We start from the raw sequence: 72,089 nt of genomic DNA, 5'->3' as shown, positions 1-72,089 counted from the left end.
TGAGAAATTACCGTTTGAGAGTCTACCATAACGAAGTCCAGAATTTACCGACAACAAATTTCTTCGTGCCGACATCCTCTGTCTTGTATTTCATCTCCAAAGAATCCCATAATTCTTTTGCTGATTTCAGAGGACTGTAAACATTATACAGCATGTTTTCAAGGCCATTGAGGATGTAGTTTCTGCACAGAAAATCTGAATGTTTCCAAGCATCTACAGCGGCAACAATTTGCCGATCACTTTCACCCTCTTTAAGTGCTGGAGCATCTTCATGGAGAAACCAGGCCAAATTAAGAGTTGTAAGATAGAACAGCATCTTCTGCTGCCATCTCTTAAACTCAGTACCGTTAAATTTTTACGGCTTTTCTCCATGATTTATTGGTACTTGAATATGGTTCTGGATAGGGACCGGTGTTGGTGTAACAATTGGAGTACCACTTCCAGTTGCAGTTTCAGTTGTAGTAGCCATAAAATCTGATTACAAAAATTAGAAAACAAACCACAAATTAATTTTCTAGTTACTAAAACCATAAAATAAATTATAACACAAAATAATTTTATTTTCCTTGTTACTAAAACTAGAAAAATAAAATACCACAAAAATTTTTTGTAACACAAAATAATATTCTGCAATTGTTAATGACACCAGTATATTACTACTAATTGTCAAAGAAAATAGACAGTATATTATTACTATTTGTCAAATAGTTTATAATACTATTTGTATTTTCTAACTAGAATATCAGTTTGAAAACACAGGAAATTAAATACAATGAAGACACCAAAAATGGTCTGTCTTAAGATTGTTGGACAATTTTTACTGTAATTAAATTAATTAATTCTGTTTGGATACTAAACAACAAACAGAATATAAAAGAAAAATAGGAAAGGAGAGAGAAAGTTTGATTACAAAAATCAAACTAGAAATAGAATTAAATAAATAAAAACAGATTTTATTTTGTTACAAAAACAAAATTAAAATATGATTTAAATAAATAATAAAATAAAAAATAAATAAATAACTTACTTGATTAATATCTTGAATATTATTCTGATCAAGTCTAGTGTTCGACACTGTCTCCTTAAGACTAATTCGTCCTCTCCACGGTACTTTCAGAATATGGACGTCTATCTCCCAAGATAAAATGATCAACTACAAATAAATGCAGCTCAGAATATGGACGTCTATCTCCCAAGATGAAATGATCAACTACAAATAAATGCAGCACTACAATTTATTTGTTCAACGAACACACTAAGTATTTACACTCTTTCTCACAAAAATTAAATGCAGCAAAATGAAGAATAAATTTGCAGAAGGGAAGTACGAAATTTCTGAATGTAAATATCAAGTAAGGGCTGCCTATTTGTAGATGTAGTGGTGGCTATTGATTTTGAATTAAACAGGTGCTAACCTGTTTTGAACTGGTATGAAACCTGTTTGGTTTTGAATTAAACACATTTAAATCTGTTGGGTTCAAAATTCAAACAGATAAAAACGGAAAGGACCTGTTTGGATGTAGAGAAAAATCGGAACATATTAATTCCGTACAGTTGGACAGAAAAATAAAATTAAATCCAAATGTTTCTGGCCCAAAAAGATTAGTATTGGGCCGAACAAGCCCAACCCAACCACACGCCCGCGCCCGACCAGACGGCGGTGGTGGCAGCGCGCAAGCGCGTGCGGTGATTTTTGGGTCCAATGGGTCAAGCCCATTTTACCCATAACCTCTCTCTCTACAAAACTTGGGTACCCCTTGGGGCACACTCCAAGTTCCAATCCCATGTCTTATAAACCTATTCAAAACTTCCTACCAAATCAACGTGGGACAAGCCAATTTTCAACCTTAAGGAATTTTCATCAAAACTCCATTTCCATGGAGCACACTTTGACTTCAATTTCTTATTCACTCGATAATGGTTGTGAGCAATCAAATATACCACGTGAATCACAACGCGGCATAGAACACGTTACCACTTTGACCTGCCAAATTTGACGCTTGGGTCCTACCTAAATAATAGACCAAAGTTAGAAAAAAATTCTGATTTTACCCAGAATTTTCCAACCATTTCCAACATTTACAAATTAAAAATATAATAGAATATTAATATATTTTTCAATTGAAATCACAAACAAAATATTTAAACAAATTGAAAACATAAAGTCTTACAAATTATTAGGGGTGCTAGCGGTTTGACAATTCGGTTGGGGCTAAAAAGAATTTCAAATCCACCATCCACCTAAAACTAGACGGATTGAAAAAAATTAATTCGCAACTATCCGCTTGTTATCACGCATCCGTCCAAAATGCGGTGGTTCGGTTCGGTTCGATCGATTTGGATGGATTAGAATATCTGTTACTCACCCCTAATAGACTATTATTTTGGGACGGGATGAGTATAAATTTTTTAGTTTTTTTATCCATTGAAATATAAGTTTTCTAACAGTAATGATAGAAACATCCACAAAACACAACCCCTACAACCCCAAAAATGATCTGACCATTCATGTCACTATCAAACACAATTTTAAAAAAATTTAAACACATTAATAATCAATACATTAATAAGATCATGGGGATCTCCTCTTATATGAGTCCCAAACATTTTCCATTTTCTAAAGGGGGAGAAAGTGACTGTTGACACGTTGGCTAAACTGGTTCACAACCACCAACCTTGAATCACTGTCCGGCGTCGTTTACTCTCATTCATTTTAGTCTGTTTCTATTTTCTCACTGACACGTGCACCTCCACATGTCATGTAGCATCCACCCAATTTGATAACATTGTGACACTGAAAAATATTATTTTGTTATTATTTAACATTTAACAGTTATTAAGTTATTTTTTAAAATTTTAATAAAAAGTATTTAGGATTCGTTTAGAAAGTGGGTTGACTTTTTGATTTTTTAATTTTTTTAACTATTTTAGTTTGAGGCTAAAAAGTTTCATTTGAGAAAGACTTTTAATTTTTTTAAATTTTTTGACTTTTTTGTAAGAGTAAGAATGTAATAATTATGAGTTGAATATGATGTTTTATTTTGTTGGACTAAAAATCTATTTGATTTTTTATGACTAAAGTAGTCAAAAAAAGTTCCAAAGTTGGCTTCCGAAACGAAGCGTTAGAGTTTTTCAATTTTAATCAATAAATATTAAGGCTCATGTTGAAAAGTGAGTTAAAAACTAGATTTTAACCTACTTTCCATCTCACATAAAAAAGTTTAAAAAAAAAAAAAAACTTTTAACTATCTTTTCAAAACATTTTAAGTGAAAGTATCATATAAATTATTCCAAATATCATGAGATGATGTTTTCACCGCATCATAAGCCGGGTAAATTACCTTGAAAGCACCACGTGGATATATCACCCACTAATTACAAAATATTATCAGCGTGTTTGGTTTGTGTTTATAGAGTAATATTTTAGATAAAAAGTACGAAAATTTATTTGGTTTGTCTTTTTTCAAAAATAGTTTTGAAAAATTATTTTGGGGAGAATTTTAAAAAAAAGTGATTGATTTGATGTGTATGAGAGAAAGAGTGATTTTGAAAAGTATGCAACCAAAATTTTGAGATTTTAAAAAAAAAAATTTGTTTGAGAGTGATTTTTTCATGTCCTAATACAAAAATAGACTCTATTCCATCCATCAATTACAGCACTCTTTAACACAAAATCGTAAGGCATGTTTGGTTTAATTTTCATAAATTTATTTTCAACAAAATTAAAAATTAATTTAGTGAAAGAAATAACAAAATAAAAAATACTTATTATTTTTATATAATTTTATTTTTTAAGAGACTTGAAATAATTTTAAAATTTATAAAATTATATTTTACTAGTTTTATTTTTTCAAAACAAATTTTGAATTTTTTTTTTTGGGATCTAAAACACAAACTAAGGGCTGGTTTGAAAAGTTTTAAAAAAGTCAAAAAGTCACTGTTATATTTAAGTCATATCATCTTATTTAAATCACATCACCTCTCTAACACATTACTTCAAACCCAATCCAAATTCAACCCATATTTTATAAAAAGTTAAAAAATACATTTATTTAAATAATCTCAAACAACCCCTAAACAGCCGTAGACTCTCTCTATCCATCAATCACAACACTGTTTTATGCACCACTTGACCATGCCTGAATAACTTCTCCACAAGTCACAAGTCATGGCCTCGCCTTGATCCATATGTAGAGAAATTATCATTATAGTGTCACCTATAGTTTATGTGGTGTGCGTTTAGAATAGTGAAGACACATATAACCACTTTATTTTTAATTTTATATACACAAAATAACATTAATACTAAGAATAAGAATTAAAATACAAAATGAATCATAGAAAATATAATAGTAGATTGAGATTAAATATGAATTCCTTTATAACGGAGGTCTTGTTTGACATGTGAGTGTTTTAGCAAAAAAAGTCAAAAAGTTAATAAAAAATCAAAAAGACTATAAGTTATATCAAAAAGTCAAATTTTTTTTCTCTCTACTTTTTGCACATCTTTTCGTAATAAAATCAAAAAATCATTCTAAACATACTAATTTTTTTACTTCATATTTTAGTTAAAAAGTCAAAAAATTACTAAAATAGTCTATTATCAAACGAGGCATGAGTTTAATTTTAGTATTTTGTTGTACCTTTTGTAAATCGTTCAATGATTTAGGCTTATTTTAAGAAATCATAATTTTTGTTAAAAAGTAAAAAAAGTCACTTAAAAAACTTAATTCTTCACTAATTTTTTTAGAGTCCTGCTATGTAGCTCGAAATATCAGAGGCTCGATTGGCTCGAAATCCCAAAATGGCGTCGTTTTGGTTTTTTTTTTTTTCGTAACTCACAGTAGAAGAAGAAGAAGAAAGAAGAGAAGAGAAGGGGAGATGAGAGGAGAGACAGAGTGTACCCCCTCAAAACAACGATTAACGACCAAGACGAATCAAACTGTTCACCAACTTACAAAATAAGACAGAGAGTAAACAGACCAATATCATCAACATCAACAAGTAGATAATATCTTTCTCAACTTACAAAAAGAAATCAGAACAAGCAACTTGAGGCCACTATCATCTTGAGGCCACTATAGATGAATTTACAAAAAGAAATCAGACCAAGCAACTTGAGAGAGATATTATCTACCAATATCATCATCATCATCAACAACACACAACATAATCATCATCATCAGCATTGTCATCTTCATATCTAGATCCACTAGGAGGGAAAAAAAAAGTAGGTAGAGAAAACAGAGACGAGAGGGATGACAGAGGGTTTTGAAGAGTTTAATCGGCTCTGACTTCTCCACCCAACACAGAGATGAGAGAGATGACAGAGGAACGAGCGAGAGAAAGTTTTGAAGAGTTCAATTACAGCTCCAGTTTCTTTACAGGAATGAGAGAGGGACGACCGAGAGAGATGAGCGAGTTCAGAGAGGAGAGAATGTTGGGTTTGGTTCTGAGAAAGAGAGATACAAAATAAGGGGGAAAGAGAGAATGAGTCATGGAGAGAGAGTAATTTTCGAGCCATTCGGGGCGGAGCATTTCGAGTTACGAAGCATTAGTCATTTTTTTTATACATTTTTTCCTAAAAATTTAAAAAATTATTAAAAGAATCAATTTTCAAAACAATTCTTCTTTTGTGTTCTAAACATTGTTGCATAAAATAATGTCACTTTAGTAGAGCAGATGTATCAGATCATTTCACCATATGTGACATTTATACTATCTGCAACGTTCCAGGTAAGTGATGTCCATTGAATAAGGAAATAAGAGGGTAATTTATATATAAATTGAGCTGAGCTGGGTAATGAGCCATTCTGTGGGCCACAGTAAGAAGGGTTGAGTAAAAGGGCCTTGTAATTAGTCCGGTCCAGAGGAGCCTTACAGATAGCCCTGTCGGAAAGAGCTTGGTGGTTAGCTCGGTCACCACGGTCGGTGCGGTGATAGTTAGCCGGTTCAAACCATCTTGAGCCAAGGTATTTTTGGCTTCTTTTCAGGACCTTACTGTTGAGTAGCTCGGCCCAAGTACGCTATGGTTAGCACGGTCTACAGGCGAAGCCGAGGTACATGTTACACATAAAGCGCCAGGATAAATGTAACATGAGTATTGTTATCTCGGTTACATTGTCATTGTGCCATGGCAATGCTAGCTCGGTCGTTTGGATATGTCACCGAGCTAGGACCATCTCACTTGGTTTAAGCAGTGAGGGGGGTTGTTGAAGGATAAGCATTATCTTTCAGGAGTGTGATTCCTAGGAGGACTCTGCATGGAGGAATAAGAATCCTACTAGGATTGTACCACGCGGAATCTATAAAAGCTCATAACATCACCTATGGAGAGGTAACACAACTTTGATTCTCGAATACATAGAGTTTTTGTCTATTTGTCTATTTTGCTGACTTAGGCATCGGAGAGGTATCCGGCACACACCCGCCGGCTAGCTCACGTTTGTGTTTTCAGGGAGTAAAGCGACGACGTTTGGCGGAGCGCGGACTTGATCAACAGGATTATACGAGAAGATTATTTCTTACTCGTACAGAAAAAATTGTAAATCAGGTGGAACTTCACAAAATATTTGTAAATTTATGAAAAAGTTTATAATTTTAATTATTAGACGTGACAAAGTTTATCACTAATTTAAAATTATTTTTGAAAACTGATTCGTAATTTTGCCATTGAATAAAGATGTTGACAGGTGGCACACTTTGATTGAATAATGATATGAGAGATTAAATGGCCTGAGCTCACACAACATTTCCTTGAATGGGAAAAAGAGAGATTTGATTTAAGGCATTTTTAGACTGTTTCGGAATTGGTTTATTTATATAGTTTTAGTGATTTTTATTTTTTATTTTTTGGAGCTAGAAAGATTTTTTTACACGTCTATCTTTAAAATAAGGACAAATTATACCTATAATTTTTGTAATTTACTTATTGTTTCAATATGATATCTATAGTTTCAATTGTGTCAATTAAGACCTTTAACTTTTCACATTATCTCGACTTCGCCCAATTATTTAGCCCATTGATTTTGGTCTAATTTCTAAAGAGTTACTTAATGACACAATATGAAAATTCGATACAATTAAAATTAAAAAGATCAATAATTTGGTAAAAAAAAAATTTCTATGCAATTTTCATTTTAACAAGTTGTGCAAAGTACTATTAAATGGTGAACTTAACATTGAACTAGTGGGGTGAGGAATTGATTTTGAAAGGTGAGACGAAAGTGTGACATATTGTACTACTTTTTCCAAAGAAGGAAACAAGAAAAGAGGATTGGAAAAAAAGATTAGAGAGAAAAGAAAAGACTAGGCTTCACCTAACATCATATCTGTATTGTATTGCCAAACTAATCCAATAAACCTAAATTCTGCATTTGTTTGGGATGTGGGTTATTTTTTTTACTTTTTGACTATTTTAGTCTGAGTTAAAAAATCTCGTTTGTGATAGACTTTTTAAACTTTTTTAACTTTTGTGAAAGAAAAAATGAAATGATTATAATTTGAATGTAATATTTTGTTTTTGACTTTTTAGTTTATTTTGTCTTTTTGTGGCTATTTTAACCCCAAAAGTTTATGCCAAACATAGCCCATCTTGTTCTTTCACAAAAATATAAAAGCTTGAGGTCTTGAATTTTCAAAAATAAATAAATAAAAATCAAAGACTAATTTTTAACAATTTCAAAACATTAATTACGCACTTTACCAAACCTAAACTATTCTCAAGCTTAATTTTTTTCGGTAATGAAAAAATTATTGTTTGGTAGAGAAAAGAAATCGTTCCCAGCTTGAGTTTTTGAGTTAAATTAATCTTTTAAGGTTCCACTAAAAAATGTTAAAGAAATCCATTTTACTTAAAAGAAAAAAAAAATTCAAAATTTCGTAAGGGATGGGTTTCTATTGATGTATTTTGAGAATGATGCCACGTGGCCAAGGTGCCTACAAAGATGTCGGCCAAGGTGCCACGTGGGTGAGTCGTGTTTGCCGAGGTGATTACGACATTGCCGAGATATGGTGCGGTAATACCAGAATCCGAGATATTTGGATGGAGAACTAGAGTCCTAGATGATATATCAAGCTATGTTTTGGATAGAGGTGAGACTCTTGAGGAAGATAACTTAGACTTGCCATGGTAGCAGAGTTGAATTAAGTATAAGACGATGTTCCAGTGGTGAACAAGGTGATTAACTTAGACTTGCCGTGATGACAGAGTTAGACAAAGTATAAGGCGATGTTCATGTGGTGAACAAGGCGATTAATTTAGACTTGTCATGATGGTAGAGTTAAACTAAGTATAAGGCAATGTTCCCGTGATGAACAAGGCGATTAAATTAGACTTACCATGATGATAAAGTTAAACTAAGTATTAGGTGATGTTTCGGTATGAAACAAGGAGAAACTTGCCATATTTTGGTCAGCTTGTGCAAAAAGTCGAGGTAGATAGCACTCTCGGTACACTAAGGTCAAGCCTTAAGTGTTTAGTTTGGGCGAGCCAAATGCAATGACCTCGGTCATGGATGTCTACGTTAGACTTAGGCAAGAATCAGGTGATGCATCCCATGGTGAACAAGGCGATTAACTTATACTTGCCATATTGGTAGAGTTGAACTAAGTATAAGGCGATGTTTAAGTATGAAACAAGGTGAAGCTTGCCATATTTTGGTTGGTTTGTGCAAAAAGCTGAGGTAGATAGTACTCTCTGTTCATTGAGGTCAAGCCTTAAGTGTTTAGTTTGGGCGAGCCAAATGTGATGACCTTAGTCATGGATGTCTAAGTTAGACTTAGGCATGAATCAGGCGATACATCCTTAATGTGAACATAAGAGACACTTAGGTTCACATTAGGGAGTAAGAAACATGAATAAGTACAACACTTGAGAAAAATTTTACAAGTTGAAATTATCCAAGACAAATGGTAGAGATACTATCTGAAATATGTTAATCCGAAATAATTGATTAGTTCTAAACTGAGATAATGTACCTGAGGTATTCTAATCCGAGGTAAGGAACTAAGTTGTCAGACTTGGAAAGATAAGAAAAAATCTAAGTATGAGAAGATACAAGACAAGAAAGATAGCAAGCATGCACAGAGCAGTTATAAAAGGCAAACATCCAGACACTTAGAAGAAAAAGAGAAAAGACATACATTCACAAAATGAAGCTTGTTCAGTTACATCAGAAGGCACTTCGGCCTGACAAAAACAGAAGTTGTTCAAAAGAAAAGTTACAATTGTCTAAAGAAAAAGAAATGTAATGGAGAATAATAACGAAAGTGCGAAATAAATGGGGTACTTACAGGGAGAAGCCAAGAAGTAGATATTGGAATGAAGTTCACCGGAGACAGACGATGAGGTTGATTAGAACCAAACAGTGAAAGGCTCGCCGAAGGTGATGAACAAATGGTTGCAGAGAGCTCGAATGAACGACAATGGAGGTTTGAGAGAAATTTCATAGAGAGGGAAAGTTTGAGAAGAAAGAGGGTTTGTGTTTGCAAAGTGAAGAGAGAGAGAGAGACAGACAGAGAGAGAGAGAGAGAGAGAGAGAGAGAGAAGGGAGTTTTGTGAAAAATTAAAAAAGCGACAAAACATGATGAAATTGCCTTGGATGACATGCTCGTGTTGACGTCAGGCGGTATGGGATAGAGCTGATGTGACATGATGTGGGCGTGATTGGTACACTCCAATCTGGTGATAACACGTAGAGGCAATATAGTTGAGACAGTTATGGCATAACGACTCACATGCAACTTGGGTTCTTGGGATTCTTGAGCTAGCGAATCACGATCTCGGCTAGTAATGCGATCTGGGTTGAGATGTTGATTTTGGATGAAAGAACATGTTGGTTCTTGATTCTTGATGAATGGATACTTGAGTCCTTGTTTTTTGGTGCCAACGAGACATGACCTTGGTTGGAGGAGTATCTCTAGCATGTTGTTTAGTCGACATGTTAGAAGATTAGATGATATAAGTTCCACCACCTTAGGTTACCGAGGTAATAGAACCTATGGGCAGTTGTGGGGAAGTATTTTGAGAATGACGCCATATGGCCAAGGTGCCTTCAAAGATGTCGGCCGAGGTGTCATGTGGACGAGTCGTGTTTGCCGAGATATGGTGTGGTAATACCAGAATCCGAAATATTTGGATAGAGGATTAGAGTCCTAGATGAAATCAAACTACTTATTTGGATAGAGATGAGACTCTTGAGGAAGTTCATCTTAATCTGAATAATGTGAGTTGTGATAGATGTTATCCTTGTAAAAGATAGAGTCCTATGAACTGAGACTTTTAGGGGACTAGGGCATTGCTAACTATTAAAGTGAGGCACCCTCGTGGGTCTAAAGTACGTTTTATTCTGTGAGTTTAGTACTTTATGTGATATCTTTGAGAGATTGTTTGTCTGACTTGATCGTCGAAGTACCCCCGGATGGACGAACCACCGCAATATTATCATTTTCTTGTTGGCAGGTGGTTGACTTAATCTATTCTGCTGCGTGCTCTCCAACTAAGTTCCCTATTTGATTGTGTGGTCAAAAATCACCTAGATATATATTAGACAATGAGTGATTGAAAAATAATTTCAATCAAATTATTATACACGTATTTTCTCTAATTTTAATTATATATTCCTTGATTAGTTGCCAAAGCTAAATTTGTATTCAACAATCAACATAATTTCGTCGCCAAAGCATTATAAATCATTCAAGATGGATATGATTCATACACATTTATTTTCCGTCACTAATCAAACTACTTTTCTTGCTCTCTAATATTTTTGAATTTACAAATATTACAAAAACTATATAAAAAGGAAGCACATACATAAAACAAACTTCACAACTAGAACAATCAGAAAGAAAGTCATTCATTTGTAGGAGAGTCCAACTTAATCCTTCAACAATAAAGAAATTTATAGGTGACTTTTGACTGTTAGATATATGTCAGCATAAAAGAAAATATTAACAAAACAAAACAAAAGTAAGAAAATGTATGTTTTATACATAGAACTTACATATATGCAAGGATCACTCTGTAGAGGTGCAATGAAAATTAGAAAAAAGAATATGGGAGGAATATGTATAAAATATAAGCTTTTTTTTTTTTTTTCTTCTTTCATATATTCCTTTATTTTTCTTTTTTCTTCAAAAACTCTTACCCAAATCTAAGTTCTAAACCTAACTTAAAACAATTCAAGATTTCAAAGCATATTATTGGCACATAAATATTTTATTGAATGGTGGATTTGTTAATTGTTATATAGATAAAGGGGAGATCAAGAAAAAGGGCAATAAAATTTTAAGGTCATGTTTGTTTGGCTCCATAGGTGGGGGATTGGACTACCAATCTCGTGGACCCTACATAGCTCATGTTTAGTTGGCAAAAATAGGAGGGGACTAGTAGTCTCATGGGATTATGAATACCCTCACATAAGGAGATTAGCCTGGGTAGATTTTGGGTGAGATTAGGAAAATAGTAAGGGGATTGAGTCTATTTTATATAAAAAAAAATATTTTTTTAATTTCAATTTTTTTTTACCAAGTGCACTTGTTTACCTTAATATTTGTTTTAATTTTTTTAATATAGAAATAATTTATTTATTTATTTTATATAAAAATAATTTAACAATCTCATCACTAATTATCTCCCACACTATCATCAAAACAAACACATTTTTACTTAATCCTCTCACAAATAATTCCCACATTAACAATCTCTTTACTAACAATCCTTTCACTAACAATCCCATCCAACGTAATCCGCCAAACAAACATGACCTAAAGGCACAACTCACAAGTAATGGCTTTTGGCCATGCTTGTTTACCAGTATCGGAGGGGGATTGGAGTGCTATGACTATGGATCTTATCCACAACTTATTTGATAATAATTTGGGAGGGAGGAGTAATAGTTCGGGGGGCTTACTAATCCCCCCTCAGTAGGGGGATTAATTTGGTTGGATTTTAGATGGGATTAAGAAAATAGTGAGCAGATTGAGTCTATTTTATATAAAAAATTTATTTATTTAATTTTTTTTTCACCAAGTGCACCTGTTTATTTTAATATTTGTTTGGTTTTTTTAATATAAAAATAATTTTTTTATTTATTTTATATAAAAAAAAATTAACAATTTCATCACTAGTCATCTCCTACACTATCATCATAACAAACACACTTTTACTTAATCTCCTCACTAACAATCTCTATATTAACAATCTTTTTATTAACCATCCTCTTACTAACAATATCATCTAACCTAATCCATCAAACATGACATTTAAGTCATGATCAAACAGCATGCCTAATCCTCTATGTTCTAACAAATTTGAGTAATGATGTGTTCGTTCAAATTTTTATTAGAATTACTATGTACATTCTAAATTATACCTAGCTTAATCCCAATGAATTGGCCTAGTTGAGTATGGCTTGGGGCTTGCAAATGTGCTCTCTTCATGTTTTAGATTCAACTCCTTGGTGCTACTACACCAGCATGCTTTATTCGAAATTTTGCCCGATCCATGTGGAGAAGGCGCTTTGCGTGAATTCCGAAATTAGTCAAGATTCGTATAAACTAGTTCGGATACCCGGTCATAAAAATTAAAAAAAAAAAAAGAAAAAATTTTTATACTTACTACCATTAAGTGTAAACTTATTAGATATTACATGATGTGAATCTAATTTCATATAAGGTCTCTCTTCAAACTCATTCAATTTTTAATTTACATGTCAAAAATGACTTTCATACATAAATGCCATATCCTATCATTTGATATAAAAATTTGATGATCGTAATATTATTCAACTGAAATTAAAATTTAGATTTGGTTGCGACTAGTGGTGGTAGCCATGTAAGGGCACTAAGACTCAAAGTGGAATGGATGTGGATCTCACTCTCTCTCTCTCTCTCTCTCTCTCTCCTTTGTGTTATGTGTGTTGATTGATTGCTACAATCTTTTGATGTCATGCCCATCCCTTCTTTTTTCACCCAAAAAATGTGTCCAAACTTTATATATATAAAATATACGAGGGGATATGGTTTGTATATCATTCCTTTTAATATGCACCCTTCCTTTACAATAAAAAAACATGTAGCATATAGGTCCACCCCTAAGTGAATTTTGGGTCCCACCTTAATCAAGTTGCCTAAGCTATGATGCCATTTGGTTTACTAACTCTTTAAATCTTTTTTTTTTTTTTTTTAAAAAAATTATTAGGTACTTGAAGGCCATTATATATTTTTGTCGTTAACCAATGACCAATTATTATATTTATTCTTTATTTTTCTATATCTCCAATATAAAATTGTAAATTTCACATTTACAATAAAGACAATACATTTCTTTCTAAAACACCACTTGACTATTCTCAAAATCATCAAGTAATCTCCATATCTTACAATAGATGGATCAAAACAAAGGAAGCCTCTTTCATGGTCACACCATGGTGATGTTTCCATTCTCTCTCTTCAACTCTGAGACCCACCACATTGCCATTATTTTTAATAATTTTGATTAGTTAGTCTTCTTTCAGCTCACCAACATTACCTACTTAGGTAGATCAAATGGTAATGCATCCCCATGAGTTCATCTAGATGTTGCTTCCACAAATTGTTTTCTTTGACCTAGAGTTCTCTTCCCCATTAGGCACGATTTTTATATGTTACAAACTTACTATTTGTTCCATTGGTCCCACCTAGAATTGAGAATATTAAAAGTATTATTTTAAAATGAAATAAGTTTTTCTTCTATTCATCTTGACAATGAATACAGTTTTTATAATTTTTTTTTCCTAATAGTTGAATTGAACGAGTCCAGATCCCCTCCTTGAGCCCCTCCTTAATTCCCTCCTTGCAGGGGCCTTCGGGTCCACTTTGAGGCCCAGTTTTGATAATCCGAACCGTTCATATTTTTAGATTTATTCAGTATATTATACCTGTAAAAAATCAAGTTGATCGGATATCAGAAAGTATGCGTTCAGAAAATTGGGACTACAAACTATTTTTTAATAAACAATTTTCCGAACACATACTTTATGATATTCGATCAATTTGATTTTTTACAGGTATGATATACTGTATAAATCTAAAAATATTAACGGTTCGGATTATCAAAACTGGGCCTCAAAGTGGACCCGAAGGCCCCTGCAATGAGGGAATTAAGGAGGGGCTCAAGGGGAGGATCCCAATTCGAATTGAACATCTATTCAATTTAAGAGAATCTTGACTTTTTAAAAATTTTGTTAAAAATCCTAAAAGTTTGATGTCAAACTAATAGAATCCTAACAAGTCTCTATTTCAAATGTGTAGAAATTGTTGTGAGAACCAAAGAAGAAAAGCAAGAAAATGAGAAATTCATTAGCACAAACAGCATTTCTAAATGTCTGAAAATTTTCAGTTCAAAAAATAAATAAATAAATTGTGCAGATTTTTTTTTTGTTTAGAGTATTCAATTTGACTAGAAATGCCTTTTTCAATGCGCAAGACAAAAATCAAAAGCTACAGTTTAACTTGTGCCCAGAGAAGTTATATACTACCAATGTAGAAAAAAAATAAAAAAATAAAAAAATTGAAGATTTAAAAAAAGAAAAAGGGAAAAGGTTGTGGTAGTATTAAGATTTTCTAACCCATTTGGAGCAAACACTATTTCAAGTGCACACGTGTGGCAGCTACCTACAAATTAGGTTTAATGGATGAATTTGAAGAAATTATAAAATTTTCCTAACCTGGTTTATCTCATATCTTTCCTCCACTTGTTGTCACAAAGTCAGTATGGCACGAAAAGTTGTCAAGTGACCAATTACACGATAACAAGAGAATGGGACATAAAAGGAGTGTGGGACCATTTTAATATTTTATATTTGTTTATTGGTTTATTTTTTTTATAAATGAGGTTTTATTATTTTGGTAATCTCTTGGTCATAAATGGAGGTTAAATAGAATTCATGAACATGGTTAATGGTCATTATTTTGGTGTAACAATTTTCTCTTATTTAATGGTCATTATTTTTTTGTGTAACTGTGAGATCCTAGTGGCCTATAAATAGTCCCTCTCATATACTCTTTTCTATCTATAAAAAAAAAAACTATTTTATATACAAGAGAGATTACTAGCAAAAAAGGGTGTTTTATTGATGGTTGATCATCTTGTGCAGAGTTGGCTTGAACCATACGACAAGTGGTCGGGCTGTTGAATCCTGGAGGGGACAAGTCATAGTGTTGTGACTGCTGCATCGGTATTTGGATTCTTCCTACCGCAGTGGGCTTGATTTCCTTAAAGAAAACGAGATATCCGTGCCTCAGCCTGATCTATTTGTATCTCATTTTCTTTGCATCATTTATCAATAATATAGTTTAGTTTCTGGTATTTTCTCCAACAATTTTAAGGAGATCAACCATGGAACAAGTACCAGAAAAAACCAATGATGGAATTGGAGATCTCAACAAACCTTTCAAGTTCAAAGGAATTCATTTTAAGAGGTGGAAAGGAAAAGTTCTCTTTTATTTTAGCCTTTTGAAAGTTGCATATGTTCTTACCGAAAAGAATCCGAACAAAATCCCAACCGAGCAGATGAATGATGAAGACTATGAGGCACATGAAGCAAAAGTGACCTCCTATAATACAGATGAGTATAAATGTCGCTTTTATCTCTTAAATTGCCTTGCTGATTAATTTTATGATTATTACTATGACACCACTTGCATGCTGTCTTCTATTAATTTTTGGCATGCTCGCTTGTGTCATATAAATAGTAAATATGTGGGAATCATGTGTAGTTTAGAATTAATTCCTAAAGTGACAAAAAGTTTTGAGAAATGTGAAGTTTGCAGTAAAGCAAAAATTACATAGAGGCCTCATAAAAGTGTTGAAAAAAATACCGAATTGCTAGAATTATTTCATACTGATTTGTGTGAGTTTGAAGGAATTTTAACTCGGGGTGGTAACCGATATTTTATCACTTTTATTGATGATTTTTCAAAATATACAAACGTATATTTATTAAAAAATAAAAGTGATGCTTTTGAGAAATTTAAAAAATTCCTTCTTGAAGTGGAAAATCAATTTGGTAAAAAGATTAAAAGAATTAGAAGTGATAGAGGCCGGGAGTATGAATCTCTAGGATTCAACTCTTTTGTTCAGTCATTGGGAATTATTCATGAGACTACTCCACCATATTCACCTTCATCAAATGGCGTAGCTGAAAGAAAAAATAGAACGTTAATTGACTTGACGAATGCTATGCTTATTGATTCAAGTGCTCCCTCAAATTTTTGGGGTGAGGCTATTTTGACAGCTTGCCATGTGATAAATAGAGTGCCACACAAAAAGACTAAAATTGTCCCTTATGAGTTGTGGCGGGGGCATAAACCAAATCTAGGTTATTTGAGGGTTTGGGGTTGTTTAGCTTTTGTGAGGCTTGCAGATCCTAAACGACCTAAATTGGGTGAACGAGCTACCACTTGTGCTTTTCTTGGGTATGCGTTGCATAGTACAGCTTATAGATTTTTTGATATGGAAAATAATATTATTTTTGAATCAGGTGATGCTATTTTTCATGAAAATAAATTTCCTTTCAAATCTAGAAATAGTGGGGGTCAAATAATATCTGAAAATATTTTATCTATGCCTAACTTTTTTACTCCTTCTCAAGTTTTTCAAGAAAAAGAAAATTTTCAAATCCAACCAAGAAGAAGTAAACGAGCTAAAGTTGAAAAAGATTTTGGCCCGGACTATTATCTTTACAATGTGGAAGAAATTCCTCATACGGTACAAGAAGCTTTATCATCACCTAATGCTATTTTCTGGAGAGAGGCTGTAAATGATGAGATAGACTTACTACTTTCAAATAAAACATGGAAGTTAGTGGATTTACCTCCAGGTTGTAAAACTATTGGGTGTAAATGGGTCTTTCGTACAAAACTTAAACCGGATGGAATTATAGATAAATATAAAGCGAGGCTTGTCGCTAAAGGTTTTAAGTAACAAGTTGATCTTGATTTCTTTGATACTTTTTCTCCGGTTACTAGAGTAACATCCATTAGACTGTTAATTGCAGTGGTTGCAATTCATGATTTAAAAATTCATCAAATGGATGTAAAAACAGCATTTTTAAATGGAGATCTAGATGAGGAGATTTACATGGACCAACCTGAAGGCTTTGTGGAGCCTGGCCAAGAAAGCAAAGTGTGTAAGCTAACTAAATCCCTTTATGGTTTAAAACAAGCTCCTAAACAGTGGCATGAGAAATTTGATTCCTGCATGCTTGAGAATGGCTATAAGACTAATGAATGTAATAAATGCATATATTATAAAACTTGTGAGAATGCATATGTGATTATTAGCCTATATGTGGAAGATCTACTTATCTTTGGCTCTAATTTGCATATTATAAATGAGACTAAAAATATGCTTAATAGCCACTTTGATATGAAAGATCTTGGTAAAACTAATTTTATTTTGGGAATTAAAATTACCAAGACTAATAATGGTATTTTTCTTGATCAGTCACATTATGTTGAGAAAATTTTGAAGAAATATAATTTTCTAGACTGTAAACATGTTGCTACTCCTTTTGATGCAAGCATACACTTATCTGTTGTAACAAATGACAAAGAAGTGATTAATCAAAAGGAATATGCTAACATGATTGGTAGTTTGAGATATGCTACTGACTATACTAGACCTGACATTGTATATGCTGTTGGAGTACTTAGCAGGTTTACTAGCAAACCAAGTCGAGATCATTGGCTAGCCATGGGAAGAATTATGAGATATTTATTTGGAACAAAAAATTATGGTTTGTTTTATAACAAGTATCCTGCGGTACTTGAGGGATATAGTGATGCCGATTGAAACACTTTGTCAGGTGATTCTCTCTCTCCCTCGGGTTTTATTTTTACCTTGGGTGGTGGTGCTATATGTTGGAAGTCTAAAAAACAGACGATAATTGCTAATTCTACAATGGAAGCTGGGCTTATAGCATTAGCTTCAGCATGTGAGGAAGCGAATTGGTTTAGAGATTTGTTACATGAAATTCCTTTTTGGGAAAAACCAATTCCTCCTGTGTTAATTCGTTGTGATAGCACTGCTGTTATTGGTAGAGTGAACAATCATTTTTATAATGGTAAATCCAGACCTATTAGAAGGAAACACAGTAATGTGAGATCATTTTTGAGTAATGGCATCATAACTGTGAATTATGTAAGATCTTGTGATAATCTTGCGGATCCATTAACCAAGGCCTTGGCGAGAGATAGGGTCTGGAATACATCGAGGGGGATGGGTTTGAAGCCTATAAAATCATAAACCATGTATGAGGATACCCAACCTAGGGACCAGAGATCCTGTAACTAGGTTCAATGGGAAGAACGAATCATATGGTGGTTGTAAAAAATGCACTCTTTAATATTTTGTTATCCATCCCTATGATGTAAGTGCATTTGTCCTGTAGTGTTGGAGGGTTGAGTTTTTATACTCTTAATGAAATTCTGTAGCTCTTATTGAGTGGGGTGTGTAAATTACAGGAACATCCTTGATAGATTTCACCTATGTGAGCATGAAAGTGGGGCCGCTTTCTATGAGAACAAGGTTTATTCTCAAATATGCTCATGAAAACTGGGATTAGCACAAGGCCATAATGTGCTGGCTATTAAAGCTCATGTCAACACCTGGATTATTATATGTGGGCAGTAATACTTTATTTCCTCTAAGCAGTCATAGTTCAAGTCTGAGACCGACTCTGGAGTAGAGGTTGCTGTTTCACTTATGAAGGTTCAATGCAGAGCACACCTTCATGATGCATACTAATCTATCTTTGTTTGGTAATCTCTTTTATCCTTGTTGATATTAAAATGAGTGGGGGATTGTTGGACCATTTTAATATCTTATATTTACTTATTGGTTTATCTTTTTCATAAATGGGGTTTTATTACTTTGGTAACCTCTTGGTCATAAATGGAGGTTAAATAGAATTCATGAACATGGTTAATGGTTATTATTTTGGTGTAACCATTTTCTCTTATTTAATGGTCATTATTTTTTGGTGTAACTGTAAGATCCTAGTGGCCTATAAATAGTCCCTCTCATCTACTCTTTTCTCTCTATAAAAAAAAAAAACTATAAAAAAACTATTTTCTATACAAGAGAGATTACTAGCAAAGAAGGGTGTTTTATTGATGGAGCTTTGGGTTCACCATCTTGTGTAGAGTTGGCCTGAACCATACGACAAGTGGTCGGGCTGTTGTATCCTGGAGGGGACAAGTCATAGTATTGTGACTGCTGCATCGGTATTTGGATTCTTCCTACTGCAGTGGGCTTGATCTCCTTAAAAAAAATGAGATATCCGTGCCTCAGCCTGATCTATTTGTATCTCATTTTTTTTGCATCATTTATCAATAATATAGTTTAGTTTCTGGTATTTTCTCCAACAAGGAGGATAGATGATCTGATTCTTTTGAAATATCTTTTCCAATTTTATTGGAAAATAGATCAATCTTTTTAAATTTGGGGATAATCCAGTATATATTGTGACACAAAAAGCTACAAAAGTAAGTGTAAATGTAAAATAATTCAAATCGGTTGTATTTTATGATATACATTCATGGATAGTGGAGTTGATGGAAGGATTATGGTCAAATAATTATCTTGATTTATAAAAATTGACCATTATTTTGTCTTGGTATACGTACCATGGTTAAATTGTATGTTTTAATTTCATGATGTTGATGCAAATAGTGCAAGTTGAACCCATGGGGAAAAAAATTATGAAATAATAAGAGAGAATATTGTCCCATCCGACATCAAATTACTAACTCCTTTTCCCTATCATGGGATTTTTTTAACACACATGGGGGTCATTTTAGTTAATTGTTAAAGCATAGTAGTGAAATTATTAGAATAACGAATAATTAAATTAATAAAAAGACTTAATAAAAATCAACTACAAGAGGTTTAGAATTTGCATGAAAACTACAAAAATCAAAAATAAATTATGATAATAAATAATAGAGCTAGATTACTAAAGATTCAAATTTTTCTGTTCAGGTTGGACTAGAATGGTAGTCTTGAGCATCAAATAGTGCCAAGTCAACATTTCTCTGCAAACCAAAGATCCAAACTCGACCATCTACTCACGAAACCTAAGTGATACGTCTAAAAATAGATCCAAATTTTTGGTCAAAATTTTTGGTCAGATTTAAATTTTAATTTTTGTATAAAGATTGAATCTAAGCTTTTGATTTCTAAAAATAATTGACGTGACGCTATTTAGTGCTATGGACTAGGCTCTAGTTAAGGATCCGAGACCTCAAACTGGAGAGAAGTCAATCTCTTCGTTAATTTTTATGCAATGAATTCAACAGTATTTAAACAAAATGAACTAAAATGAGTTAACAAAAGCCGCACAATAAATTGGGTCAGCCCAAAATGATTGGGTCTAGCTTATATTTAAGAGGCCTAAAGTTGGATTTGGGTCACACACGACAATGGTGGGTGGAGCAAGGTTTCCTCGGTCTGAACATATTTAATTTTACTTATTATTGTATTTAATGTTATTATTTGATGTGACATATTTAATTTATTTATACTAGCACTTTATAAAAATTAATAAATTGTCTCTTATATATTATGTAAGCATTGTGAAACAATATACCAAGATAGTTGAAAACTTTACTAACAATAAATTACATATATATTTAAAAAAATAAAAATAAAATGCTAGTCAACATTTACAAAAATGGACCTATGTGTGTAAGGTGGGGTTATTACTCGGATGTGCGACTAATGTCTCATGTGACTTAAGTAGTCTTGTGTTCATATAATTTAAAATGAATCATTATATATTTAATTTCACAAACTTAACATAGAATTACTGTTGTCATCTTTTTGTCTCATTGAATCATGAATATGATCGTAATGATATTTTTTTAAATTAAGTGAAATCAGAGAGAATAACTCATACTAGACTCCGCCTATTGCCATTCTTTGAGCATGGAAGAAACATTCATACAAGTTACGGAAGGTCAAGTTGGAGTGGAGGACCCTCCCAAAAAGTGCATTTGTTTGGACTTGATATTGATTGAAGGCTAGTCAACAAAGGTTTCATCAATTGGATGGGTTGGATGACCAAGTTTGAGGGGCTACACTCAAAAAGTAAATTTGTTTGGACTTGTATTTTGATTGAAGGATGGTCCAAAATGTTTCATCAATATGGGTGCCTTTCATTTCTTTGCTTTATTGCTTGAGAAAGTTATTGAAAAGCTTGGATCCATGTTTATAAAAGTAATCTTAGGTATCAAGAAATATTTTATGAAATTTTTTTATTATTTGATTAGTATGTGATATTTTATTGTGTGTGTAATCTAAATGTAAATAATCTTCATAAAACGTTTTATAATATTTTTTTCATGATGCCTAACTCCCTTCAAAACTTAAATGAATTCAGTTTTCTGAATTTGCTTGAGAAATTAATTACAAAAACTAACAACAAAATCGAATTTGAATCCATCAATAGAAATCAAACTTCCCGTTGCTCACTGCATAAGTAACCACTTTCTACTAGAAATTTCTAGTATAAGAATTGATGTTAGTGGACCAGTTTTACTGTAGTTTCTTTTTCTTATTCTCTAAAAAATAAATAAAAAGTATTATTATATTAAATAATAAGTCAAGTCACTTTCACAAACAAGTCAATTTTAATTATAAATAGATGATTACATTACATGATAAATATGGCTATATCTTGTAACTGTGAGTACGGTCTTTTTGTATGATATATAAATAAGATCAATTTCAATACCAAGTAAAATCACAAAAACACTTCATTTTTTTGGATAAAATCATCACATTTTTTATATTCAGTTTTGTTCATCACCAATCAGTAACTAAATTTTTCTATACCACAGACAAAAGAAAAACTATAGTGTACAGAACATTATAAAGGTATGTATATCCATACAAAGAACTCCAAAGTTGGGACTTGGTCAATATCTAGGAGCTTCTTTGATGTTTCATTTTCATTATGTGAAAACCCTACAAAGGGGTGGTCCCATCTTGATAAAAATATCTTTGATGTTGAAGCCTATGTGGGGTTTCAATATGCTAGGAGTGAACTTGAGAGACACTGCAATAATGAGAAAATTCAAACGATTGAATTTCTCAACGGTGAAGATTTATGCCTCCATTTTAAATTAACTGTACATCGTTGGACTAATGCTCCCAAAAGTCAATTAGTTTCCTTTTTTTTCTTTTTAACTTTTTCTAATAATATCATACAAATAAAAAATTTATACATAATGATTTGACAAACTCTTTATTTCAAAATAAAATAATAATAATAATAATAATAATAATAATAATAATATCATTTCATTTTTGTCATTTTTTTTTAAAAAAAAATCCTGTGTGAATAGAAAATTTTTTTGGGGGGGGGGGGGGGAGTTTGAACTAGTTTCATTCTTTTCTTTTCTTTTTTGGACCAATGAACTGTCTTCGCACGGTTAGCTTCTTGCCCCAAAAAACCACAAAAAAAAAAAGGACAAGGTAGAAAAAATAAAATGTTGTACTTAGGTCAAGTTTGGCATGATTGAAAAAAAGATAAAAAGTTAAAAAGTCATTATCTTATTTAAGTCACATCATCTTATTTAAGTCACATCACCTCTCTAACACATTCAAACACAACCCAAACTCAACCCATATTTCGTAAAAAGTCAAAAAGTACACTTATTTAGTCTTCCCAAACTAGGCCTTAGATGTCAAAATGCTTGGATCATACTCATTTTAGATATGACCCATTTTATAATATAATTTTAATTTTTCAGTTGTTTTTTTTTTTTTGGCAAAACAAAAAAGAAAAAAAACCACAATCTATAGCCCAATAATTTTTGAGCTTCTATCTACCGTCTTAGCTGGTGGATTCCATTTGAACCAAAAATATATCTCTAACACGCTTAATTTAAATTCATATTATATTCTGATATGGATTTATTAATAAAGACAATGCATATTAAACTTTAAAATATTTTTTTTTTCTTATAGTACACCATAATAAGTTATTCCTATTTAAATCTCTGTATCTTCTTCCCCAAGAGATTATAGTTATTTCTTCTTCTTCTTCATCCTCCCTCCAAAACTACAATCCACCCTACCAAAACTCACAATCATCATCAACATCATTGTTTTTTTATTATTTTGATACCCTTAATCCTAGAAAAAAATTTGAACAAAATCAAATAATTGATGAGAGTAATAATCAAAATAACTTTTTGAAACAACTCATCAAAAAAGAGGTAAGTATTCATATAAAGGGGTTTCATAATTTTTGTAGAGCATCATCAATTATTTTTTATATTCTTTTTCTGACAAAAATTAAAAGGTCAAGTAGTTAGATTAACAATAATATATTATTGGAATTGTTCTTATTTTTTCATTTAAATAGTACATTATTTGAGAACTACTCTTTCTTGTTAGTGTCTGATACTTATGTGCTCATAAGTTTGGTTGATTTTTACTTTTCCACGAATATTCTTGTAGATAATTTATAATGTAAAATTTTTTTTCTGTATTGAAAATTTTTATAATGCTTATGGAAAAATTTGGTTTTTCCTGTATTTATAATGCTTATGTGTTTGTAAGTTTGGTTTTTTTTTTTTTTTCTCCTCTATATTTGAGAATTATTTTCTATATTGAATTTTTTTTTGAAATAATTTAATTTTTTTAGTTTGTTTATTACTTATTATTTGGGTCTATCTTGAGGGTAATTTGGGAAAAATAATAGGATGTGATGAGAGTAAAATAAAATTTTATATAATTAAACAAAATATAATTAAAAATTGAGAGTACTGAATATTTTTTTGAGTATAAATAGAATCTCCCGTCTTAGCTCAATAATTTTTGGGCTTTTTCAGTTAAAATGTTGGGCTCAAGAACTGGTCTAATACCAACAAATTTTTTTTGTTGCCATCCTTGTTTTACCTAGGTGCGAGCCCAAAACAATTTAACTTTTAAGTTGTTACATGAACCCAACATGCTAAACTTTAACAGCCCAAAAGTTCTAAAATCCATAAAACCAAACCACCACAACCCATAAAACCACCACAACAACAACCCCCCCCCCCCCCCCCCCCCCCACCCACTTTTATTTATTTAGGTCAACTATATTACATATTAAAAATGAAAAAGGGAACGAATTACATTAACAATGTCTATAATTTAAAACTCGTGACAATTTGGTTTCTGACTTTTCAACCACTAAAATTTTTGAGTCAATATAGGTCCAACTTTCAATCTTTTTTGGCCAAAAGAATACCTATTTGTTTAAAACTTACTTATATGTTCAAATATTATCTATTTATATAAAATGTGACATATCTGTTAGGAGTGAGCAGCAGATATATCAAGCTGCCTAAACTGACCGAACAGAACCGATCTGTCGCATTTTTTATGGATGCGTGATAACGAGCGGATTGTTACGGATGATTTTTTCTAATCCGCCTAGTTTGGACGAATAACGGATTTGAGGTTCATTTGGCTGCAACCAAACCGCCAAACCGCAAACTCTTAGTAATTAGTAAGACTTTATGTTTTCAATTTGTTTAGATATTATGTTTGCACAATTATTTTTTTAGATAATTTCAAAAGAAAATTTCAAAATTATTAGCATTTTTGATGTGAATGTCTCATTTTTGTCAATTGGTTAAATGAGTCCATACGTTTTACTTATTTATCTATATGCTAAAACAAACCTAATTCTGACTGAAGATGAGTAAGGTAATCGCTTTGGGCCCCAAAATCTAAGGATCCAAAATATTTTGTTTAATCTATGTAATAATAATAGTTCAAGAATGGGGCCAACTCAATACTTTTTAACTCCAAAAGACAATCAAGACAAATTGGGGGCCCCAAATTATATTATGAAATGTATTGGGTAAAATTTATAAATAACAAAAACTTTTATCACTTTGTTATTTTAGATATATTCCTGTGTTATAGCTTTGGAAGCAACTGCGAGAGTGAGAGTGAGGGTGAGGGAGAGAGACAGAGCAAACGGAATCGGTGTGGTGTCTCTGCGGCATAGAATCATCGACGGTGGCGGTGAGTCCTCTCTCACTCTCTCTCTTTACCCTAAATCTAATTATGTGCCCAAATTATTTTTAAAATATTCACTGCTCTTCTTCTTCTTTTTTTAATTGTTTTTTTTATTTAATATTTGATTTGAGGACTTTACTTATTAATCTAGTATCTCTACTCTCTTTTCTTTTTTCTTTTCTTTTTTTAATTATGAATTTCATTGCTTTAATTTATTTGTGGACTTGCTTAATCTTGATTAGTGCCCTAAATTTAATTTCAGTACCAAATTTTTTTTAATCTAATTTTTGTGAGACAATTTTGTTAATTTTTATTTCATTTAAAGAATGAGAGATATTTGCACATAATTCTAGAATATATTCTAAAGTATTCTGGTAAGGTGTAAAAGGCTTCATGAAATTCTACACACTTAATTAATTGTTTTAGATATTTGTACATAATTTTAGAATCTATTTTTAATTAATAAGGGTTCTAGATATTTGTCCATAATTCTAGAAATAAATTCTAAAATATTTTGGTAAGGTGTAGAAACTTAATAATGGTTCTAAGCTTAAGGCATGTTTAGTTCATGGATTTGGGAGTGATGTGGAAAGAGAAAAGGAAAGGAAAATAGAGAATGTGCGTGAAATTAGGTGAAATATATATATATATATATATATTTTATTCATATTTCATTTATTTTTTGTCTTTCAATTTTCAAATTCCTCTCAAATTCGTGAACTAAACACAGCCTAAGTTGCCCATATAAGGAATGAGAGCTCATTTGCCTCACTTTCAACTTTAAGTGTAAGATCTCTTGATGAATAATAAAAAAACATTCTCTCAAACTCTTTGTGCCTACTTTTTAATAAATTGTAATAGTATAAATACTTTTCATTTCTCCTAATTTTTTTTTTACTATATATAAACAACCTTATTTTAATGATTTCCTTGAGCCACAAAAAACTCGGCCAGTCCTGTGCTCAAATGTCACTTGTGTATACAGTGTCATATATTTATTCACCAATTAATTCTTTTAAATATATACTATAAAATTATTTCAAGATAAATTTCAAAATAAATTGTCATAGTTCTTTCTTAACATTTTTGGTGAGGAGGTCCCATTTTTGTCAATTGGTTAAGTGGGTCCACAAGTTATCCAAATGTAGGAAGAGAGTAAATTATTTTTCCAATAGTTGAAATTACCATGAAACCCATCACATATATTCTTCTTTAACTCCCATCTTTCAAATTTAACCTCTTCTTGAACTCCTCCTATTTGGGTGTCACAGCAATGGCGGCACTGGAAGCACCCTTCTCTATCTTCTCCTCTTACCCTCCATCTTTTTCGAAATTCCCATATTCCCCAAATCCTTCACAGTCCATAAGGCTCCACATTTCCACTTCTACCCCTACTCTTTTCCTCAAATTCCATCGTTATCCCCTTCTCCCCCTTCTCTCTATCAACCCAACCCCAAAATCAACAAGCTTTGAAGTAAGCTGCTCAGCAGTGCAAGAGATTGCAGTTGATGAAAACCCAGACCCACAAACCCAACAACAGAATCAGAATCAGAGGAGAAAGCTGTTTGTGCTCAATTTGCCCTGGTCTTTCTCTGTTGATGATATCAAGATCTTCTTTGCTGAATGTGGAACTGTCTCAGATGTTGAGGTTCTCTCTCTCTCTCTCTCTATATATATATATATATACACACATAATTGTATTTATATGTTGATTTTAAATGTTGGGTTTTTTATTTTTAGATTATAAAGCATAAGGATGGGAAGAACAGAGGCTTTGCATTCGTGACAATGGGTTCTGGAGAAGAAGCTCAGGCAGTTATAGATAAGTTTGATTCCCATGTAAGTTGATTTCTTTTGGAATTTGCTTTTTAACTTTTAGGGTTCTTTCCTTGGTTTATATCCTATACCTAGGGGTGTTAAAGGCCTAGGAGTTGAATTAAGCAACAAAATTTTGGGAACAGTAATTAAGGGCTCTTTTGGTTAGTAGGGCTAATAATCAAAATGCACAAGGGCATGGGGATTGTAGGAAGGAATCACAACTAGAGTTTAGAAGGCTTGAAAGTGAACAAAATTAGGCAAGAGTGGTAATGGTTTAGGAATCACTTCAAGAATTCCTTGGGCTTCACACGTAATTGCACACACAATCTCACAGAGAACTACAATTTACTAAGAATGATTAAGCTCATTCCCTATAAGATTGAGAACGTTGATGATTGTGTTTTTCTTGGGCTTCGGAACACTGCTAAGACTAAGATACATAACACCATAACTTAACTCAAGGACCATGGACCATAACATCAGTTCATAGGGTGCTTGTATTTACACCCCACATTTGGTTTCACTACACCAACCTTAAAAAAAACGGAAAAAAATAAAATAAAAAACAAACAAACATTTTATCTCTTTGCACCTTCATAATTCTAAACATACCATCATTCCTAACCTACCGTCTTCTTTCTATCTACATACACGCAACCTCTTCTCTTCCTCTCCCCTTGCCTCTCTTTTCTATCTCCTTCCCCTGCTCTCTCTTCCAACTCATCCACTGAGGAGGTCGGTGGCAATATGGAGAAGGAAAAAATGACAATGGGGGTGACAAATTTAGGATTTTAGTGGTTGAAGGGTAGTGGCAAGGGAAGGGGTGGCTGGATGGCAGTGGCTGGTGGCAATGGCCAGTGGTGAGCAAATGCTAGACGAGAGGGGACGGTTAGTGGCAGTGAAGGGCAAGAGGCAGCGAGTGACAGCTAGATAGAGGAGAGGAAGGGTGGTTGTGGAGAGAAATTTTGGTTTAAAATTCTAGGGTTTTGTCCTTAATGGTAAAGTAGTTTAGGAAAAGAACGTTTAAAAAAACGAAAATTGTGGGTGTAAAGAGATAAAAAGAAGGGTGCAAATAGAAGCACCCTAGACTTGCAAATCTTGAAATTACCAAAATGCATTTGACTCTTAAACCATAATAGGAATTTATTATTATTATTATTATTATTATTATTATTATTATTTTTTTTTTGGTTAAAAAATTTATTGTGAGTAATGGGAATGTATTTTTTGTTCCCAATGGTGAAATGGAGGAATTTCAGAATTACATTTATAGCTCCATTTTCTTATATATATTTTGAAGATAAACTCTCCCTCTCAATTTTACTTCCTGTTAATGTACACTAAACCTAACCCACTAACCTAACCCACTACATCCACCCCACTAAACCTAACACACTTACCATCTCCACTACCACCCACCACCTCCACTACCATCCACTACCACCACTCACTTACCTCACACCTCTCCTATATAATAGCTTGTAACATACAAATCAATACAACAATCTTGTAACATATCAATCAATATATATCAATCAATAATACATAAATTCTTACATGGTATCAGAGCAAGGTTAAGACCTTAGAATTTCTCGCTTCACCGGCGGGCGGCAATCTCGCCTTGGCCGCCCGCCGGACCTCAACCTAGTCCGCTAAAATTCTCTACACAACCCTCACTTCTTCTCTCTCCTCCAAACCCAAGACCCAAAATTGGATCTGACCAAGACCTCTTTCTTGGACCAGTCTCTCTTGGGGTCAAATGACTTCTTCTCAATCCCCTTCCCATGACTTGCACCTTGCAAGAAAAGGAGACCTCCCAGAAGATCATTATCCAAAATTTACTGAAATGATACACAGCAACACCACATCATCATCAAGCATAGAAGATTTGCACTTACAACAACAGGCGACAAGCTACGCGACAAATGAGCAGAGAGATTTGAATGATCTCAGTGAGAAGCTCTTGCTCAGAAACTCTTCAGGTTGTCAGATCAATGGGATTCAACTTCCAGCCGGAGAATTCTACTCCGGTGGTGGCGGTGGGGCGACTGTAGCACCACCTAGTAGAGGGAACTTCAGCCAGATTTTTCCCACCATAAATATTTCAACTTGAATCGACCGTCTTCGGCGATTTCAAGCTCCATGGACATGCAAATGCAGGCTTTGGATCTCTTCACTTCTGGTAGATTTTCAGGTGCAGAAGAAGTGCCCCGGAAAAGGCTTTCTCCCTTGGTTCAAGTTCATTTATAGTCAGGAGGAAATCCGTCAGTTAAATATGAAACCATTCATAGAGGAAGCCGTGCTACAGGTTTGCCATTGGAGTTTCAAACTGTTTACATCAGGTTTCTCATGATAATCTTGGACTTTACAAAGACAGCCCACACTCACACACACACCGACAGACACACATGCACCCACTCCACTTTCTCTTATTTTAATATATCTCTATATATATATATCTATGTTTATTTTATATATATATACATCTCCCTTTCTTTATTTTTTTCATTCTTTCCACACACTCATGTTCCCCACTCAATTTTTTTACTCCATCATTCCACCGCCCACTTCATACCTATTTATTATTATTATTATTATTATTATTATTATTATTATTATTATTGTTTATTCTACTTTTTGACAGGTTATTATTGACACTACCAACCCATCATTCCACCGCCCACTCCATACCTATTTATTATTATTATTATTATTATTATTATTATTATTAAAAAAAAAAAACCAAACACCATTGCAAACAATTTACAAATTTGCACCACCACTCATATTTTATTCATCTCAGGGCACAACCCCGATCACACTTTTACACACAAAAAAAAAAAAAAAAAAAACAACCACATCCACCGGCGGGATTTTTTCTTCTCTACTCTGCCGCAGGTCTCTTCTTCTTTCCTCCATCCTGGGCGGCCCTTGACGGTGCTGCCTCCGTGTTGCTTCCTAGACCACCAAGCAAGTTGCCTCCTCCCTGCTCCTCCACTCCAGCATATGGTGGACCTCCAAATCGGAACATCACGGTGGCCTTCCGCTTCAGCTCCTTGTTTTCTGCCTTTAGCACACTCATCTCTGCTCGCGCATCCTTATACATGCGTTGGAGCAGAGCCAGTTGGGCGTTTAACTGCTGCACCTCATTTGTCCTACTCTGCAGCCGGTTCGACAAATTTGTGACCGCCGTCATGGTTTCCACACATGACTTCAAAGTATACTGATTAGCCTCCACATCCGACTGCACTGCCATTCTTTGCTCCACCGACCGCATCGGAAAGTTCAACGGAGCAAACTCCGGGGCGCTTGGTTGAGGTTCCAGTGCCACCGCACCAGTTCTCTCTCTTGTTGACTCGTTGAGGTCGGGAAAGAGGGTGAGCAGCCCGCGGGAAGACGAAGCCATTTTTCTGGGCTACAAAGTGTTCCACAGTTTCTCTCTCCGCAGAGGCAGAGTTTTTCAGAGAAAGGTTGGTTTCAGAGGTTTCAGAATGGTATGCCTCAGCCTCAGCCTTCGTCTTGGTTAAATAACCAAGCCAGCCACGCGTATCGCGCGCCACTTGACGCCAGATGACAAACGGGCGCGCCAACCAAGACACTCACGTGCCTCGCCATCATGTCCGGCACACCTTTTGATGAATTGGGCACGCCTTTTGATGGCACGTTTTTTGATAGATTGGGCACACCTTTTGAGGGTGCGACTTTTTAAGGGTCCGACAAGACTCTGTAAACTGTCCCGATATTGATTCCGGTTAGCTCCTTTATGGGTCCGACAAGACTCTGTAAACTGTCCCGACATTGATTCCGGTTAGCTCCTTCAAGGGTCTGACAAGACTCTGTAAACTGTCCCGACATTGATTCCGGTTAGCTCCTTCATGGGTCCGACAAGACTCTGTAAACTGTCCCGACATTGATTTCGGTTAGTTTCTACAAGGGTCCGACATGACCCCGTAAACTGTCTTTTACAACGGTCCGACATGACCCCATAAACTGTCTTCTACAACGGTCTGACACGACCACACAGTGTCTGCTACATCGGTCCGACATGACCCCGTAAACTGTCTTCTACAACGGTCCGACATGACCCCGTAAACTGTCTTTTACAACGGTCCGACATGACCCCGTAAACTGTCTGCTCCAACGGTCCGACATGACCCCATAAACTGTCTTCTGCATCGGTCTGACACGACCACACAGTGTCTTCTACAACGGTCCGACATGACCCCGTAAACTGTCTGCTACAACGGTCCGACACGACCATACCGTGTCTCCTATCCTGTTTTGTTTTTTATTTATCAGTTTACTTTTCTGTTTTGTTACTCTCTTCAAACTTAAGTTGGTTAGTTCCTATCCTCCTTGAGTTTGAGAGGGGCTGTTAATGTACACTAAACCTAACCCACTAACCTAACCCACTACATCCACCCCACTAAACCTAACACACTTACCATCTCCACTACCACCCACCACCTCCACTACCATCCACTACCACCACTCACTTACCTCACACCTCTCCTATATAATAGCTTGTAACATACAAATCAATACAACAATCTTGTAACATATCAATCAATATATATCAATCAATAATACATAAATTCTTACACTTCCCTTGTCAAGTGAATTTGTTAACTAGTTGATTTATAGATTCTTTGTCCACTTCTCATTTTTTAACATTAGCTGATTTTCATTCATAATGGTGCATCGGAAGGGAGGTGGTGACTGAGATTATAGTTAATTGTCATTTTCCCATTCTCCTTTCAATATTCTGGACCATCTGTCAATTTGAAGGTTTTTGTGGTGTAGGAATTATTGGGTAGGATTCTTAAGGTTGAGTTTGCAAAGAGATTCAAGAAACCATCACGTCCTCCTCCTCTTGTGGCTCCCCCAGCTGGAGAGACACGCCATAAGCTATATGTGTCCAATCTTGCATGGAAAGTGAGGTCCAATCATCTCAGAGAATTTTTTGCTGCCAATTTTAATCCAGTTTCGGCTAGAGTGGTATTTGATAGCCCCTCAGGAAAATCTGGTGGGTATGGATTTGTCTCATTTGCCACGAAGGAGGAAGCAGATGCTGCAATTTCAGCTTTGGATGAGAAGGTATTCATGTAAAATCAATCTTGTGGCATTTCACTTATTATTATGTTCGTTTTTGTGAGAACACGGTGTTTGACACAGTGGCTTTATACAGCTTGCACACATGCGTATGCATATCAAAGTAACATAAATAATATATGCTTATTTCTGTGTCTACATTATATTTGCTGACTTTGGGCCAATTTATCTCATGGGTAACATGTAGAAGACCATGAAAAGTGTCCTCATATAGGCTTAAGTTGGTAATAGGAGATTTGGTCAGGCGAAATCAAAGTGCACGAGTAAAGAGGCAGACAATATTAACTGTGGTTGTGTTGACACAAGATGTAGGGTTGTGGTGTGGTTTAAACTTGCTATGGAGAAAGCTTAAGATCATGTTTTAATTAGGCTCTTCTCTATTCTATATGTCATGAAGGCTGGAGTTGGGAGAAAAATGGAGGTAGATTATTTTTGCTTGCTTGTTGATTATTTCATAAATCATAATTGTTTGTGAAACTATGTCTGCTATCTTTTCTTGACTATGGTTACTTCACCTATGCGAGGGTTCTTTGAAGAAGGGTGGTCTAGGAGTATGACATTGATAAAAGGCTTATGGATGACTGAATGAAGTTTAGGGAAATTAGGGAGTGACTTTATTGAGGAATATTTGGTACAGGGAGGTCTGTCTAAGAGTAGAATTTCATAGTCTTTCGGTGATTTAAAGGGTTAAAGTGTGGGTGAGTTGTTTGTATATGGATGGAGGAATATTTCAACTTGTAATAGCTGTTTTTTTGCTATTTGAAATAGCTGTTTTTTTGCTAGTTAAAAAAGAGTTGGGGGGGGGGGGGGGGGGGGGGGGGGACCAGTGCGTAGCAAACCCTTCCTGTGTGTGATCACAAGAATCCGTCCTACCTGCCTAATAGGGGTTATGCAAAAATAAGAATAGTGTGGATGCTTATTTTTTTGTTGTCTTGCATTGAGGTATCTTTGGGATTTTGTGTTGCTTTTTGACCAGATCAACAAGTCTTATAGTTCAAAGTTGAATTGGAAAATGCTGATTGTGAGGGGGGACTCGTCTAAAGAGTGGGCAATTCCCATATACTGTATCCAAGGGAATATTGAAAGAGGGAAAGTAAAATATTTTTTTGAAAATTTGGAATTTTTAAGTGCAAAGCTAATATTTATTGCTTGAGAAAACATAAATACACAGAAGAACGCCAAGAAACACAGCCTCTAATAATCTAATTATGCCCTCTAAATGACTAAAAAAAAAGTCATATAAATGCCTATATACAGAAATACACTACAGCTCATAATGTATATACAGAATTGCTACAGGTACATGCTAGGATCTGATTTTGTGAATATTCACTGAATATTGCTTACATATCTATTTTTTTTATCATAGCTGTGTAACGCCAGGTTAGTAACAGAAATTCCATGTGCCCAGAAAAAAATATCAGAAAAGTGCCCAGAATTTAAAACTTTCGGATGAAATATGTTCTTCGAGTTACATCTAACTCCATAAATTCAAGTTCTGAGTAGTACTTTTCCTGGGTACATAGCGTTGCTGCATTAGTAATGGGGGTTTTGATCCTTTCAACCTTCCTAATGCAGGAATTAATGGGCCGGGCAGTTCGTTTGAAATTCAGTCTAAAGAGTATTGAGGAATCTGCAGATGAAAAGAAAGACAATGACGTTTTTGAGGAATCTGCAGATGAAGCGGAAGAGGAAAAAATTCCCAAGCAATCTGTGCAGTCGTGATTGATACAAATTCTTTGATTCCATTGATGCGTGGTTTTCAGATCAGGAACCCAAAATTTTCGCCTCTCCAGCGCGCACACATAAAATGATGAAAGACACTCTGGTCTCCACATTTTTGCTTTGATTTGCTTTCTTTGTGAGTACTTCAAACTAACGGTTACTTTTGTCTAATGTATTAAAACTTCATGTTTGTTGTGAATTTTAGAGATGTAACACTGAACATGTTGTAAATTGTGATTGCTTTGACAAATGATATTTTTACAGCATTTCAAATTCATCTTTCCTATTAAAATATTCTAATTATTATTTTTATGTTTTTGTTTACTTTTTTTTTATTATTACTTTTGTCTCAGAAGAGTATTTCAATTTTTATTTATTAGATTTGGTCATGCTTTAACAGATCACAAATCTCGTCTCTCCACTCAGTCAAAATATATTTATTTCGTTTTGTTTTCAAAATCTATTTTCTTAAAAGTATGAAAAATTAGTTTAGTGAAAATAAACATTAAAAAGAAGTTTTGAATTTTCAAATTTGAAAAAATATATTAAAATTGATGAATTTTTTTTTATACAAAAATTTATCCAATTATTTTAAAATATGTTTAGAAAATGAAATTAAAATAATGATAAATTAATAATATATTGTTTCCAATTATTTGTAGGCTTGATCAAGGATCCTTTTTATATCGTTTGAGTAGTTTATTTCTTAAGTTAATTTGTGTAGATTATATACACAAAAAATAAGACGATTCAGTATGTATAGTTATATAATTTTATTACATTTATTTCTGAAAAAATATAATTTATTTTAAAAATCATTCATGCTGTTTATTTTTTAAAGGAAATATAAAAAAAATTTATATAACTACAAATATTAAACTGACCTGATTTTTTTTATTTATAAATAATCTACATATAATATCTTAAAAAAATAAACAATTTAAAACAAAATTTATAATTCAAATAACACCTTCCAATCCAATAATTAGAAGGAAGACAAGTCAGCTCCCATTTATACAGGAAACAAAGTTCATGGGATTGGCCATAAATTTTGGAGTAATGCTATAGACCACTAATTTGTCACCACTAATTTCACCACTAGTGATGTGGTAATTAAAAAAATAAAATAAAAAAGACACAAACACACTGTGGCAATGAGTAGGACTCACTGTTACATTATTAAAGCCACTACTAATTAATGATCTAAAGCATTTCTCTAAATTTTGAGATGGTTGGTTTATGATGATTTCTCTGATGAGAGAGAGAGAGGAATTTAGTTCTGGCAAGCAAGGACTTGGATAGACAAGGACAGTATATTGACCATTTCTTGGAGAGAGAAGAAGGATTTGGATCCTCATATGTTAAGAAAAATGTTTTGGAGTTATATGAGTTTTAAAGGAGCATGTTTGTTTTGAGGGATAAGGATGTGGGATTGGACTATTAGTCTTACCGGATTAATAGTTCATTATTTATTTGAAAAATTTTGCACAAATATGGGATTATCTTATCCCATGGGGGAGGGTGAGATAGAAACCATGGAATTGGTATCTCATGGGATTATTTTGTGAAATGTCAATTTTACCCTACATGCTATTACTTAGCAAACAATTAAAAACGGATAAAATAGTCTTTTGAACATTTATAAATTATTTTTTTAGTATTATTAATTTAAAATTATATATTAAATAAAAAATTTTAATTATAAATTATAAATTAAATTAAATTAAAAATAATAAATTATAAATTATGGCCTTATAAATTAAATTTTTTTAGTGTTGTTAAAAAATCAAATTTACATATTAAATTAAATTATTTTTTTAGTGTTGTTAATTTAAAATTATATATTAAATAAAAAATATAAATTATAAATTAAATTTATTTAAAAATAATAAATTATAAATTATGGCCTTATAAATTAATTTTTTTTAGTGTTGTTGAAAATTTAATTTATATATTAAATAAATTTATTTTTTATTGTCGTTAATTTAAAATAATATATTAAATAAAAAATATAAATTATAAATTATAAATTTAATTTAATTGAAAATAATAAATTAAAATATTGTGCAAAAAATAAAATAAAACAAATTTTTATTTAATCTCGCTAAAAATAATTAAAATATTTAAACTACGTTTAATATTGCTATTACTTAGTAAATAATTGAAAAGGATAAAATAGTTATTTGAGCATTTATCTTTCTCCATAATATTTTAAACAAATATTGGATAACTAAAAATAGTCAAATCCAAACATCTAATCCCATGACTAAACAAATAAAGGATACAAATTTAGTCCAACCAAATAGTCCCGGGACAATGTATCCAGGACTAATAGTCCGATGGATTACAATCCCCCCTTATCCAGTCCGTCCAAACAAACGCACCAGAAGTGACTTTTTTTTTTTTCTTAAATTTTTATATTATTAGAGCTTAATTAAAGTTTCAAAATTAGTAGATGTATTATTATTGATATAATAATGATTGAGAAAAAGTCTTAAGGCTCATTTGTTAATTATATATTTTAATTAAAAAGTCAAAAAATTATTACAAATTATCCTATAATTCTCTCTACTTATATATATATATTTTTATAAAAATTTTAAAAATTAATAAAATAATTTATTTCCAAACGAGGCCTATAATATAGAAATCGATTCCATATTTATATATAATTTTTTCTCATGAGTTACGAGAAAAAATTTAGTAAATAATAAAAAATTGATAACTTTGATATTCTATTTATTTATTATTATTATTTTTTTTGGGGGATATATTTTGTGTCCACACTTGTTTGACATAAGTTAAAATGAGATTTTTTAGCTAAAATAGCTAAAAAAAAAAAAAATAATTTTTTTAAATAATAAGACAAAATGTCACATCCAGATTATAATCATTTTATTTTTTCTCTCACAAAAGTTAAAAAAGTCAAAAAATATATTCTAAACGAGATTTTTTAATCTCAAATTAAAATAAGAAAAAAAATTAAAAAATCAACTCCCCCGTCCCAAACCTTATTCTGTCAGGCAAGTCCTCCTTTTAAGATTCCTCAGGGGAGTATGGTTTAATTGCTGTATTAGTTGAAGGCACTATGCTGGGTTTGGTTCTTGATCATCTTGTGAGTCCACCTTTTACTTGATCAAGAAAATGTTGCTCTTTTAACACCGAAATCAAGATTTTATAACCGCAGAGATTAAAAGACAAATAATTTTTATTTTATTTTACGATAAAGCTTTGTAGCTCGAAATTATTTGGCTCCAGTAGCTCGAAAAACATCTTCTCTTCTCTCTCTCTCATCTCTGTTTCGAACAACTACCTCTATCCGAAGCCAAAAACCATTTCATCTGAGATTACGCTCACCTCTGCTCTCTCATCTTAGATCACGCTCATGCATGCTCAGCAGTCTCTTATCCATGCTCACCTCTACTCAGCAGTCTTTGATCCTATCCTAGATCTCTGTCATACCTCTCACCTCTTAACGCTCTGTGATCGACGACGAAAGAAGACGAACGATGACGAACGAGGATGAACGACGGCGAACGGGACCGAACGACGGTGAACGACACGAAATTTGAGGTAAACCTACAAGAAAATCAAAATTTCTGAGGTAAACCTAAAATCTCAAATCTAGGATTTACGTTTTGGCTTCAATGTTTGTGAAAATTAGGCGATTAACTTCTTTGATCCCTCTCACCTAGGAGGTAAACCTAAAATCCCAAAATAATTTTTGTAAAACCATGGGTTATCCCAAATTCTGTTATTAAGGTATTGGTTCTTGTGATACTGTTTTATGAAGTTTTGAATTTATACTGTGATAGATTTTAGTTTCATTTTCTGTTGAGTTAGTTCTGAGATTTGGAATATGAATTATATGGTGTTAGTTTGATTTGGAATATGGTGTTAGTTTGTTTGATTTGGAATATGGTGTTAGTGAAAACAGAAAATGAAAATGAAACAGAATATGGTGTTAGTTTGATTTGGAATATGAATTATATCGTGTTAGTTTGTACTAGGAATATGAATCCCAAACATTGAAGAAATGACATTTTCTGTTATCCCAATTGGTGAAATATGACTCACTCAATAAATTCTTGATGGAGATGTAATTTTTTACTAGGTTTGGTTAATTAATAACAAATTCTTGATGGAGATGTAATTTTTTACTAGGTTTGGTTAATTAATAACAACCCAAACACGACCTTAATGAGACAAACTAGGTCATACCAGATTCACACTTACCATCAACTAATTTCTTGACTTCAGTTCAACAACTACCTTCATTCCTATCCATCAAAAGGCAAATGAAACTGAAATCAATTTGTCTATTTTGATATGCATTTCATTTCTTTGACTTGTGTTATAAAGTATAGATTATCTTTGACTGAGCAATTCAATTTTCTTGTAATTGATTAGAATCCTTATATCTTATTATAAAGCTAATGGTTTAAATCTTATTCCTTTTCTCAAATTATGACTTTTGCTATACAAAAATAAAGGAAAAAGTTTCGTAGATCGAATAAGTTGATCATGTTTTGCTGCTAACCCATAAGTTATAGTTGTTGAGATTATGTAGTTGGTCTAAAGTTTACTCTAATCAACTTGAGTTTAGTCAGGAAAAAATTGAAATGCATTGCGTATTATATATGCAGATTACAGACCTATGTTTCTTCTTCTACTAATAATAGCAACATAATAGTAAAACCTAGATTGTGTGTTTGGGAGTTTGGAGATTTTTGGGTGTCTTCGGAGTCGGATTGATTTTTGGTCCTGGCTGGTTTAATGGATCTTTTCGTTTTCGGGACTGCCATGTTAGGGACTCTTCTCCGGCACTGAAGGGTCCTCTGGTTTTGTCTTCGAATTTGTGAAAGGTGAGGCAATCTGCTCGCTGCAACGTGTGAATTTTCTAGTCTTTGGGTTGTAGAGTTAGTTCTTGTGGGATGTTCAAATTAATTCTGGTGATGTGCTTGTAGGGATGTTCATTTCCAGAATTTTTTTTTTAATTTTTTTTATGCTGAAATTTTCCAAAATTTTCCCCAATGTTTTTTGCTGATACCTATTGGTTTATTGGTGAAGTTTTTCCCCAAGAATGTTTGCTACTAACATTCTGTTTTGCCACTGAATTTGTTGCCTCTAATGTTCTGCTGCTACATGTCGGTTTGCTTCTGAATGTTTGGTGAAGAATTTATGGTGGTAAATATTGTTTGCTGCTAAAATTTTGTTTGGGAATCCTTTGACTGTATGAAATTTTGTTTGCCAATCCATGTCAATTTAACAGCTTTACATTTCTCCATCTCATAAAAGCCATGTCAATTTTGTATGAAATTTTGTTTGGCAATCCATGTCAATTTTGTTTGGCAATCCATGTCAATCCTTTGACTGTAAGAACTGTTGGAAATTCCTCAATTTTGAAACAAATAAGAACATATATGCATTTATATTTCCTCAATTTTGAAACAAATAAATTATTAGAAATTCTATGATATACACCCTCTTCTAATATTGATAATAGTTTCTATTTTGGTCCACCCTTCTTTTTCTAATATATGGAATGTGAAAAAGATTTCTTACTATTTGTTTTCTAAAGATATATGTATAAATGAATCTGTAAAGTAAAATGAAGAAGTTATTATTTTCATGTGTATATTCAAAAAATATACCATTTATTAAGTAAAACTTCATGCTGAATGTTTGTTTAAAAAATGGTTCACCACACTGATTATAATACATAATATCTCACAACTTTTTGCATATTTTAATTTCTTTATTTTCAGAGGATGCAAACACAGGTGATCATGGCAGTTTTCAGGAAGCTTTCTTGATGCAATTTCAAAATCTTATCACCCCTATATTAGTGATTGGCCTGTTTCTTTCATCATTTTCATTTGGTCCTCGTGAGCAACAACAGGTAAGTTATATGCTTGAATATATTTCAGGACTTGGTTGTATGGGGCTTTTATAATCATAGACTCATAGTTAGTAGGATATATAGCTGAGTCGCATATTCAAGTTTTTCGTTAATGATATATATATATATATATATATATATATAATTTGAATGTAATTAAGATTTTTTGTTTTATCTTTTTGGGCCTTAAAACTTTGGAAAATGATTCTTTGCAGATTAGTTTCCAAGAGTTCAAAAACAAGCTCCTGGAACCGGGTTTAGTAGACCATGTAGTTGTTTCGAATAAATCAGTTGCAAAAGTGTATGTAAGGAGCTCACCACACAATCAAACAAGCAATGATGTCGTTGAGGGACCAGTTGTCCAAGGACCTGCTGATCCAAGCAAGAGCCAATATAAATATTATTTCAATATTGGAAGTGTTGAATCATTTGAGGAGAAGTTGGAGGAAGCCCAGGAAGCATTGGGGATAGATTCTCATGATTATGTTCCTGCTACATATACTTCTGAAATGGTTTGGTACCAAGAGTTGGTTTGGTACCAAGAATATATGTTACCTCTTCAATTTTGTTATGAATTGAATGTCGTGTTGTGATGGATTGTTATTGATTGTGATAGACTAATAGTAGTAGATAGTTATTGATGATGGATTGTGCTGGATTGTGTTGTGACTATTAGAAAGCACAAACAGCAGGTGCTGGACTAATGGATTTTTGGTATATCATGATTGTTTCAATATGTCAGCACCTATACTTGGTGTCCCTCAATTTTTTTGTGAGTGAAATCCCACAAACTCAATTCTTAGCAGTACCAAATTCATGAATATAATGCAAGCAAACTTAAAAAAAAAAAATGTAACTTGAAGATTGTCTTTCATGTTGGTTCATGTGGTTTTGACACAGTGAAAAATGCAGATTCTGATACATCCAGTGACAGTTACGTGTAACTCATGTACATTAAAAAACCAGGTCAACCTGATTATGAAACTTGGGCATCTTCACCTGCTGATAAAAATATAAAAACTGTTTACGGTATTAGAATTGGCCACAAGAGCACCCAAGTTGCAAATAGAAACAATGCATATACCAGTCACCAAAAGCAAAAGTAGATAGTGTGTCTATCCTCATAAAAACAACTAGGTCCGTTGATCCCAAGCACACAAAAAGTTGAGTGATTAATCTGAAACAGTTTTTATGGGACCATATGACATGAAATTAAAACAGTTTTTATGGGACCATAATCTAAAATCCATCATTAATCAAAACAGGGACACAAGAATAAATAAAAACCAAACCATCCATTCAAGTCATCCATTCAAATGGGACCATATGACATGAAATTACATATCATCCAGAACCTGTTTACAAAAATAGTAGAACATAGACATTGAACAGGTTACTATTTGTTCAACAGGTTGAACAGTGTATTACATTGAACAGACATTGAACAGTGTATTACATTAAAAATAAATTGGGGCATTTGGATCCAATAGTGATGGTACTGTAGAACTTTGACTGCTTAGATTGTTGACCATTCCTGATGTGCTTTCAATATTGTCCGGCGTTCCCATTGTGCAAACCCGTGCCTATAAAAACAAGTACATATTACAAAATGATTTTAAAAAATATTGACCAATACATTCATCGTTACAAATGTGTACTTAAATATTGAACACGTACCGGTACAGACATGTTGTCTTCTGTGCCCACCATAGAAGGAAAATAGTAAGCTTCATCATGGGGCACCTTATGATTATATAGTAAGACAATGTTAATAATAATTTGAAGCATTACCATAAAACCCAACAAGAAGCAAAGTACAATATTTTAAGTCCATTCAACACATACCGAAACATACATACTATCTTGTGTGCCAACCATAGAAGGAAAATAGTAAGCTTGATCTTCTGGCACCTATCATGAAATAGTAACACAATTTCATTACTTATTGTAGCCATTCAACTATGAATCCACAAAAAAGGTTACGAAACAACCTATGCCAAGTATTTACCTGTGCGGGAGTAGTCTTCTTGTTCTTTCTCTTCAACCGATTAACTATTTGATCAACCTTGCTAACCTTCCGCCTCGTACATGGACGTCCTCTTCGGCGAGCAACCAAAGGACTGAGTACCTTGCGAGTGTTGCTTGCTTTTGTAGTATTCAGACGTGGCGGACTTTTCGGCGAAGTATGCGAAGGTGGTACAATAATAGTAGAAGGTGGTAGAGTACTAGTACATGGCACATTACTCGCAGTACCCGATTCAATAGTTTTCACTCGATCCTTGATTTCCCTCACCCCAAGTTGAATCACTTTGTGTTTAGCATCGTCATTGGTGGCAAGTTATTGTTTGAATCAATATCCATTGTAGCTTCAAAGTTAAATACAATAGACAAATTAGTAAAAGAGCAAACTGAATAACTTTTTATAACTGGGAGCATGAGAGAGAGTAGCCTCAACATCTAGATTGCCTAATGCCAACCTAACAGATGTTGAAATTTCTCATAAATTTCTTTGGCAGCTTGAGCATGATCAAAGGTCACATTATAAGACACAAAAATTATATTGTTAAGGTATATGTGGATGATTAACTTGAATAAATTGTTGGACAATCTTCACTGTATTTAAAAGATTTAATTCTATTGTGTACACAACAACAAATAGAATTTAAAGAAATAAAGAAAATGAGAGAATTTGTTTGATTACAAAAATCAAACTCGAAATAAAAATAAATAAATAAAAACAGATTTTATTTTGTTACAAAAACAAAATTAAAATCTGATTTAAATAAATAAAAACAACACTGAAAATAAATTAAATAACTTACTTGATTTAATTTCTTCGAATTATTTTTTGATCAAGTCCAGTGTTTGACACTGTGTCCTTAAGACAGATTCGTCCTCTCCACGGTGCTTTCAGAATTTGGACGTCTATCTCCCAGGATGAAATGATCTTACTGCAAACAATAGCAGCACTACAAATTGTTTGCCTTATGAACACACTAAGTGTTTACACTCTTTCTTTCGGAAATAAAATGCAGCAAGATGAAGAATATAATTAGCAGAAGTGAAACACGAAATTTCTCAATGGAAAACATCAAATGAGGGTGGTCCTATTTATAGATGTGAAGGTGGCTCTTGGATTTGAATTGAACAGGTATGTGGCTCTTGGTTTTGAATTGAACAGGTATGATACCTGTTGGATTTGAATTCAAACAGATAGCAAAACGGGAAAGGCCCTGTTTGGGTGTGCACTAATTCCAAACTAGTTTATTTCTGTTTGAAAACTGGAAGGGCTCTGTTTGGATGAGTAATAAATCCAAACTAGTTTAATTCTGTTTGAAAACAGGAAGGGCCCTGTTTGGATGAACAAAAAATCCAAACCAATTTAATTTTAATTTGAATTCTGGATTTTATTTTAATAAAAAAATAAAATTAAATTCAAATATTTTTGGCCCAAAAAGATTAGAAGCCCAACCTAACACCACACACCCGTGCCCAAGCCCAGCCCGCCCGACCGGACGGCGGCGGCGCGCACGCGCGTGTGGTGATTTTTGGGTCCAATGGGTCTAGCCCATTTTGCCCATAACCTCTCCCTCTAAAACACTTGGGTACCCCTTGGGGCACACCCCAAGTATCTCACCCTAAGCCTTATAAACCCTTTCAAAACTTCCCACCAAATCAATGTGGGACAAGCCAATTTACAACCTTAAGGAATTTCCACCAAACCTCCATTTCCATGGAGCACACTTTGGCTTCAATTTCCCATTCACTCGGTAATGGTTTTGAGCAACCAAATATACCACGTGAATCACAACGTGGCATAGAACGCGTTACCACTTTGACCCGAGTAAATCGACACTCGGGGCCCACCTAAAAAATAGACCGAACTTAGGAAAAAATTCTGGTTTTATCCAGGATTTTATAACCATTTCCAACAATCCCCCACATGAATGGAATTTGATGACAACGGAAATGCAATAATATGCAGACTTTAACGAAAGAGTATAAGTCGAAAATATCTTGCATCAGGATAGGTAGTTTTCGGCTTTGAACCTTCCCTAGTGATAACCTATTGGACTTACTGGCTAACCAATGGACGCGATGCCTTGAATTGTTCAGCCATTTGTGTAAGCCAAGACAATAGATTTCACACAAAATATCTTCTAACACATCGTGGTTCTCACTGTTGTGTTCATTTTGGCCTTGAACGCGCCTGGTTTTCATAAGTGTTTCTAGAGAATTTAGCCTTTTTCATTCTCATAGAACCGGCCCCAGTTCAACACTCATATAGGTGATTCTTATTGTGAGTATCTCCTTATACTCATCTTGATTTTATACCTTAATCAAGATATAAGTAATCATTAAAAGCAAAGCTTATCCTTATACCCCTGCATACAACATATGTTGCAGATATCACTCTCACCATAGGAATGGGTAGGGAATTTTTAATCCCCTGGTGATTTCTGGTGAGCCATACATAACTTAGTTGTCCCTTTGAACTTAGTTCTTGGGATCTCCAGTCATATAAGTAGGGTTACCATTATGACGACTCTTATGTAATAGGCTTTAATCCCATCCCCTTTGATGAACTATACACTAGCTCTTTTGTCAAACCTTTTGTTAACGGATCCGCAATATTCTCTTTAGATTTTATATAATCTATTGAGATTATTCCGTTTGACAACAATTGCCTTACGGTATTATGTCGACGACGAATATGTCGTGACTTACCGTTATACATGTGATTCTGTGCCCTGCCTATTGCAGATTGACTATCACAATGAATGCAAATAGCTGGCACAGGTTTTGGCCACATTGGAATGTCTTCTAAGAAGTGACGAAGCCATTCTGCTTCTTCACCTGCTTTGTCTAAAGCAATGAACTCGGATTCCATTGTGGATCGTGCGATGCAAGTTTGTTTCGTGGACTTCCAAGAAACAGCAGCGCCTCCTAGAGTAAAGACATATCCACTAGTGGATTTTGAATCTTTAGTATCCGATATCCAATTGGCATCACAATAACCTTCGAGTACTGCTGGATATCGAGTGAAGTTCAAACCATGATCACAAGTAAATCTTAGATATCTAAGAACCCGAATGATCGCTTTCCAATGGTCTTCTCCAGGATTACTAGTGTACCTACTCAATTTACTGATAGCATAAGCTATATCAGGACGAGTACAATTCATTAGGTACATTAGGCTTCCAATGATTTGGGAGTATTTTAACTGAGACACTGCATCTCCTTTATTTTTTGATAAATAAAGACTGATGTCTACAGGTGTTCTAGCTAAATTCAAATCATCCTTGATAAATTTATCAAGAATTTTCTCAATATAATGAGATTGAGATAATGCATATCCGTCAGATGTTTTAGTAATTTTCATTCCTAATATAACATCTGCGACCCCCATATCTTTCATATCAAATCTTTTGTTAAGCATCTGCTTAGTTGATTTGATCATGTTTTGACTGCTTCCGATGATAAGCATGTCATCCACATAAAGACAAACTATGACATATCCTTGGTCAGTGTTTTTAACATAGACGCATTTGTCACATTCGTTTATCTTACACCCATTAGTAAGCATTGCATGATCAAATTTTTCATGCCATTGCTTAGGCGCTTGTTTTAATCCATAAAGGGATTTTACAAATCGACAAACTTTCTTTTCTTGCCCTGATACTACAAACCCTTCGGGTTGTTCCATATAGATCTCTTCATTTAGATCACCGTTTAAGAAAGCTGTCTTAACATCCATTTGATGTATTTCTAAATTAAACAACGCTGCTATAGAAATAAGCATGCGAATGGATGTTATTCTTGTCACAGGGGAATATGTGTCAAAATAGTCCAGACCTTCCTTTTGTCTGTAACCTTTAACAACAAGTCTTGCTTTATACTTGTCAATTGAACCATCTGCTTTCATTTTTCTCTTGAATATCCATTTATATCCAAGAGGTTTAGAACCTGGTGGAAGATCCACCAATTCCCAAGTATGATTTTGCATAATGGATTCAATTTCATTATTAACAGCCTCTTTCCACAAAGGTGCTTCAGGACCTGTCATTGCTGCCTTAAAGCTTTGAGGTTCATTTTCTAACAAGTATGTCAGAAAATCTGGACCAAAGGATTTTGATGTTTTAGCTCTCTTACTCCGTCTTGGTTCATCATTAGTTAAATCCTGTTGGTCGAGACTATTACTAGTCTCTTGTGTTTGATTGTCATTAGTTTCTTGACTTTGTGTACAATCATAAGTTCTTTTCTGTGAACTTAATTCCTGTCCTTTCTTGTAAGGAAAGACATGTTAAAAAAACACATCATTCCTTGACTCTATAATAGTGTTCACATTTATATCAGGTATTTCTGATTTATAAGTCAGAAACCGATATGCACTACTATTCTGAGCATAACCAATAAACACACAGTCTATTGTTTTTGGTCCAATCTTAGTATTTTTAGGAACAGGAACTTCAACTTTTGCCAAACACCCCCACACTTTTAAATATTTGTAGGAAGGCGATCGACCTTTCCACAATTCATAAGGAGTGCTGTTGGTTTTCTTGTGGGGTATTTTATTAAGAACATAATTAGCAGACAATATTGCTTCCCCCCACAAGTTCTGTGGTAAGCCTGAACTTAGTAACATGGCATTCATCATTTCTTTTAAGGTTCTATTCTTCCTTTCAGCAATTCCATTTTGCTGTGGAGAATAAGGGGCTGTAGTTTGATGAATAATGCCATGTTGTGCACAAAATTCATTTAATGGTGCATCATATTCACCACCCCTATCACTTCTAACCATTTTAATGGTTTTACCAAGTTGATTTTCAACTTCTGTTTTGTAGAGTTTAAACATTTCTAAGGCTTCATCTTTACTTCTAAGTAAATAAACATAACAATATCTTGTGCAATCATCGATAAAAGTTATGAAATACTTTTTGCCTCCTCTAGTTTGAATAAATTTTAGATCACATACATCAGTATGAATTAATTCTAGAGGTTCGGTTTTCCTTTCAACCGATTTAAATGGAGCCTTAGTTAGTTTCGCTTCTACACAAATTTCACATTTATGATTAGGATTAATTTCAAACTTTGGTATATAATCTAAACCAATTAATCTACGCAAAGCATCAAAATTCACATGGCCTAATCTACCATGCCATAAATTTGACTCAAGAATATAAACAAAAGATGTGTTATTCTTATTCATAGCAACTTTCGGTACAACTGTCATTACATTCAACTTAAAGAGTCCATCACTCATGTATCCCTTACCAACATACATACCACTCTTTGTTAATACAAATTTATCAGACTCAAATACAAGCCTAAAACCATTTTTACTTAACAAAGACCCAGAAACTAAATTCTTCCGGATGTCAGGTACATGTAGTACATTGTTGAGGGTCAGTTCTTTCCCTGATGTCATCTTCAAGATAACTTTTCCTTGTCCAGCCACAGTAGAAGTAGAAGAATTTCCCATGAAAAGTTGTTCACCATTTGCAGCCTCATTGTAGGTAGTGAACATCTTCTTGTCCGCACATATGTGACGAGTTGCTCCAGTGTCAACCCACCACTCTTTGGGATTTCCCACCAAGTTAGCCTCAGACACCACAGCAGAAAGGTTGATGTCATTCACTCCGTCAGAGATGTAATCCAATTCTGTTACATTGGCCTGATTGGTGGTCTTCTTACTTGTACTTCCATGATTCTTCTTAGGGCGGCGGCAGTCAGAAGCTCGATGTCCAGTTTTGCCACAGTTATAGCATTTTCCTTTGAACTTCTTGCTACTATCGCCTTGTTTAGGACCATCTCCAGTAAACTTTCTCTTTTTGTTATGTGGTTTATGAACTTGTTCAACCACATTAGCCTTGGACTCAATGGGATTTTTCCCATTCCTCTTTTCAGCCTTTCGGTTATCTTCTTCAATTCTTAATCTTACAATCAATTCATCCATAGTCATCTCTTTGCGTTTATGTTTTAAATAATTTTTGAAATCTTTCCAAGCCGGTGGTAACTTTTCCACTAAAGCAGCGACTTGGAATGACTCGCTAAGAGACATACCTTCTGAATGAATATCATGCAAAATTATTTGAAAACTTTGAACTTGAGATATTACCGTTTGGGAGTCAACCATAACAAAATCCAGAAATTTACCGACGACAAATTTACCGACGACAAATTTCTTCGTGCCGGCATCTTCTGTCTTGTATTTCTTCTCCAAAGAATCCCATAATTCTTTTGCTGTTTTCAGAGGACTGTATACATTATACAGCATATTGTCAAGGCCATTTAGGATGTAGTTTCTGCACAGGAAATCTGAATGTTTCCAAGCATCTACAGCGGCAACAACTTGCCGATCACTTTCACCCTCTTTAAGTGCTGGAGCCTCTTCATAGAGAAACCGGGCCAAATTAAGAGTTGTAAGATAGAACAGCATCTTCTGCTGCCATCTCTTAAACTCGGTACCGTTAAATTTTTCCGGTTTTTCTCCATGATTGATTGGTACATGAACATGGTTCTGAATAGGGACCGATGTAGGTGTAACAATAGGAGTACCACTGCCAGATGCAGTTTCAGTTGTAGTAGCCATAATCTCTGATTACAAAAATCAGAAAAAATTAAAACACAAATTAATTTTCTAGTTACTAAAACCAGAGAATAAATTATAACAACAAAATAATTTTATTTTCCTTGTTACTAAAACTAGAAAAATAAAATATCACAAGAATTTTCTGTAATACCAAATAATATTCTGAATTGTTAATGACACCAGTATCGTACTACTAGTTGTTGTCAAAGAAAAGAGACAGTATATTACTACTATCTGTCAAATAGCATAAAACACTATTTGTTTTTCCAACCAGAATATTAATTTGAAAACACAGAAAATTAAATACAATGAAGATACCCAAAAAGGAATATGTCTTAAGATTGTTGGACAATCTTCACTGTATTTAAAAGATTTAATTCTATTGTGTACACAACAACAAATAGAATTTAAAGAAATAAAGAAAATGAGAGAATTTGTTTGATTACAAAAATCAAACTCGAAATAAAAATAAATAAATAAAAACAGATTTTATTTTGTTACAAAAACAAAATTAAAATCTGATTTAAATAAATAAAAACAACACTGAAAATAAATTAAATAACTTACTTGATTTAATTTCTTCGAATTATTTTTTGATCAAGTCCAGTGTTTGACACTGTGTCCTTAAGACAGATTCGTCCTCTCCACGGTGCTTTCAGAATTTGGACGTCTATCTCCCAGGATGAAATAATCTTACTGCAAACAATAGCAGCACTACAAATTGTTTGCCTTACGAACACACTAAGTGTTTACACTCTTTCTTTCGGAAATAAAATGCAGCAAGATGAAGAATATAATTAGCAGAAGTGAAACACGAAATTTCTCAATGGAAAACATCAAATGAGGGTGGTCCTATTTATAGATGTGAAGGTGGCTCTTGGATTTGAATTGAACAGGTATGTGGCTCTTGGTTTTGAATTGAACAGGTATGATACCTGTTGGATTTGAATTCAAACAGATAGCAAAACGGGAAGGACCCTGTTTGGGTGTGCACTAATTCAAAACAGGAAGGGCCCTGTTTGGATGAACAAAAAATCCAAACCAATTTAATTTTAATTTGAATTCTGGATTTTATTTTAATAAAAAATAAAATTAAATTCAAATATTTTTGGCCCAAAAAGATTAGAAGCCCAACCCAACACCACACACCCGTGCCCAAACCCAGCCCGCCCGACCGGACGGCGGCGCGCGCGCGCGTGTGGTGATTTTTGGGTCCAATGGGTCTAGCCTATAACCTCTCCCTCTAAAACACTTGGGTACCCCTTGGGGCACACCCCAAGTATCTCACCCTAAGCCTTATAAACCCTTTCAAAACTTCCCACCAAATCAATGTGGGACAAGCCAATTTACAACCTTAAGGAATTTCCACAAAAACTCCATTTCCATGGAGCACACTTTGGCTTCAATTTCCCATTCATTCGGTAATGGTTTTGAGCAACCAAATATACCACGTGAATCACAACGCGGCATAGAACGCGTTACCACTTTGACCCGAGTAAATCGACACTCGGGGCCCACCTAAAAAATAGACCGAACTTAGGAAAAAATTCTGGTTTTATCCAGGATTTTATAACCATTTCCAACATAAATAAATCTGAATCTCAGACAATGCATGTGAAAGAATAAATAAATCCAAATTTTTTTTTTAAATAATAGTAGACAGTGTGAAGGTATCACATTATAAGGCACAAATTTTTTTTTTTTTAATAATGTCAGACAATGTGTTTTTTAGAAAGATTCAGGGTACATAAAGATTTGTTTGCCATAACAGATCTAATTATTTATTTCTTTAGAAAGATTCAGGGTACATAAAGATTTTTTAATAATCTAGCAAATTAATCAGATAGTGTGAGTTTATTTATTTCTGTGTATTATTTTGTGTTTTTAGATTTGTGCACTTACAGTTTATCTTTATCCTTACATCAATAACATCAAATGTCTTGAACTCATCATCACTAAGAAAACACAAACAATCTTAGCTCATCAGTCTTCAAACTAAGTATGTGGACAGAAATACACAATTTTACATTAAATGTATTATCAGTTACACATTTAATAGAGGAATCTCTTAATTACATGACCTTTCACACTACGCTGGCTTCAAAATTAGTGTGGACTCTACAGTGTATATGAGATGATACACTATTGGACTGTCAAAGCTATATCAGCACCGTTCAAATAGCTGACTTGTGAGATATTCTCAATCAAGTGTGAGTTTATTTATTTTTTAGACAATGAATCTGAAAAAAAATCCTTAACTAATACAGCAATGGAAGACATGGCAATAAATCCAATCTGCTAATTTATTTTTGGGTACCTCTTATTTTCACAATAATGTTATTTTCATTGCAAATCACATCTGTTATTGAATGAAAATTTTCGAGCAGATTGGATTTATGATTGACCAATGGATGTGATTTACAGAGTAACCAATGGAAGAGCAACCACAGAGTTTTGAGCTCTGGATCATTTTCCTAATTTTATGATAGACCAATGGAAGAGCAATCATGGCAGCCATAATCATCTTAGGTAGCTGTCATGGCATCCACAATGACAGAGCAATGTTTGAAGGGGAAAATACCTTATCCACAACTCAAGCAAACTTCCTCCTCTTCCACCCCGATGAAATAGCAGCGGCGGCGGCAAAAGCTAGGTCATAGACGTTGCTCCTGTATCTCTTCTCTACTCTGTTCTTTATTTCTCTTTTTTTTTGGTTTTGTTTTTGAAATGAAATGAAAGGGGTGTATGTACCCAGTGGCTACAGCAGCGCAACAGGTGATTAAAACACAATTTCGAGCCCTTTCGAACCAAGCACTTTCGAGCTACATAGCGGTTCCGTTTATTTTATTGTATATACAATAGTATATATAATAAAATATATAAATTATATATGTATATATATAAAAAAATTAAATATCGTATAAACAATCTTTAATAAGATTATGAAATTTTTTGAAAGAAAACAAAAAAAAGAAAGTAAGATGAGACACTACAAGAAATGTCACTTTTGGCTACCAAAATATTGGTCGCCAAAAGTCCAATATTTAGTCGCTGAAACGATTTAGCGACTAAAATATTTTGTCGCCAAGCTCGTCGCTTTTACCCTGTCGGCGTTAGTATTGGCGACTAAACTTTGTTTGGTCGCCGAAAGTGACTACATTTGGCTACTAAATTTAGTTTAGTCGGCAAAAGTTATGTTCCGCCACTAAAGACTTTAGTCGCCAAATGAGGCTTTTTGGCTACCAAATTGTTGTGGTCGGGGAAGGTGTTGCTTTTAGCTACTAAATAATTCGTCGCCAAAAGTACACATTTGGCTACGAAACGTTATTTAGTCGGCAAAAGGTGAATTCAACGACTAAAGGTTTAGTCACTAAAAGTGCTACCATAATTTCAGAATGGCTATTATAGACCAAACATTTTTGTCACCAATAGAATACATATTTTTAGCGACTGCGTAACTTTTGTCGTTGTTACTTTTGCCCACTAAAAGTTTCGTAGCCAAAAGCCTCCTCACATTCACTCTTCACTTTTTGCCACCAAATGTTTTAGTTGCCAAATGATACCATTTTTTTTTTCCGTGGCTAAAAAAATTAGTGGCCAATTGTTTCTTTCTCTCATTCTCAATTGTTTTAGCTACTAATTATTTGGTCACAAAAACTTTTTTGGTTATGTTTCTGCTACTAAATTTTTTGTCACCAAAACATTTGATTACGTATTTGGCTACCAAAATATTTGGTGGTCAAGTACTTTAACGTGGTTTTTTTTTTTTTAAATAAAAATTTCTAAACCACCTGTACCCTGTATAAACAATATTAATATAATCCATCAACGCTAAATATGTTATCAAGCATTCAACAACGTGCACACATTTCAGTTCCAACCATCCAAAATTTAATATTGAACGTCCAATTATATATATATTACAAATTCCATAAGAACCACGTCTAATCCAACGTCAATAATTTAATTTCACATATAATACAAGAATAACCAAATTAATTGTACACCTACGACTTCTGTACCACAACAAAAATTATATTCTGTACTGTCCCAAAACTATTTTGTACCACGTGCTATGTTCATTTCTACCATGCCAAATTAGATGATATTTACCATACCTAAAAAGTAATTTTTACAAACCATTATATATACGGATAGAAATATAAAAACAATGCCCTTCCGTACTTGTCAACAAAAACACAAGGTCATTTCTATGTCCAAAAACATTTGCAGAAAAGGGGAAAAAAATCATTAGTTTGGTGCGTGCAGAGGCACTTCTGTTCAACATACATATATATATTGTAATAATTTCAAACATTAAAAGACAAGGAGAGTAATATCTATTCACTAATGAAAGACATCCAAACATGGACCCATCATGAGTTCTTGTTTTAGCTTTTTAATCTCTAAATCTATCTAAGTAAATTTTAGTAGTTAAATGTGAAACTAAACTATGTAGGTATTACCAAATTACAAAAATTGTGGGTGTACTTACCATTTCATCAAAAAATTATTTGTTATAAAAATGTAAGAGGACCCATCATTATAGTTTGTCTGGTATCCATAAAACTCACTATGCTTATGCTTTTGTGACCTCTATGAAGCTTCTAGTTACATTAAAACAGTGCTTTCCTGACCTTCATGGATCGAAATTGGTGTGTACTTTTTCTTCATAAAAGATTCTAATTTATTCGATATAATCATAGAAAGTTTGGAAACGCTTTCCTTAAAGAAGAAACTAAGTGAACAATGTAATGAAATCATAATACTGTTAATTTCTATTTAACTAATTAGTGGGTTTATAGATGTAGATATACTTCTATTTGTGAATGAGTAATGCCTTGGGTTCTTTACAGGCTTATGGGGACGAGCTGAAACAGATTATGCTTAACTATTCTTCCATAACACCATCTAATTTTGATAGGTATCTTCAATACTTAGCTTCTTTAGTCCTAAGTTCCCTGATTTGTTGCTGAGGAGTTATCCTCTCATCAGCCAAATTTTGAGGCCATGTTATATATATGAACTGTCTACTATTCAACTATTGTTGCACATTTTGTAGTGGTGATAGTTAAACTGATCAAATACACAATTGCGCCTAAACCTTAGCTGAACTTTACAAATCCATTATTCAAATTCCCAACCGATTAGGTGAACAGGATATATCCTTCATCACATTTAGTTCTTGCAAAATGGTGTCCCCTGAACCCCTTTTTTCGACTAAATTTATGACATTTTCAACTCTAACTCCCAACGTACTTGTCCTACTTACGTACCGTCTGTCCCTACATGTCACATGTCTCACCGGGAAGCTTCTCGTTACGAAAAAACAGTGGCTCGGGGGCTGTTTTGCATTTTCGCCCCCCGAACCCCTTTGTTTGACTAAGTTTATGACATTTTCAACCCTAAATCCCAACGTACGTGTACTACTTACGTACCGTCTGTCCGTACATGACACATTTGTCACCGGGAAGCTTCCCGTTGCAAAAAAACAATGGTTCAGGGCTTGTTTTGCATTTTCCCACCCCGAACCCTTTTTTTTGATTAAGTTTATGACATTTCCAACTCTAGTTCCCAACGTAGGTGTCTTATTTACGTACCGTCTGTCCCTACATGTCACATTTATCATCGGGAAGCTTTCCGTTACGAAAAAATAATGGCTCGGGGGTTGTTTTCCATTTTCGCCCCCCGAACCCCTTTTTTCGACTAAGTTTATGACATTTTCAACTCTAACTCCCAACGTAGGTGTCCTATTTCTGTACCGTCTGTCCCTATACGTCACATTTATCACCGGGAAGCTTCCCGTTACGAGAAAACAGTGTTTCGGGGGCTGTTTTGCATTTTTGCCCCCCAAACCCCTTTTTTCGACTAAGTTTATGACCTTTTCAACTCTAACTCCCAACGTAGGTGTCCTATTTACGTACCGTCTGTCCCTACATGTCACATTTATCACCGGAAAGCTTCCCGTTACGAGAAAACAGTGTTTCGGGGGCTGTTTTGCATTTTCGCCCCCTGAACCCATTTTTTCGACTAAGTTTATGACATTTTCAACTCTAACTCCCAACGTAGGTGTCCTATTTACGTACCGTCTGTCCCTACATATCACATTTATCACCAGGAAGCTTCCCGTTACGAGAAAATAGTGTTTCGGGGGCTGTTTTGCATTTTCGCCCCCCGAACCCTTTTTTTCGACTAAGTTTATGACCTTTTCAACTCTAACTCTCAACGTAGGTGTCTTATTTACGTACCGTCTGTCCCTACATGTCACATTTATCACCGGAAAGCTTCCCATTATGTTAAAACAATGGTTCGAGTTACTATTCAAAATACCACTGTTGAAGTTCACATGTTACTCTAAACTATAATTGAAATTCGCTATGTTTTTTTAACATGTTTCTACTATAGTTAATCTTAATCAAGTACATATTCTAAATACAAGTTCATTGTTAACAAAACTGAATACCAAACTCTAGTAACTACACAAGAAATCAATTGCAGAAATAACATTTGGTAGTTTAGGAGATTTGAGTTTTTATTAATTTATAAAAAATCATAAATATTCTTTAAACTTGTAGGCATTAGACAGTTTAATGAAACTTTATTCTTGGTTAGTAGAGTGTTCAATGAATTGTCAAGGCATCTTAAATGTCTCCTAATTGTCACTTAGCAGTGCTCTTCCTTTACAACTCCTCATTTGAAGTATTCTTTTCGACTTGTGGCTGGTAGATTAACTCCGAAATTGATGACATTTTCAACTCTTAAAGCGAACATATTTAAACAAAGTAAGTGTGACATTAATGAAATTGTTCTTACCAAAAAGCAAATGTCGGATGCCCAACTTAGATTCCCAAGAGTTGTGACAGTTTGGCGACTACGTTATTAAGATGCTCGACCTTTGTATTTGTCTCCTCCCTTGCCTTTTGTCCATCCTCCCGCTCTTTCAACATCTCATTGGATAATTGAATGCGCTCCTCTCGCTCTTTCAACAGCTTATTGTAACATCTCTCGCACTCCTCTCGCTCTTTCATTAACTCGTCATGATCTTTTTGCCGCTCCTCACGAAGTGCCTCCACCTCAGCTCGCATTGCCTCCATGTCCTTATCGTGTGCTCTTGATACAAATATAGTAGAGGGTTGTGGGCCACTCCCAAATCCAAGCAAGTACCTTTTCTTCTGTCCAAGCACTTGCCTTGAAATCTCCTCTTGTGTCAATGACGTCCCCGACTCGATGGCAGCCACTTGTACATTGACCATCTCTTGCTGTCATTGCAAATAAATAAGACGAAAAAAACTTAGGCAACATATATGTATTATTGGAACTAAGTACAAGAAAATATTGAATACATATATTTCCTTGTCATATACATACATGCAGCACATGGCATTTCGAATGGATCCAGTCATTCGCTTTCTTTGAAGTGTGGCTGTCCTCATAGAACTTTGGGAAATCCAACTCTCCATTTTTTGCTACTTGTTAACATCTCAACGTATAAATCAATGACACTTTATGCAGATTTTTGCAGACAAATTTGTATGATAACAGAGTTTTTGCAGATAGATTTGTAGTCTAGACATATTTCTTTGCAGACAGATCTGTATAGAGAAATTTTCATTAATAGATTTTGTAACAAATTTTTAGACAGATTTGCTGCCAGATTTTCAGAAAGATAAAATAGCTAGAATTGGAAATAGAGGCAACAGTTGTTGCAGACAGATTTTTTAATTTATACAGAGTTCAAATTCGAAGAGATTATCATTAACAGATTTATATTTTTCAGACAGATCTTTTGCAGATTTTTTCAAATATATTATCATTAACATATTTTTTCAAACACAATTGTACCAGAATTCAAACAAATTTTAATACCTGAATCTTCCGAACCCTCTTCTGTGCCTTGCCTCGGTTTGCGAATCAGACTCGGTTTTCTCTGTTTCTTTTCCTAAGGGGAGGGAGAGGTCCCGTAGACCATCTCTCAGTGGCCGTGGGCTACATTTTGTGGCTGTAGGCCATTTTGCCCGTTTGGAGCCCGGTTTCCGGTTTTTCGGAGCCGTTGGCCGTGTGCCTCGGTTCGAGACCGCTTAACCACCTCTGTTTGCCTCAGTTTTCGGCATACATCTTATTTGCTCCCTTTTGAGGGACACTGCTGTCCGAGAGACCAACTTCGTGGTCGGACACCACTTCCGGTGCCTAACAGCCCACTTTCGGGGCCCCAAACTGCGTGTTTTGGCTCCCGAACCTTCATTTTGCATTTTTGGGCTCTGACCCGAACTTGAGATAGTCATATTTTGAGGTCCTTTTCATGTTTGATTAAGGACCTTTTGCTTTTTGAGATCTCCTCCTATCACTTGCTTCTTTAATGCTCTTTTAGGCCTATTTTTGCGCGGTATTTTAGGCTTACTTGGGAGCTGTTTCGGACTTGGTCATAAACTACAAAAAAATTTTTTTTTGCCCCTCTTCAACTTTGTTGAAGGGTTCTCGGCCATTTGGGTCCAGCAGATACCACTTGCCTTTATATCCCACTTTTTGGCCTTTTTGGAGGGAAACTTGGATTGTTTTCCCTCCATTTTTTCCCTCCACTTTTTCCCCCCCCTTTTCCCCCCATTTTTGCCTATATATCAGCAGCTCCAGCTGCTGGTTTAGGGTTAAGAAAATTTCCCATCAAGCCTCTCACATTAAATTTCTCTCTCTCTCTACTCTAAACCTCAAAACCCCTTAAGTTCTTAACCATTTTTACACACCATCACCTAGCACCACACCACCACTTCCATTTCTAGCAGCTTGGAGGTCTTCTCAGAGGCTAGGAGGCAGCAAATTTGGTCCAAGAAGTTGCTAAAGATTGGTCTACAAGTGTGAGTTACCATTTCCCTCTTTCTAGCTCTTTTTTTGCAACATTTCTTAGCCTCTCTTTCTTGTATATCTGAGCTCCGGCCATAACTGAAAGTATCCTTTATTTGAGCTCTATTTCATGTTTCATTAAGGGAATTTTGTCATTTGAGGTCCCCATCTTGCACCTCCTTCTTTATCCCTCTTGTATGCCATAATCTTGCATAGTATTTTTGGCCTGTGTGTGATCTGTTTTGGAGCATGGTGTAAACTGTAGATAGGCTTATTTTAAGCCCCTCTTCAACATTGAAGAAGGGCTCATCACTGTTTGGGACCTCCATGTACCACTTGTCATTATATCCCTCTTTGGTCCCCATTTTTGCATGATCTATTAGCCTATTATACTTCTGTTTTTGGTCATTTTACAGAACTGAAAATAGTCTTATTTTGACCCCATATTCATGTTTCATTAAGGGTCTTTGGCTTTTTGATGAACGTTTTGTATGCTTTGTGTTTTGACCTCTTTTGGGCCCTATCTTGCATGGCATTTTGAGCATACTTGTGTACTGATTTAGGCTTGGCCATCAACTGTAAAATATCATATTTTTGGCCCCTCTTCAATATTGTAGAAGGCCCCTAATCTGTTTGGGGTTGGCAGTTGTGAGTTGCTTCTTTACCTCACATTTAGGGCCATTTTTGCATGCTAGTTTTGCCATATTTGTGCTTACTATTTGGCCATGTTTTGAACTGTAAAAGTGCTTGTCTAGGGGCTGCCTTGCTTCTTTCTTTTCATCTCATGTACAAATTATGCATGCATTGCATAGCTATAGGCCATTTCATGCGCCAAAATTCATGTTTCGGGACTTGTTCCATGCATCGGGTTTCATTTTACCGGGTTTCGGGGCTGTTTTGCATCTCATTTTACTTCTGATTTTTGCATTATAGTATGCCATATTCCATGTCTTTGCCGTGTCTCATTAGAGTGGCATTTCGGTGCCTGAGGGTCGATCCTCGGTTTGCGTGCACGCGTGCACGCATTTCGAGTTGTCTTATTTTCATCTGATGGCCTCCTATGTGAGTGTGGCTGAGGCTCTCTCATGTTGGTGTAAGCCCATTATTGCATTGCGTATGCCATTTCATCCATAGCATTGTGTATGCTTGGTTGTGTATTACCTTATTGCATTGTGTATGCCATTCCATAACATTGTGTATGTTAGGATTGTATCTTAGTTGCATGTCATGCATATTGCATCGCGTTCGGGATAGGAGTTAGCCCCAGCACGGGGAACGAGGTACGTTTCGTACTCCGAGTGACGGAACGTGTCTCAATTCCCCAGTCACCGACACTCCAGATTACCCATGATGGAGTTAGGTCTTGTTGTGTTTATCTGTGCATTCATTCTACATTGAGTTGCACAATTTGACTCCTCGGCCATCATGCATCGAGATGCGTGATTGGTGGCACGAGGATCGAGGCATGCATATATCTGTGAAAATACATTGCTATGCCCCTTTCCTGCTCTCTGTTGCAGCAAATCAAGAATCAGCGGTCTCCCGAGGCTTGGCACGCATTTCAAGAACAGGTGTAAACAGAGGCTAATTGGGGCATCGTCATGGATTTCCGCGCAAAGGCAACCCGGGCATGCATCATTCATCAGAGTCAAGGCAGTCCCTGGCTTGCATGCCAGTTTACAGCTTTCTTAGTTAATTTGTAAATTAATTAGGAATTTGTACATTATTTGGACTGTAATATTTGGACTGTACTATTCTTTCACACGGGACTGTATTATTTATTTGGACCCTCTGTGCGAGGGCATAATTGTAATAAGTGTGGGTGAGTGCGATGTATGTTTTCCAACCCCACGTCTTTCTTCCCTTTTATTTACCTGCTTATGATGGTTAGATTAGGGCATATTTCAATTAGCATACAGTATGACAGCATGTTTGCATCATTCATCTGTTTTGCATGCACCGGGCTCGGCGCATCATACTAACTGCATTGTATTTTCAATTCCAAGTTGAATATATGTTAGTTGTTGCATCTCACATGCCATGTTTAGAATAGCCGAGCCTGCTATAGTTGCATTTTTGCATGTGTTGCATTAGGCACTTCTGTATAATCAGGATCATGCATAGGTTTCTGATGAGTTTCTGTTTTGGCTTGGAGTACTCGGTGAGTTTTATGCTTTAGCATCCTTGCATGCGTGTGAGTGACTGCCATGAATAGCATGCTTACCATGAGGCTAATTGATTATGTGATATATCTGCCTGAATGCCTGTGGGTGAAGGTTGGGTTACTTGGATTGGAATAAATCATCAACTGTTTGTTTTAAGCCCACTAGATAGTGGCAAAACCATCTTTTCTAAGCCCACATGCGGGTGGCAAAATCTGCATTTTAAGCCTACTTGCGAGTAGCAAACCGTCTTTCAAATAAACAAGCATGAAATGTTTTGTTCCAATTCGGACGACCCAGTCTATACTTATATGCTGTGTGCATCACATAGTAACCTAGGCTAATAACCGGAATAAGGACACACAAAGTTTTCAAAATTTGATATCATGGTTAGTAGAGGCCGATCTTTGATCGGGCGAGCGGGGGTGCTCACGAAGTGACCTTCCCCAATCGTACCCAAGTTCCCGAGCCGAGGCAACTTTGGTGATGACGGACACGTGGCCTTTGGCACCGAGTCAGGGTTTCCTAAATTTCCCATTTAAAAAACATTTAGGTGGCGACTCTGTATCTGGCAAAGCAGTCCATGTTTGGCACTTCTTTCAAAAATCAGTTTTCTCAAAATGATTTGCCGGATTTGGACTCTTTGGTTTAGACTTAGAACCGTGACAAATTTGAGAGTCCTGAGCTGTAGTGACCCCAAATGAACAGAACGGGAGCTCGTTCCTCCCAGGGCGTTCGGGGACGTCTACAGCAGCCGAGTTAATCATTTCTACCTCTGTTTCAAGTTCCTGTTTCACATGGAGCCAGAGTGAACAACGGAGAGAGTGGTCAGAGTGATCCACAGATGCTCTGATGAAGGCAAAAGCTGAGAGAGGAAAAAAAAAATTCAAGAAGAAGAATTAAAATGAGAGAATACTCAGCAGTTAAGAGTGAATATCTATTCAATAAATTTTGAATTTGAATTCAATAACTGTGCAGAATTTGAATTCAACCCAGCAGTTAAGAGTGGAGAATTTGAATTCAATAACTTTTGAACCCAGCAGATCATACAGCATATATCATACTTAAATTTAGAGAGGTACAACATATATCATATATCATACAGAGGTTCTTAAACCACCCATGTAATATCACTCGATATTGCTGGGTTCAATATCATGTTTTAAAATTATCTTACAGTTATGTTTTCAACTCTATTAAAGTCATGTTTTCAATACTGAATAATATCATGTTTTCAAAACTATAGTTAATAACCCAGCAGAATTTCTTTTGAACCCATAATTTCTTTTCCATACAACTATAGTTATCATTCAAATCTGCACACAGAATTTCTTTTCCATATATGAATTACTATAGTTAATAATATCATCCAGAATTTCTTTTGCACGCATAGAATTTCTATTGAACCCAATATATATATCAACTGAATACTCAAAATCCAAACCCAAAAACAGAAAAACAGAAAAACAGAGCAAGGAAAATATGAGTCATACGGTAGACAGAGAGGGAAATGGAACCACTTAAATTGGAGCAACTTCTGATCCTTTTGATGCTCAAAAGTATTTATTATCCATACTTTTTCTGAAAAAACAAATGCAATTGAAAGAACATTTTACCTCATAGACTGGGTTGTCAAAACATTTTTATCACAACACAAACTTCTATTATTTTCATTTTTTTTTCCCCCGAAGGCAAATGAAATCAAATTATGAATTGGATATATGACATAGTAGTTGATTTCACAAAGGGATTATCTCATTCCTGATCGACATATAATCCAAGTAGCAACAGGAAATTCCCCATTCTTTTCCAACCTTCTCAAATCAATTTCGCATGTTATCATCAAATGCTATAACAATATATACAATACACACCTCACTATCTGCTTCTTTCAACTCTGCAGCAGTATTTGTCTGTCCTTCATTCACATTATATTTTCCATATAGATGTTTATAAAAGGATATAACAATCTGTCCAACCTTCTCAACTCTGCTTCTCTCAACATCTATATAACAATCATCAAATGTATTTGCCTTCACTCTGCAGTAGCCAAGCCAAGCTTCACATCTCATCAGAGAGTAGGAATGGGAAGGTAGATAGAGGGTATGGGAAGAAGGTGCTTTCCAGATTTCAGATTTCAGAGTGATTTCCAGATTTTTCAGCCTAAATTGATTTCCAGATTTCAGCCTAAATTTTTCAGCCTAAATTTTCCAGTTCCAGATTTCAGTTCACATTTTTCAGATTTCCAGATTTCAGAGTGATTTCCAGATTTTCAGATTTACAGATACAGACCAAGGTGATTTCCAGATTTGGACAAAAACCAAATTATTTGACGAGCACCAGATTTTTAGATTTCCATACTTAATTCAAAAATATAATTTTAAACTATAAAGGAGAAGAATAGGTATAAATTTGTGGTATTTTTCTTTTATTATCAAATTATAAGTAATTTTATTCGAACTTGTAATGTGTTTCATTTGTATCTCAACAATAGACACGTACTCTTCAAGTGTCAAAACGACGTTCTGAGTTTGGAATTTTTTTACAAATAGTGAGACATATTTCGACATGTATTTGATAGGTGTTGAGAAGTGTCTTTCAGTTGTCGGGTCGTGTCATGTTGGTGTCGGAGTGTTGGTATTTCTTAGACCATGTAACAAGACATCATTTATATTTTATAATATTATATATAAAAAAAAAACCTACATCTACAATTAAGTTGGTGAAGCCTTGGAACGCTTTTTGTTTTTCTTTAAGAATTGCCCACACGAGCAATTATGCCATACCAAATTGCTTTCTTCTTTTTTTTCCTTTGAAAATTGATTTTTGAAGAAGCTTAAAAATGTAATTTTATAATCAAGGAATTTGAGCAGACCACGTCATTTTGTACAAGTACTTTTGTATATAGATTTTATTTGTTAACATTATATTTAACCAAATTTGCACTACGGAAGGGCACTTTTCTATGTAGTAATCCAACTAATCCCCAGAAAGATATTGTGCCTAGATCAGCATATCCCTCCTCTTTAACCAATATCCCACCTTAATAATGGTTCAAGTCCCCATCAAACTTATGTTGATTTGTAGTTTAAGATAACCCCATGGTTTGGCTCATACCCACAAAGTTGGCAACATCCATGGCAAATGAGATGTTATTGCAGCCAGTGGTGGGTCAGAGGGCCAAATTAAATGGTTTAAAAAATTGGCGATAAAATTTTGATTATTTCATTCTTAGCAAAGATATCATACATAACTTTTACTAAAATATTGACTTTTATAAGGCTCCGTTTGTTTTGACGTAAAATATTTTACACAAAAAAATATTTTTTTTGTAAATTGATTTTACATAGAAAAAATATTTTTGTTTTTGTTTTCCGGCATTTGGTTGACACTTTAAACAAAAATATTTTATGGCCTAAAAGAGAAATTTTGATTCAATAAAGTGTCATTTATGACTTTTTAATGAGCTCATTTGAAAATGCTAAATGTATTGAAAAAGTAGTGAGTGAGAGTCAACTTCGTAAAAATTGATTTACAGAATTTTTAAAGGTAAGTCATTTTTTAGAAAATGATGCGAAAATATTTTCCTTCAAAAATGTTTTACTTACTTTTTGTTCAACCAAACAACGAAAAATGAGTAAAATATTTTTGACAAAAACATTTTACATCAAAATAAACGGAGCATAATGGTTAAAAACCAAAAATAAAAACTAAATTTGCAAATAAATGAATTACAACAGCTTGTGGTAACTACAACACCTTGGTGAAAATGACCTAAATTTATTCTACGAAAATTTTCATAAAATTCACATCACAAAAACATCTAAAATAATCTTAAACATAAACATATATCTAGCTCAAAACCATAAAAATTCCTTTTGAAAAGGTCATGCTTACGAAAATAATAAACTTACGAAAACAATTAAGTGTAGCAAATGGCTTGATTCACCCCAAGCATAGTAGAGGTGCACTGTTTTTCCCTTTCCGTTTTTCTTTTCTTCCTTCAATTTGAAGTAGTTAAGTGTGTTGAATATTGAAATAGGTAATACTAGAATGAAGACGTGATGGCTCATATGTTAAAAGATGCCAGTTTGATGCAACCCTCCATATAAATTATAATAACAAGTGAAAAGAGTTCATTCACAAATGAAAGGGAAAAAAAAAGTTTATTCTCAAACAAACCAGATCTTGTTCTGATAGAAACCATTCAGAACCTGATTTAAATCACCCCATTCAGATTACCAAAAATAAATTTCCAGAAAACTGAATTAAATATTCTGATCAGCAAGAACATAATGATTTTTTATGGAAAAAATTCCATAGCATTGCAAAAGAGATGCGGCAACTGGCAATATAGGAGATGATTAATAAAATATGAATACATCTCGGAAAGACTTTAGAGAACGTCAAGGAAGATATATTTCTCATAAGCAAAACAATCAATAATTGCATCCACTCTCAAAGGCACCATAGGGAAAACTAAGAAATGTAACCCATGATTTAAAACCCAACAAAAAAAAAAACTAAGGTCAAGGACAAAGGATGAATGTAGCTAATCACAAGTACATAGAAAATAAAATCCATTTAATCTCAACAATATCTTTTGGTTAGTCAATTTCCTGAATGTTCGCTTACAATATTATTATATTCTACAATCATATTTCAACTTAAAATGCATAGTGACACCAAATGTTTAAAAAAAAAAAAGCATACACAGCTAGGCCAACAGATCGAAAGTCATGATCCATGGGTACCAAGCTACTACTATATGTTCATTCAAGAACACAACATCAGCCGAAGAATCTACAAAGGAGGTGTTTGTTTCAGTTTTTCAGAGCCAACTTATGACTTTTAGCTTTGAAAAAGTTATTTTGGACTGTTTGGTTAAACTTATTTTAAACAACTTCTGATTCTAACAGCTTATTTTAACTCAAAAAAGCTGATTCTGAGAAGCTGCTCACCCATTGCTTCTGATTATCTGCTTCTGCTGTGGACATGTTAATTTATGGTTATACTCTTAAATTTTTTTATTTTTTATTTTTTTAAAAATAGAAAAAGATTCAAATGGACTATAGATTATTATTATTATTTTTTATGAGAAATGTAGACAAACAAAAAATAAAAATTAATTGAAAAAGTTATTTCACAGCTTATTTAACAAACACTACTCAACAACTTAAATTTATAATCCAACAGCTACACCAAACAGATTAACAACTTCTGATTAAAGTCATAATCTATAATCTGTTAAGTTATAATCTATAAGTTGTTTTAACAGCTACACCAAACGGGGCCAGAGACAATCTAATCCCTGCCCTTGTTTTACCAAAACTATGATGACTGCATATCTTTTCAGGTACTTCCAAGACACAAAATATCCTACCTCAAGTGTGAATACTTATTCATTTGTAGATTTTAAAATCATTCATATCTCAAGATTCTCAACCTCCACATATTACATCAAATTCATACATTGGAAATGCAACTACGAAGAAGAACAATAGGTATATATTAAGTACCTCAACATTCTTACTAAGGCATCCAAAAGCCACGAGCAGCTAGTATATTTACTCAAAACCAAAAAAATTCCTCTTTTATATGTACTACTACTACAAGACTTTGCCCTAGTTTATGTAGCAAATGGCTTGATTCACCCCAAGCATTGCCCTAATTTTTAATTTGAATCACATTTCAATAACAATGCCCTAATTGAGGGCATTTCGTACTTCATATTCTGTGTGTTTTGACATACATATATACATATATATATGTATGTATGTGTGTGTGTGTGTATAAACAGAGACGGATAGAAACAGAGGGAAATCGAGAGGGAGATACAGAGAGAGGGAGAGACATATGCGAAATGGAGGACATACCTGGGAAGGAGTTCGGGGGATGATCCAGTTCGGGGGAGTTCGAGCGATGGAGACAATTCCTGTATAGAAGAGGGCAGTGGTGTGAGTGTACATATGATTTGTGTATATAATCGAGTATATATGGAATCAAGGTTGTGAATATATGATTTGTGTGTGTGTATATATATATGCATGTATGTGTGTGTATGTGTGTGTGTGTGTAAACAGAGAGAGAGAGAGAGAGAGAGAGAGAGAGAGAAAGAGGGGAAACCGAGAGGCCTTGTGAGATGTTTAAGAAATGGAGAAGGAGATACAGAGAGAGAGAGGGAGATACCTGGGAGGGAGTTCGGGGGATGATACAACAATTCTTACGATGGAGATAGAGCAGTGATAGAGGCGGGAGTGCGAGAGGGAGGGAAGTGGAATACTTTTGCAATGAAAATAAAAGAAAATAATATTTATTATCGACCAAAAATTATTTTCGTCGCTATTATATGTAATGAAAAATTAATATTCCCTCCACAATTTCGTGGCACGTTTGGCTACCAAAAACATAGTCGGTGAAACTGCATTATTTGGCGACCAAAATCCAATTAGTCGCCTTTACCAATTATTTCCACGACTAACAGTACTGTTAGTAGCCAAAAATTAAAGAAATACGAAAATAAAAAATAATAATGTATAAATATTATACAATTAGTGACCATTGTGATATTTAGTCAGCTAAAAGTTAATATTTAACGACTAACATGTAATTAGTCGCCATTAGTGGAGACTATTCCGACTACATATGACATTAGTAGCGAAGTAGGTCACATTTACCAACCAAAACAGTTTAGTAGCTAATACGTCTTAGTATTGGCGACCAAATAATGTTTGGTAGCTAATGTGTGTACCATTGGCGACCAAAACATTTTTAGTAGCTAATGTGTACACCTTTGGCGACTAAATTGACTTTAGTCGGCAAAATTAGTCGCCAAAGCTGTAATTTCTTGTAGTGAGAGAATAATGAGATATACATCTTTTATATTAAGATATCATTTTATTTATAAAATAATATATATATATATATTTAGAAGTGCTATGGCAAACAAATTCTTTTATAGAAACAAGGGGGTCGTGACCCTTTTATAATCTTCTCATAATTTTATCCCTGTTAACACCTAAGGCTATGTTTGTTTAGGCGGACTGGATTAGGTTAGATTCGTATTCCTATGACTAATAGTCCTAAGACTACGAATCCCTTTGGATTGTGTATTCTATCCTATATTTGGATTGAGTTAGGATTATAAGGAGGAATTAATAGTCTAGACTTTGACTTAGTCGTCAAAGTTATATCCCACCCTCCTCTCTGGGATTGAATAGTCCATCATATGTGGGATAGCATATCCGGATGAATTGTTAGTCTGTATTTCAATTGTTTAACCAAATATCAGATTAATAATTTTATTGGACTATTAGTCCAATCCCAAGCTCATGTTCACCTATACAAACATGGCCTAAGTGTTTGGCTTACGAATTTAGGAAAAGATTGTGTTTGATTTATGAATTTAGGGAGATATTTGAAAAAAAAAAAAATAGAAAAAGTTACATGAAATTATATTACATTCAGATTTTGGACTATTTTGGAAACCACTTGAAATAGTTAAAAATTTAAAAAGTCACAACTAAAAAATTAACTATTCTCTCTATTTTTTTATTTTCATAAAAAATTAAAAAATAACTAAAACAACCAACCACTTTTCAAAATAATTCATGAGTCAAACATAAACTAAAATTTGTATGGATAATTTATTGAATTGAGTGAGCATCTAATTCCCGATCTCAAGTTGTATCAAACCTACCCATTTGAACCCTCACTTGGTGGAGCACTTTGACATTCTGCAGGCAAAGAAAATTATATCATTGTGTTCCCTACATATATTCCCCCATCTCTTCTTTTTTTTTTTTTCATTCTTTCTTTCTTTTCTTTTCTTTTTCTTCAATAAAAAAAAAATTGATACTAGACTATTTTACTGGTAAACACACACGAATATGAAGAGTGATGTTATTGTTGAAGTTCAATGTATAAAACCTTGCTTATATGCCTTAACAAGTGGTGTCCTTAATTACTTAGATTGTGTTTGATTCATAAATTTAAGAATGATTTGAATAGAGAAATAGAAAAAATATATGAAATGTAATGAACTATAATTATATTTCATTCACATTTTACCAACTTTTTTATTTATTTATTTCTTCTTTCAAATTCATGAACCAAAGACAATTTTAAGTTAGATGCTTACAAAAATTATCAAGAAAATTATTTAGACTAAAAAAATATATTTGAAATTTAATTGATGGATTATGAAATTCACATATAAAATGAATTTGACCACATTTATATTTCGAGGTGATATTTGAACCTTTTTTTTTTTTTTTTTTAAATGACAAAACATCCACTTCTAGGATTGTTAGGTATGACATGAATTTCTCTATTCTATTTCTTGACTCAAAACACTCAAAATTATTGAATTATACATATGAAATTTTCATAATTTAAAATTCTCATATATTTAACAGTTTTTAGCATTTTGAAACAGCTGAACAATGCAATTTGAAAGCTGATAGCATCTCTAACACTGCTATCTATTTTAGTTGTTTAAAGTATATAAAACAAGGATGTGGCTTGTGTCAAGTCTGTAATCGAATTGGACTGTATTGTTGGGCCTTATGGACTTACCATGGAATCCGTACCGATAATCCGAACCGTTAAATATGTAAAACTCGTGGAATATTTCATCTTTGCAAAAAAATCGATAGCCACTTGATCAGATTATATTTCTATCAATGTTCAGTATAATTTTTTTTAAAATTATTAACAGAAATGTGATCTGATCAAGTAGCAATCGATATTCGATCAATGTAATTTTTTGTAGGGATGAAGTACTCAATGAGTCCTACACATTGACAGCTCAAATTATCGATATGAGCTCCGTAGTGAGCCCATAGAGACCTAATAGTATGGTCCAGTCCAAAATTGGACTGGAGACAAGCCGTAAAGATAAGATAAAGGGCGAATTACACTAATGGTCTCTGTAGTTTGAGGTTTGTGTCATTTTGATTCTTGACCTTTCAATTATAATACATTTGATCCTGAATTTTGAATTTTGTTCCAAATAAGGACAATTGAGACATTGTTGCATCATTTCAAGGACAAAGTCATCAAGGCTTTAAAATATAAACTAGTTTGACAAAAATAAATGTCAAAAAATTATTTTTAAATTTAAAAAAATTATTTTTACTAACCAAAAATAAAATTATATAAAAATGATAAATCTTTTATATTTTTATCAAATTAATTTTTAGTATGTGGTTGGATTATGATAATGTAATGGGTGGTTGTTTTGTTGATATTTTTGGATGATTATCATGTAATAGATGATTGTATTTGTTGTTAATAGATATTTTTTGATGATTATCATGCAATGGATGGTTATTAGGCTTTTAATGTATAATCGATATTTTAATATATGAAATGTTTTTAGTTTTAGATTTTTTGATTTAATGGATTGATTTAATAATGATAAGAAATTTGTCACCATATTTGACTCCTGAAAAAATAAAAACTAATTAATGAAAATAAATATATAATTTTTTTAAATTATTTTTATTCCCTCAAAAGATAAAATTATATAAAAATAATATGTTTTTAATTTTTTTCACCAATTTAATTTTTAGTTTCTTAAAAAAATTTCTAAAAATAAATTCTAAAAACCAAACCAAACATAATTTTATAACAAAAAAAGTTCCAACATTATTCACTAAAAAAAATGCCATTATATTTCAAATAACATATAAGTTAACTAATATAATATAAGTTGTATTACAACTTTGCTCTTCAAATGGAGCAATTATGTTTTCAATTGTTCTTATTTAGCATTAGTTTTAAAATTTAAGATCAAATTTATCATAATTAAAAAATTAAAGATCAAAATAATATAAACTCTAAAATATATCAACTATTAATATAATTCGCCCTAAGGTAAAATAACTTTGAGTGGAAGATGCAACATTCACTTCACCTAAAAATGGCTTCAACGTTTAACAAAAGCATTTATCACTTTGACAAAATCCCTAACCAACATCACTACCTTAGTCAACAAATCACTATCACCTAGAAAAACAACTTGAAGAAAAAGAAAGAAAAAAAAAAAGAGAAGAGCAATAAAAGAAAAAAGAAAAGGAAAAGTTAAAAAAAAAATAAAAATATTTTGAAGCTCTAATAGCTTTAATTGGAGGTGGGCCCCATTATGATGTGATATTTTAGTTTTAGTTTTTTTTTTTTAAAACTCTATTTAAAACTCTACTTTTAGAGCTACCAATCACTATTGAAAAAAGAAATACTCATCAACACATTGTCTTTTTTTTTTTTTTTTTTTTTTTGTCCTTTCCTTCGCTTTCCATCTAAGCCCTTTTGCTCCTTTTTGCTCTCAGCTTCTCTCTCCAAGAAATACTCAACTTTTGGTTTCCTTCATAACCCATTTCTCATCATTATCAGCTTATACACTTCTAATCATTGTTCCTTCTCCTCCATGAAACAGAGACCTTTCAGTTTAAGTATATTTCAGGTAACCCTTTTTTCCGTTTACATGTTTTTTGGGTTTAATTGGTGATACAAAACTAGTATGATCTCTTATTTCGATCAAGTCTCTCAAATTATAATACACAATTCAATATTGTGACTTGTATGTCACGTGGGTAAGACTGGGTAAGATTGTGTACATCTGATCCTCTCCATATCCCACAATAATAAGAGTCTTGTGCACTGGGATTGAAATCCCCAAGTGTAACTAAGCTTGTTAAATTTTCACTTTTTTCTTTGAAAATTGGATTGCTTTGGAGCAAAAAGAGAAATTTAGCCATGGGTTCATTAGGGATCCCAAAAACTTGGATACCATATATGAACACCAAAGATTGTTCTCAAGGCTTTTGTATTTACCACTGCCCACAATGGTGTTACATCATCTTCCCCCTCCTCCTTCTCTCCCTGGTCCCATTCAATTCCTCGACGACGATTCCAGGCCCACCTTTTCCCCTCTTGTCATTGCAGTCATTGGCATTTTAGCAAGTGCTTTCCTTTTGTTAGCTACAATGCCATAATCTCCAAGTATAGTGGAACCATGAACTCATCAAGAAGGAGAGAAAATCATGACCCAAATGAGGAATCAGAAGAGAATGACAATGACAACCCAACAAACCATGAGCCTTGGAATGTTGCCACAACTGGTTTAGATGAGGCTCTAATCAAGTCAATCAAAGTTTACAAGTACAAGAAAGGAGATGGGTTGATTGATTGCTCTGTTTCCTTTGTTTTCGCTGTTTGCTCTATTTGTCTAAGTGAGTTTCAAGAAGGTGAAAGCTTAAGGCTATTACCAAAATGTCAAGTGCATTGACACATGGTGAAGGGGGCACAATTACTCAAGCCTATTTGTATGGAACTTCGTGGGATTGGACGAAGGTCCCTACTCCGTACTCAAGCCTATTTGCAAGGAACCTCGTGGGATTGGACAAAGGTCCTTGCCCCGTACTCAAGCCTATTTGTATGGAACCTCGTTGGATTGGACGAAGGTCCCCATTGGACTGGACGAAGGTTCCCACTCCAAAGTAGGCTCTCTCTCTCCACTCTATGATGGGCCAAGCTAAGGATCAGTCTTGGCCCACTCCCCACTCCGAAGAGGGGAAAACCATGGGCCTGGCCCTAGCACCCCTTCCCACTCTGAAGAGGGTAAGTCCATAACTTGGGCTCCAAGGGTCCCACTTCACGACACATGAGTGCTAACAGATTAATCAATACCCTATAAAGTAAAGGGCACATGGTGCCCGCGAATGACGGATCTTGCTCCCCTCTATTAAAGGATGTGCTACCATCATGGCTGAGGACCAGGCAGAGAACGAGGGAGCTTGATGACTAAGTCATACAATCCTTATAAAAGGTAACCTTACTCTCCTTGAAAGGGGCGATCTCTTAACTCTAGAAACACACAAGTCTTCTCTATCTTGTCTCTACCAAACTCCGGTACTAACTCGACCGTCGGAGGGGTTTCCGACCAACCCCCGGTCGGGCAGCCTAACTATTTGTTCCTTGTGCAGGCATTCACCCATCGGTGCACTAGGGTTCGTCTTCAAAGTTCCATCTTACTCTATTGCGGAAACTGGTCCGCACATTTGGCGCTGTCTGTGGGAATCGTTCTCTGATTTCTTTGTGACGAACTCCGACGATGGATATTAAAGGAACCTCGTAACCAGGGATTGGAGAGAAGACTCCAGGAACGGAGAGAACCAAAGACAAGGGTCTGGACTTCCTTACCAGGAACAACAACCTGATGGACCACGACAGTCCAACCCTCCATACGGCGAAGCGACGTCATGCCGCCACCTATCAGTCATCTCAATGGCTATTTGTTGAGAAGGACCACCGTGATCGTGTCATCGACTCGATGAGTCTGGAGATTGAGGAGCTACGTGCTCAACTGAGCAAGCAGATGGTACCTCAGAGTGAGCCAAGGAAGTCCAGAGGGGGACTGTCACAGCAACGGTGGCACATTCTTCCGTTGCCTCCACGACGTGAATGGTCTAACTACAGTCCTGCTCGTGGTGAGCGTAGCCGGCTGATTCCGATACGCAGTGAGGGAGCTAGTAGTAGGACAGAGAATCCCCGAGAAGACTCTCGCAAGAGACAAAAGTCCATCAGTCATTATTCAGGAATCTCTCTTCCTTCGCGCCGTCGTGACGAGCGACCGTGTGACTTGAGGACATGGTTGAACGACAACCAAGAGGATGACCGATGGTCGAACAAAGTAGCAGAACAGCGATTAGAAAGGGAAAAGAAGCATCTAGATCGGTCTATTCATCAGATAGAACGTCGTGCTCTGGATCGACTAGTCTCTTCCCCCCTTTGCACTGAGATTGAAGCGATGGAAGCTCCTCATAAGTATAGTCCACCGAAGTTCATCCTCTATGATGGGAAGTCAGACCT

At 34.2% G+C, this 72,089-nt stretch overlaps 1 protein-coding gene, 1 long non-coding RNA gene, 1 other non-coding gene and 1 pseudogene across 3 annotated transcripts; 3 read left to right on the top strand and 1 right to left on the bottom strand.

Moving 5' to 3' along the window:
• Positions 1–24,955: 24,955 nt before the first annotated feature.
• LOC114293062 (RNA-binding (RRM/RBD/RNP motifs) family protein) lies at positions 24,956–33,999 on the top strand. The gene is made up of 5 exons (XM_028237084.2): positions 24,956–25,075; positions 26,341–26,717; positions 26,810–26,908; positions 31,691–31,984; positions 33,578–33,999. Exons 2-5 carry the CDS (start codon positions 26,343–26,345, stop codon positions 33,722–33,724), a joined length of 915 nt encoding a protein of 304 aa, XP_028092885.2. The 5' UTR covers positions 24,956–25,075; positions 26,341–26,342; the 3' UTR covers positions 33,725–33,999.
• A 2,726-nt stretch (positions 34,000–36,725) lies between these two features.
• LOC114276227 (uncharacterized) lies at positions 36,726–40,374 on the top strand. The gene is made up of 3 exons (XR_014344819.1): positions 36,726–37,297; positions 39,493–39,626; positions 39,842–40,374. It is a non-coding gene; the product is annotated as an uncharacterized LOC114276227 (transcript).
• Positions 40,375–40,923: 549 nt separating this feature from the next.
• On the bottom strand, positions 40,924–50,997 carry LOC114276236 (uncharacterized). The gene is made up of 5 exons (XR_014345411.1): positions 50,801–50,997; positions 41,635–41,992; positions 41,472–41,537; positions 41,304–41,369; positions 40,924–41,209 (listed from the first exon to the last, which is right to left on the bottom strand). It is a non-coding gene; the product is annotated as an uncharacterized LOC114276236 (long non-coding RNA).
• An 18,977-nt stretch (positions 50,998–69,974) lies between these two features.
• LOC145802779 (E3 ubiquitin-protein ligase Os04g0590900-like) lies at positions 69,975–70,506 on the top strand (annotated as a pseudogene).
• The last annotated feature ends 1,583 nt before the right edge of the window (positions 70,507–72,089 follow it).

This window comes from Camellia sinensis, chromosome 11, assembly GCF_055761805.1.
Source record: "Camellia sinensis isolate YWXY chromosome 11, ASM5576180v1, whole genome shotgun sequence".
Taxonomy (NCBI): Eukaryota; Viridiplantae; Streptophyta; class Magnoliopsida; order Ericales; family Theaceae; genus Camellia; species Camellia sinensis.
Note: the sequence above shows the minus strand (reverse complement) of the source record. Positions and strands in the feature narration are given on the sequence as shown.

What these genes read in the sequence shown, in the direction of transcription:
- LOC114293062 (XM_028237084.2), top strand. Translation starts at nt 26,343, where the DNA reads ATGGCGGCACTGGAAGCACCCTTCTCTATCTTCTCCTCTTACCCTCCA. An exon ending in GAACTGTCTCAGATGTTGAG is followed by an intron (nt 26,718 to 26,809) that starts GTTCTCTCTCTC and finishes TTTTATTTTTAG; the next exon opens with ATTATAAAGCATAAGGATGG. An exon ending in TTTCAGCTTTGGATGAGAAG is followed by an intron (nt 31,985 to 33,577) that starts GTATTCATGTAA and finishes TTCCTAATGCAG; the next exon opens with GAATTAATGGGCCGGGCAGT.